Source organism: Pyrus communis, chromosome 15, assembly GCF_963583255.1.
Source record: "Pyrus communis chromosome 15, drPyrComm1.1, whole genome shotgun sequence".
NCBI classification, from domain to species: Eukaryota; Viridiplantae; Streptophyta; class Magnoliopsida; order Rosales; family Rosaceae; genus Pyrus; species Pyrus communis.
Window position 1 is genome coordinate 8,277,451 of NC_084817.1, and position 71,279 is coordinate 8,348,729.

At 38.2% G+C, this 71,279-nt stretch overlaps 5 protein-coding genes, 1 long non-coding RNA gene, 1 other non-coding gene and 1 pseudogene across 7 annotated transcripts; 3 read left to right on the forward strand and 5 right to left on the reverse strand.

The window, feature by feature from the left end:
- The first annotated feature begins 5,439 nt into the window (after positions 1–5,439).
- On the forward strand, positions 5,440–7,368 carry LOC137716819 (uncharacterized). The gene is made up of 4 exons (XR_011065748.1): positions 5,440–5,691; positions 5,794–5,918; positions 6,034–6,903; positions 7,042–7,368. It is a non-coding gene; the product is annotated as an uncharacterized lncRNA (long non-coding RNA).
- Positions 7,369–7,549: 181 nt separating this feature from the next.
- Positions 7,550–10,639, reverse strand: LOC137717802 (pentatricopeptide repeat-containing protein At5g25630-like; annotated as a pseudogene).
- Positions 10,640–23,430: 12,791 nt separating this feature from the next.
- Positions 23,431–25,562, reverse strand: LOC137718726 (pentatricopeptide repeat-containing protein At1g02060, chloroplastic-like). Its single transcript, XM_068458265.1, has 2 exons — positions 25,300–25,562; positions 23,431–24,806 (listed from the first exon to the last, which is right to left on the reverse strand). The coding sequence occupies exons 1-2, from the start codon at positions 25,555–25,557 to the stop codon at positions 23,817–23,819; spliced, it is 1,248 nt and encodes a 415-aa protein (XP_068314366.1). The 5' UTR covers positions 25,558–25,562; the 3' UTR covers positions 23,431–23,816.
- Positions 25,563–26,218: 656 nt separating this feature from the next.
- On the reverse strand, positions 26,219–32,226 carry LOC137718274 (beta-adaptin-like protein A). Its single transcript, XM_068457793.1, has 11 exons — positions 32,002–32,226; positions 31,021–31,537; positions 30,490–30,614; positions 30,040–30,238; positions 29,449–29,677; positions 29,085–29,251; positions 28,648–28,857; positions 28,035–28,145; positions 27,722–27,898; positions 27,027–27,476; positions 26,219–26,905 (listed from the first exon to the last, which is right to left on the reverse strand). Exons 1-11 carry the CDS (start codon positions 32,052–32,054, stop codon positions 26,615–26,617), a joined length of 2,529 nt encoding a protein of 842 aa, XP_068313894.1. The 5' UTR covers positions 32,055–32,226; the 3' UTR covers positions 26,219–26,614.
- A 2,826-nt stretch (positions 32,227–35,052) lies between these two features.
- On the forward strand, positions 35,053–37,355 carry LOC137717721 (GTP-binding protein At2g22870-like). Its single transcript, XM_068457178.1, has 4 exons — positions 35,053–35,693; positions 36,000–36,069; positions 36,374–36,536; positions 36,847–37,355. The coding sequence occupies exons 1-4, from the start codon at positions 35,174–35,176 to the stop codon at positions 37,063–37,065; spliced, it is 972 nt and encodes a 323-aa protein (XP_068313279.1). The 5' UTR covers positions 35,053–35,173; the 3' UTR covers positions 37,066–37,355.
- Positions 37,356–38,311: 956 nt separating this feature from the next.
- LOC137717722 (large ribosomal subunit protein eL37x-like) lies at positions 38,312–39,076 on the reverse strand. Its single transcript, XM_068457179.1, has 3 exons — positions 38,968–39,076; positions 38,713–38,848; positions 38,312–38,617 (listed from the first exon to the last, which is right to left on the reverse strand). The coding sequence occupies exons 1-3, from the start codon at positions 38,968–38,970 to the stop codon at positions 38,466–38,468; spliced, it is 291 nt and encodes a 96-aa protein (XP_068313280.1). The 5' UTR covers positions 38,971–39,076; the 3' UTR covers positions 38,312–38,465.
- A 174-nt stretch (positions 39,077–39,250) lies between these two features.
- On the forward strand, positions 39,251–39,323 carry TRNAF-GAA (transfer RNA phenylalanine (anticodon GAA)). The gene has a single exon. It is a non-coding gene; the product is annotated as a tRNA-Phe (tRNA).
- Positions 39,324–59,783: 20,460 nt separating this feature from the next.
- On the reverse strand, positions 59,784–63,400 carry LOC137718598 (indole-3-pyruvate monooxygenase YUCCA6-like). The gene is made up of 4 exons (XM_068458148.1): positions 62,326–63,400; positions 61,496–61,744; positions 60,956–61,078; positions 59,784–60,727 (listed from the first exon to the last, which is right to left on the reverse strand). Exons 1-4 carry the CDS (start codon positions 63,097–63,099, stop codon positions 60,524–60,526), a joined length of 1,350 nt encoding a protein of 449 aa, XP_068314249.1. The 5' UTR covers positions 63,100–63,400; the 3' UTR covers positions 59,784–60,523.
- Between the last annotated feature and the right edge of the window lie 7,879 nt (positions 63,401–71,279).

Genomic DNA, 71,279 nt, shown 5'->3' on the forward strand with positions numbered 1-71,279 from the left:
TGTACGGGCCTGTACCGATGGTGAAGGGTAAATGTACGCTCCCTAAAGGTTGCACGACATCACCAGAGAAGCTTATCAGAGGAGAAACCGAGTGATCGAGCAAGTGTTCAGCTACATTAAGTGTTTTGAAAGCTTCAGCAAACATGATATTGACCGACGCCCTCGTGTCTACCAGGATTCGTCGTACATCAAAGTTGGCTATGTGAGCCTCCACAATCAGTGGGTCGTTGTGAGGATAGATGATACCTTTTTCTTCCTCAGGGTAGAAACATATTGGATCCCAGTTAGGCTTTTGATACTTGCCTCCCCTGATGTCTTCCACGTGAAACACTTGGTGGCCAGGCTTCAACGTTCGTTCATTGTTTTTCATGGCCCTGTTGGAAGATTCAGATATGGGTGTGCCACTGCTTATGGAATATATCACATTCACTTGGCGTTGGTTGCGGTTATCCCTTGGAGGGTGAAGGAGGAACTGGTTAATTTTTCCTTCACGTGCCAAAGCTTTAATATGATCACGGAGGGTGATACATTTCTCGCCGTCATGGCGATTATAATCGTGGTAACCACAAAACATGCCTGTGTTCTTTGTGGACTTGAAATCTGGCTCCCTCGGCCTTGGCTTTGGTATCAAGTGAGCTATACTGGGGTAAATGGCCGTGCATGTGGCGTTCAAAGGTGTGTATGTCTCATACCTTGGGGTAGGACCATGCTTGACACGTGTTTGGCCCACTGCATTGACCGCCTGGGGGCGGGTATTATCATGGTGATACCTTTGGTTATCGCAATAGTGCCCCTTACTCTTTTTATTAAAGTGAGACTGGTAAGGATGAAAGTTTTTCCTCTTGCCTTGAGAATGATACGCCTGTTGACTTGGCGAGGTATTAGGTAGGGCAGGGGGAAACGTCGCTGCTGTTTGGAAGGTTGAGGTCTTCTCATTCGGTTGGATTTGGCTTCCACTCCCTATTTGCTGATAAGGGATGGCTGTAGGGGGTTTCCCTTGATATGTCATTGCCTCGGCGGAAGCATGGTTATAAGCCTGTGCCATTACCTCAGTGTAAGTTTTCCAAATGTTAGCATTGATCATGTACTTGAAGAAACAGTCGCGTAGGCCTGCCGTGAAGGCTTTAAGGGCGGTCTTGTCATCTGCCTCAACGCAGCGAGAATACTCATGGCTGAAGCGGCCGGCATACTTTCGTAGTGACTTATCCGGCTTCTGGTGAATAGTGTACAAGTCATATGCAGAATGCAAGCGATCCGTTTGGAAGATGTGTTGAGAGACAAATAGTTTCCTCAGTTCCTCAAATGAGTCTACTGTCTCAGGTGGAAGACGACAATACCAATTCAGAGCTCCGCCAGAGAGGGTAGAGGGGAAGAGAAGGCATCGTTCTTCGTCAGTATGCATCCGGTATGCCATGGTGGACTCAAAGAGGTTAAGGTACTCAATCGGGTCCTCCATTCCAGTGTAGAGTTGTAAGCCAAGCTTTTGCTTTGTCTTTGCCTGGAGGGGGGTGTCGAGGATCCTCTTTGTAAGAGGGCCAGGCCTAGGTTGGTTCCAGTCAGGTATTTTGGCCTGACATTCGGCCTTCAACTTGTTTACTTCCTCAAGGGGTTGTAGGACAAGGGGGTCTTGAGTGGAGTCAGGTACTGCTGGATCTTTCTTCCGTAAGTCTCCATCTCCTTTTGGAAGTAGGAAAGCTTGGTCAAGGGCATGAGATTTTTCTTTAGACTCACCGTACTGACTTCCAGGACGAACCTGTCGAAACGCCCCTGAGTCCCCCGTACCTTCATATTCCTCTAAGACATGTCGCTCATTCCCTAGATTGGCAATTGGCTTAGGGCATGGAAGAGGGCCGAACCTTTCAGAAACTCTTGGATCATTGACCTTCGAGCTTATGTGGATAGGGTTCTCTCGACGTTGCCTCAGGAAGTCCCGACAGTCGCGATAAACGGCTTTTGATCCTTCTACTCCTTCTGCAAAAAGGTACATTCCTCCACTTCTCCTGCTTCGGGTTGAAGCAGCTGGGTCGAGAGAGGTCTCATGTTAATCAACACCTTGATGAGTAACTCGCTCCCCATTAAGGATATCCATGTTGAAGGCAGGTGATCCCCCGTGTTGGGGGGCACCCAGGTGATGCTTGACTTCCCCGGGGGCAATGAGTTCGTGTGTTTGAGTATGCCTAACTTCATGGAGCATTCCGAAGAGCTTCTCATACTGCTCCTAGAGGATCTCATTCTTTATCGCTATCTTGTTGTTCTTAGCCTCTAGCTCATCGACTTTAGCCTGAATAGCAAACCTCTTTCGTTGCTTTGCACTAAGTGCGATGGGGGGTGTCGTTCTGCGTGCTGTGGCTCCCTTTACTCCCCATGTTGGAGATGGGTGCCTGGTCGAAGGAAAGTGTGGCAAATGGTGGAAATCAGCTTGACAAGCTGGAGAGAGTAGGAATAAGTGTGATTCCCATAGACGGCGCCAAATGTTGATGCACAAAATCGGCGAGGACTTTGGTACAACAGAAAGTGTCAAGTTTGTGACCTTCGCTAGGTTGCTCTGGTCATTAGTGTGGATAAGTATGTAAATGAATAGAGACAGGGAAGCAAATAACACAAGATGTACGTAGTTCACCCAGATTGGCTACGTCCACAGAGTAGAGGAGTTCTCATTAGTTATGAAGGGTTTACACAAATACATAGGTTCAAGCTCTCTTTTTGTGAGTTCTAGTGAATAGTTTAGTACAAATGATATTAGGGATTATTGTGGGGAGAATGATCTCCTTTTATAGAAGAGAGTTTCTAGCTTTGTTCTGACATTGACACATGTCGTGTTGTGATTGGCCTCTGATATCGACACGTGTTGCACTGTGATTGGCTTCTGATACCGACATGTGTCGTGTTGTGATTGGCCTCCTGGTTGGAGGAAAAGTCTTGTGGGTCCTTGACGGTATGCTGTTGACCGGTGCTTAGTAGTTTCGGGATTGGTCAAGTATGGTACAAACAGAACGGATATGGTGTTAGAGAACTTTTTTGGTGTAGCCTTTATAAATTATCAACGTGCTTATTTTATAATAAGCGTGTATATTTATAATACTATGACATTGTCAATAAAATATTAATCATATCATTAATAAGCATGTATATTTATAATACTATGACTTAGTCAATAAAATATTAATCATGTCATTCATTCATGTTAAAACATGTAAAATTAGTCTTTAAATAAGTTATTTGGTTTGGATTTTTAGTCATTATATCTATTAATTGAATAAGTGATGATCCAATGGTTTTTACTCAGGGAATTTTGGGACTTAGACTTAGTTTGAAAGGGTTTTATTGAATCATCGTGGTTTTAGTATGAATATGAGGTTTTAATCAATTCATAGGGTCTTAATAAGAGAATTCCTATCAATGATAAAGAAAACAGCAGTAAAGTCGCGTTACACATAAATAACTCCAAAGAAAATAGGTAAATAGAAGATTCAAGAGGCCTATAACGATCAATACATAGACGAATGAGCCAACTTGATTTTTTGGCATTATAACCACAAAGAAGAGCTTTCGGATTTTTATTCTTTAGTATCTTAAAAAAAAATTGAATCATAAATCATAGAATTAATAAATTTCAACTTTTATATTACACACATCCGTTAGAACTAGTATTTGGGTGTTTCTGTTTGAGTTGTACAAGATGAAATTTTCATATACGGTTCTCCCCAGGGGGGGTGTCCCCTTGATTTACCTATCTCAATGAAATCTATGATTGGTTGGTTCGAAGAACGTCTTGAGATTTAGGCAATTATCGATGATATAACTAGTAAATATGTTCCTCCTCACACCAACATATTTTATTGTCTAAGGGGAATCGCGCTTACTTGTTTTTTAGTACAAGTAGCGATTGGGTTTGCTATGACTCTTTTATTATTGTTCGACCGTTACGAAGGCCTTTGCTTCTATTCAATATATAATAACTGAAGCTAATTTTGGTTGGTCAATCCGATTAGTTCATCGATGGTCGGCAAGTATGATGGTCCTAATGATGATCTTGCACGTATTTCACGTGTATCTCACTGGCAGCTTTAAAAAACCTCGTGAATTGACTTGGGTTATTGGTGTGGTTTTGGGTGTATTGATTGCATCTTTTGGTGTAACTGGTTATTCCTTACCTCAGGACCAAATTGGTTATTGGGCAGTAAAAATTGTAACAGGCGTACCAGACACTATTCCTGTAATAGGCTCGCCTTTGGTAGAGTTATTACGCTAGTGTAGGACAATCCACTTTGACTCGTTTTTGTAGTTACACACTTTTGTATTACCTCTTCTTACCGCTGTATTTATGTTAATGCACTTCCCAATGATACGTAAGCAAGGTATTTCTGGTCCTTTATAAAGAATATATACCATCTTGTAATCAATCATCTATCACTTGGGGTAGGAACACTAGTATTTCATTGCTACAAATATGGTTTATTGAAAGAAAAAAAAAAAAAAAAGGACATGTATTGGGATATTTCTCTTCAACTCTACAAAAATGTATTATTTTTTTGATACTCATAGTTGAAGTGAATTTTCCGAAGATAAAATGGATTATGGGAAATTTTATATTACAAAAGACATCATCACACATATTTTCTTTAAGGGAGTTTTAACGAAAAGCCCACGGTACTGTTCAATTTAACGAAAAATCATATTTTTACACTAAAAAGTCAAACATGATACTATTCACTTTACCCTTTATTTTGTTCTTATCGTTAAAACTCAAAGTTTTCAAACTCTTTTCATTTGTTTTCCTTTTCTTTAACTCTCTGAGCTAGGGTATATTTTGTCGAACAAATACAAGTGCATGACAACATTTTTGGGTGATTAAAGTGGATGTCATGTCGAGTAACCAACAATGGCATATGTTGACCACATAAAAGTGTTACTACACCTATTTGTCATCGTTGATCAACTTAAATGTTGAGACACTCGTGCACTATATCGCACTTACACTATTTGTAATAAGACCTCATTAATCGGTTCTCTCAAATTTATGCATGAGAAGCGACTTGTTACTTAAGGCTTAATTTTCGCTCTACATTTAGTTTTATAATTATTACAATTACAATAATTGATATGACTTATAAGTCCGTCTATAATGATAACTCCTACTTAATGTTGTTTATTTTATGCAAGATTTAACTGTTATAAAGATTCATTAAATCCCTATATGCAGTAACTAACCGTTTGATTTTTCTAAACTACTCAATGCTACATACCATAGAAGAAAAATCATACATCATGGAAGAAAAATTATACATCATGTACATAAAAACCAAAAGAAAAAACTTGATGAAACAAACTGAACCGATGCAGAGGGGTAAAATGGACATTTACTAACAACATAAGGAAGAGAACAGTGGATAAAACAAAGGGAATCTCCCTTTCCCGGTCTATCTGGAATCCCTCAACGCTCTAAAACCCAGCAACCTCCACAACGGAAGCAGAATATGTCCCAGTTTCTCCTTCAGCTCCACAGTCTTCAAACACTCACTAAACCCAGCAAACTCCAATCCATACCCAGCACCTGTTTCTCTCACCATCCCAACCTCACCACTTTTCCTCAAAAACCCACCATACCCAGCAAACTCCACCTCTTTCTCCGCCCCCTTCTTTCCTCCACCGCTCGATTCCCCATAGTAGTATGCAAATCCAACGGCTCAGGTAAACCCTAACACTCCATCTTTTTCGCTGCAGCCAGTTGTAGTTGGTTTTTTTTCAGTTTCTGTTCTATCAACTTATATAGTATGTTTAACTGCTAGACAGGCCTAGACTTCGATGTTCTGTCACAGCCAGAAGAGCGAGGAGGGAAGCCGCATCGACGCGCCAACGGAATATTCTGGATTATACTTGCTAACATTGGAATTTACTTGGTTGATCATGTGTTTCAGGTAGTGTTTTTAGTGTTTGATTAATCCGAAGTTAACAACTTTGTAACTTGTAATTTGTAATTAGTTCAACGTCTAATTGGATTTAAATCTTCTGATTTGTTTACGGTTGTGTTAGGTTTGCGCGATTAAATGCTCTACTTGTACCACAATTGGCATACTTGGTACCAGTTTTTAACAGCAACATTCTGTCATGTTAATTGGTGAGACATATGAATGATATTGTAACAAATTATGGTTTTGTCACTTATGTTGCTGGACTATGAATCTGGATCATTCACTTGGGTTGGTTTTTGTTAGAATGCATGGTTTAGGTTCCATTTAGATTCACAGACGACATAAGTGTAGCAAGAGAGCATTGCGGTGTTAACTAGTTTACATGTATGTACTGATTCAAAATTCACTATGCATTATTTTCAGGAGACATCTTTCGAGCAACCTTTTCTTCTTGTATATTTTTGATGAGGGTCTTTTTCTTCTTTTCCAATAGGGTCAATTTAATACGGAAGCAAAAGAAATTGGTATCCGACATTTAAAATACCTGTTGAAATTAGATAGTGTCTTTCTTGCTTGAACAGGAAGGCTAGTTGAAGAAGAGGAAGGGAATTTTGCACTGTGGCTTTGTTATATTCTTATCGGGGTTGGAGCAAACCTTGTTTTGTGACTTGTACTACCAAGAAATGCAGTTTCCATTGGAGCCTCTGGTGCTGTTTTTGGATTATTTACGTTCAGTGTCCTTGCCAAGGTGATTTCCGATCTTGGAATTTTTGTATCTCTTGACGAGACGAATCAGTATATGCTTAACCAGTCAACCCTTCTTTTGATCAATGTGGATGTCTTGGGACTGGAGGAAGATCCTCGAAGTGCTTATATTGGGTCAATTTGTTATAGAAAGGGTGAGCTGAGGTTTTCAGAACGCTGACCTTGTTGCTCCTCAAATCCTGTTACAGTTTTGTTATAATTTGTGTCAAATTATCTGGGTTGACAGGTAATTACACTTCAGACATCTGTAGTTTTTTTGTTTACATGTACGTGTGCGCGCATGTTTATTTTGTGTTTTTTCGGTTCTTATTTTTCCCAAGTACATATTTGGGTACAGATTACCAATATGATTCTGTTTTTGTAGCTGTTTTTGGCCACAAGTAGGTTATGGAAGCGGCCCAAGCTTCTGCTGCATTATCGGGATTCGTTGATGAATGTCAATCACATTGCACATCTCTCGGGTGCTCTTGTTGGTGTTTTTCTGGTATGGATTATTAGCAAGGTTCCTTCTGAACCTCCATCAGAGGAAGGATCAAATTTCCAAAGCAAAACAGGCAGAACTCGATTTTAGTTCGATATCAAAACCACACTTATATGCTTGTATTGCAGCATTTAATATCCTGCTCACCATTGTGCTCTTTTTTTTGTTGATCATGTGTACATTATTCTGATGCTAATTGGTTCAATACAAAGAGGATATAATTTGCCCCAACTGGGTCAATCTTGGTCTGAACCAGATGCTTCTTCAAATATAAGCTTGATGTTTAGACCAATAGCCATGGGCTTGAAACTGAATCAAGAATGAATGAATAAGGGAAATTCTGAATGGCCCATAAGCACTTTTGTTGGTAGTGCTTTTTTTAGAAGCACTCTGAAATGAAAAGCGCTTGAAAGTATTTTATAACCTGAAAACACTCAAAAAAATTTCTCCACTATTTTTGGTTACCTGAAAGCATTTTTATTTCTTCAAAATGCATTATCAAATATGCCCCTTGACATGCTACATTGAGCATGTGAGTCATTTTTTACGACAACGGCGATAGTCTAAACTACTCTTAAGTTACACAAAAAGTGGGAGAAGCAGCATCACTACTCCCCATGTTCTCAACAGTCAATAAGTATATTGATGATTAATGTGGGAAGGTACAAGGTGAAACATTTCATTTACAACACGTAATCAACATGCTCAAAAAGAAGCAAATTTCAATGAAAAGAAACTCTCTCTTCACTATCTACAACATTTATATGCTGAAGTTTCCTCCGAGAGAATTGTATGACTCTGTTTAAATCCAAATCGCACCTTCAGTTCAAGAACACAACTGTACATTGCTGTGCAAACTGACCATACACACCAAGCTGCCCCTGAGATTGCTTCCTGCATATAATCGGTGATCGCTCCCCGAATTTACAATTATGCGACAGATTCATAGACTTTGCAGCAAGCGATGATACGTCCAATGAGAAATCACCATCTCTTAAAACCATTCTTCCTTTTCTAGTTGCTGAAGCCTTTTGATCACTTGCTACAGCTGATGGTATCTGTAAAACATTGGGATGAAATGCACTTGCAGACTTCTTTTGATATATTTTCTCCAAGCTCTCAAATGGCTCCTCTTCTTGTTTAACCTGAGGAGTCTTTTCCATACTTCTTGCAGAACCCAGCATCCTGTTTGCCTCTTTTGTTAATCCAATTGAACGCCAAGTGTCTGCAACAAGCAAGACAGTAGATTTCTCTGGCTGAACACCAAACTCTTTCATAATCTGGAGTATTTCTTCAGCTTTCCATGGCAGCTTTGCTTCTCCAAATCCCCATATTAGGGTCTCAAACGTCTTCAAATTGGGAGAAATACCGGACTCATACATCTTATCAAAAACTTTAATCGCGTTCTCCATTCTGCCAGAACTGCACCATCCACTTATGATGGTTGTGAATATCACAACATTGGGACGAACTCCTGATTTGATCATGGTTGCCAATAGTTCTTCAGCTTTCTCGACTTCTTGAGCACGCACGTAACCTTTGGCAAGAATGCTGTATGCATGCGCATCAGGTTTTATGCCGGCCTTCACCATGTCGTCGAATATTTGCCTACACTTCTCCATAAACCCTGCCGTGCTCCATGCATTCATGATGGTGCTGCATGTTATCACATCTGGTTTGACCCCAAATTCTTCCATCAACTTCAGTACCTGCAAATTAACACACATTACTTGTGTCAATAATCGAAACAAACACCATTTCGTGCAATCCAATAGCTATGCGATTCTGGAGGTCAACCCACCTGATCAACCCCATCTCTATCCATGGTGTCTACGAAACCTTTAACCAGCGAGTTAAAGACAACGATGTTTGGGCGCAGACCAAGATCTTTTATTCTGCGCGTAAACCTTAAGGCCTCCTTCAACTTACCTTCCTTGCAATACCCGCTTATGACAATGCCACAAGTTCGCTCGTTCGGATACAACTTCTTGTTCTGCATCTCTAAAATCAGTCCTTCTGCCTGACTTGTCTCTCCATTTTGTGCATAAGCTGTTGCTAATGTGTTGTAAGTAACAGCATCAGGCCGCATTCCAGAAGCAACCATCTTATGCACCACGCTCCATGCCTCTGTGATGTTCTTCTTCTTACACCATGCTCTGACTAGTACATTATAAGTCCTGATATTCGGCTTCACATTTTCCTCTCGGGACATCATCTCGAGCACTTTCAAAGAATCCTCAGGCTTACCCGAAATCCCATACCCCTTGATCAATGTGTTATAAGTACTGGTAGTGGGTTTCAATCCACTCTCCTTCATCTTCCTAAACATTTTCATTGCTTCCTCTACGTTCCCAGATTCAGAAAATGCATTTATAACAGCATTGAAGAATCAAATCAGGACTCAATCCATTCTCTTCTACCTGTGAAATAACAAAAGGAATGGACTCGAAACGCTTCTGGGCAGTCAAGGCAGCCAACAGTGTAGTGTATGATATCAGTGATGGCCTGTGTCCTCCTTCAATCAAACCATTGAAAAGGGACTGAGCCTCCTGAGGCTTCCCTCTTTCCACCAAAATGTTCATTAGCCTAGTTCTTGAACGCACGATTCGACAACTCTCTTTGGCAATGCAGATAGCACAATGGGATTGTCTCAATGAACCATTAGACCTTGAAATCAGATGCAATTGATCCTTTTCATCTGGGTAATTTCCCTGTTGGGTTAAAATTACAAAAACATAAAAAAAAAAAATTATTTACTAAATCAAACCCTCTAAAAACTTCAACTGTAACAAATCAAGCAAAATAATTTACAGTGATTGGAATCAAAGCAACATATAATCATATCATTAAGCTAATTAACAGAAAAAAGTTACCTTGATGGGTAACTCTTGGACCTTTCCATTTACAAAAGTGGCAGTCTTTTCTTCATTTTTGTTGCCTGATTCTCCCATAGGGATGTTTATCGTTGCACTGAACAAAATACCAGGAACATAATATTAATTTTTTTAATAATTTTTAATAATTTTTTTTAGCTTTCACAATTTTGGTTTTCTGGGTAGAAAACAATCAGAAGACACCAGAAAATCAAAGCTGGGTTCTTCATGGTCAAATCAACTTGAACATTAAGGAAAAAGATTACTGAAAATATATAAGATTAACTCAAAAAATAACATCTTGGGCAATAATAATACCAACTAATAAGAAATTGTATGGAAAAGTTATAATCTTTGCAGCAGGATGTGGCATTTTGAACATTTCTTGAAGAGGCAGAGACAAAGGTTTTACCTTTTAGCTTGAGATTGCAGAAATTTGCAGGCAGCGGAGAGAGAGAGTGTGGTTGGAGTTGCAGAGTTGTAAGGAATGGAGGAGTACGGAGACCCACGAAGACAGAAGGAGAAGATATAATCTAATCTCGCAGCGGGTGAGAGACAAAGCGATGGGATAAGGGGGGACAAAGTGAGGCTCTAAAAAAATTTCAGGAAATTTGCTTCTCATTTTTCATTTTCCTTTTAAAAAAATCATTTATATATAGAAGGAGAAAATTTGTCCAAAAAAAAGAAGAGAAAATGACGAGGCTTTTATAATTTCAAATTGTCTCCCTTCCATTAAATTTTAAAAGAAAAAATAAATTCACAAAAAAAAAAAAAAAAAAAAAAAAAAATCACCTGTGTAACAAGGATCAGGATCCTCTCCTGAGCTAAGGACGAGGATTCTCCTGACCAAGTCCATCAAGCAATTGAAATTTTGTCCAACGGTTACAATTATTATAACTTTTAGAGGAACTCATTGTTTGTAGCCGTTGGATAAAATTTCAATAGCCCGATGAACTTGATCAGGAGGATCTTCACCCTTAGCTCCGGAGAGAATCCTGATCCGTGTAACAAGACTGCAAGTGTTTAGCAAGTTTATTATTATTTTTAAACATATTATTTTTTATTTTTTCCAAACAAATTATTATTATTATTATTTTAAAAAAGAACAAATTGTTACACGTGCCGCATGAAAGAACGTAGTAAAAGTGCAAGTGGGCACAATTTTATTATGATTTCTTTTGACACATATAATTAAAAAGAGAAATATGAGAATCAGTTGTATATCGGTGCGTAAGCTGATCTAAGCATTTGTGTTTGGACCCATAAAGCAAGAACATTTATGTTAAAATTATTTTCGGCATGACATGATTTGGCAGGACTGGATTTGATAGAACCCTAATTCATAAAAGAAAGAAAGTGCAAAAAAAGGAAATAAAAGCAAAGAAATTGAAATTCATGAATTTCATTCATGCCTTTCCAATAAAGGTTCATAGCCTTATCACATTCAGTAGAAGCCTAGAAGCATCTAAACTAGTAGTAATCCGAATACCCAACTATATATTGACCTGAACCTATTGGCCCATTAATAATTAAAGTAAGTTTCGGATTCCACACATATTCTGAGCTCGATTCTTGACGTTAGGAATCGTACGATGGTGGCTAGTAGGGGTTGAAATGATTTTGTGAGTCTTTCACATCTCCAAAAGTGTGGACTGCAGTGACGTTGCCACCAACGTCCTTTTTTTTTTTTTTTTTTTAAAGGAAAAGAAAAATAAACATAATTGTGAAGTGTCCAGCCTAGCCTAGCCAACCATGTGTTCACACTTCACTGATTTTGTGTCTACGTAGGTGTATGATTATATCACTTCTCTCATGGAGAGTGACATGCTATTTACATGACGCTGTTTGTGACATGGTAATGTTCTTAAGCGATTCTTCTGTCGTAAATGTACTAAAACACTTTCTGATATGAATCACGCTATTAAGCCAAATACTGTGGGCACAGAGTTTCCTAAGGTACCGTTTGGTACGTGGGACGGGACAAAATTGAGTGGGACGAGACGTTCCGTCCTATGTTTGGTGCGCCTAAAATGGGTGGAACACGCTGTTCCATGAGACAAGTTTTGGGTGAATTTTCTTTCCGTCTCACCCCCTGGAATGACTTGTTCTACATCCGTGGAACACAAAATTATAACATTTTAAGACAAAAATGCCGCTCTCCCATTGTCTCTTTCCTCAGATCTCAACCTCTCCTTCTCTTTCTTCTTCCTCCTCCCTTCCATTCGAGCCCTAGTTTTCCACGGCATCTCTCAATATTTAGAAAATGGGGAAGCCATCCAAAGGCAAGAAATCTGAGAATTTGGGGAAGGGAATGGTCACCCCCGTCCAAATTGCCTTCATCGTTGATCGAAACCTCTGCGACAACAACTACTTGGTAACCCGCTCTCTTTTTAGAACCAAAGCTTCGTCCCTCATTGCTAAATCACTGATTCGAGAGGTACCCATTTGGTTTTTCTCGACGATTTGTTCTAAATCGGTCTGAAAGATTTCTTATTTGTCTGATTTAGGATTTGGGTTTTTCTGTTTTTTGTAGGCGCCAAAGAGTTTGCTAAGCGTGATGAACACTTACAATGTCGGCAGAAGCCCCGCAGTCTCTGCACCTCCGGCTATGGCTCTGAAGTCGATGCTTATGGCTACTCCGTCTCACCCGTTTAATGGATCTGCTGCAGGTGCAATCCTAAGCCTACCCGTCTGGTTGTTTGCTTAGTGTTTGAAAAATTGCCTGAATGAATTGAGAAATCTTGTGGAAGTTGCATGTTTAGGGAGATATGCTTCAACTTGAACTCGTAGACTACACATTTTTTTTGCCTTAACTAGTTATTTGAACCATTGATGGCTACAATATACAATTGCATGTAATATCTTATTGTTTTTGTTTGTGTTTGAGAAATTTGTTGCATTCATTGACAATATAGTGAAAGTTGTATGTGACTTTTGAGAGCTTAGATGCTTCAATTATTTGACTGTTTCTGGGAATGACTATTAGGCTAACATGGTACTGGAATTCATGTAGAAGATTTCTAATCGTGTTAACAACTCAACAACTTAAGAGTTGCTGTATCATTAGATAACACATGGTGCACTGCTATTTTATTAGCTCGAATAATAGGAATTGTATTCTTTAGCATTACACAGGGGGTTTAGTATGGATGTTGAAGTGATTGATGTCGAAGGAATGGTGCAACGTGGAATGGCAGAGAAATGATTGGCTTTAATCATTCTACAATGCTCGCGCTCAATGTGTACCTGTGTATTTCCGGCATTCCCCTTTTGCTGCTATATCTCTCGATCAAGAGTACGATGGCTTCTTTTTTGAAGGCTATGTGAATTAATAGACCACATTACCATTGTTCTTTAGGCAATATGAAAGAGCTTTGGAGAACTGGTTTGAAAGGGAAATGGAAGTAGACTTTTCTAATTGTGATTTGTGTAGTTTTTTTGTTTTATTATTACTTACCAATGCTCTTTGCTTTTCGTTTTATAGGTCTCCATGTCTGGTGTTGCAGTCTGTTGGGATTGTAGGGATATAAGTTAGTTGGTTAGTAGCTTATGAGTGAAGCAAAAAATACTTGTATAAATAACAAAAACCTCTTTCTCTATAATTTATTCACTGTTCAAGGAATACAATCTTTAGTCATTTACTTTCTCTCTCTAAATTCTCTGCCATTGTTTTTCGTTTTGTTTCTTATGCAATCTCCAAAAGCTAAACATGGTATTGTTATGCGTTCAAATATGAACAAGTTCAAAAAAAAAAAAAAAAAGTCTCGCATGAACATTGTACCAAACAACAGACAGAACAATGGTAAGTTAGTCATTCAATCTTTTGGTTCTGTTCCGTCCAACGCGTACCAAACACAGAACGGAACAATCATCATGTTTCGTCCTGCGTGTACCAAACATAACACAGAACCTCTGTTCTGTCCCGTCCCATCCCATCCCATTCCGTTTCGTACTGTCCCGTCTGCGTATCAAACGGTACCTAAGTTTTGGAATTTCTCAACATTTTATTATATATTTACATGATCAAATGCATGCTCACAAGAAAATACTAGCAAATTTATTGGTAAGGATTTTTTGGGGGAAAAGATCATACATTCTGAGTGTGTGGACATGTGATTTTGCTGGTATTTTTTAGATCTCGCTCCCACATCAACTGGTGTTGTAGAGTCCTCCTCAAAAAATTTCAGTGTGTTTCCTCTCCTTTCTATGCTGACAGAGACAGTTTTTGAGTTTGGTTTTATTTTCTTTTGCAGGTATGAAGGTTTGGATCGATATATAAGGTCAAGACTTCTTCTGCAACCAAACTCAATTTCGGTTTGTTGCTTCTAAAGTGGCGACTGATGGGTTCCTTTTTGGGCCATTGGATTTGCTTGTGTTTTTCACATACATGGGTTTTTCTTCCGGAAAGAGTTTTCCTCAATTCAGGGAAGATGGTAAAAGGGATTTTCTACCAGCCTTTGTTCTGGAAGGAGGCGTATGGCCGATTGTGCAACTAGTAAATTTTCGGTTTACAGCTGTGAGATATCAGCTCCTCTATGTCAACTTTTTCTGCTTGTTGGATAGCTCTTTTTTGTCATGGCTCGAGCAACAACAGGACGCTTCATGGAAGCAATGGTTGAAATCCCGTGTACTTGTTAGCAAACAAAAGGGTGAAGGCGATTGATTGCCCTTGGACTACAGATTCAGCTTTCGTTTGAGTCCTCGATGATTACAGTGGCTCACGTCAGAAAAGTAAAACAGTTGAGTGAGAGAACTAAGACACCAACTTAGTTTTTGGAAGTTGGGAATTCAGAAAAGGTGGATTTGCTCTCATGGTAATCCAGTTTTTACTTGCGATCCAAGTTTTCTTTGATTTTTGTTTAACAGATATGAACAAGCAAATAACAGCTGCTACTTCAAACCCAGGAAGAAAGTTACTGTAAAATTATTTACCAGAAACATTAATGTAATCTGTGAAATTTTTTTTTTTCAGCAGGCAATTGAAAAAAATGGAATATACATAATATAAAATTGAACAAGCAAACCGAAAAAAAAAATCATTCCCCAGAACACAAAGGTTTCGAGATCTTAATTCTTAACTCCAGACCGTTCGTTGGCCCTCGCTGCTGGAGCCGGAAGGGTTAAGACCGTACTCACTGGCAGTTTCACTGTACCTACTGATATGATGGTAGCTGATGAACGATATTATACTATATATTTTACCCTATTCTTACTTATAGTTTATTGGTTATTTTGGTAGAATTTTAATACTTTGTTAGATATTTTTTATGTAGGACATTCCACTTTCTTTGGAGCAAAAAGTAATCAAATAGATGAATTTTGGAGTGATTCCAATTGGAGGAAGTTCGTGAGTCTTTCAAGATGATTGTGTCAAAATTTCAGATTTTTCTACCAAACCGTTTGACTGTGGCAAAGAAAAGAAAGCCCAGCGCAGCTTTCCCAGATTGATGATTTTGGATGTTTTAGGTATTTTGGAGATCAAGATGACATATTTTGAGGAAGATTCCTTTTGAGAATTTGTTAGAGACGTCTTATGCTTTAAACAAGATCTTTTCGGACCAAATCGGAATTGATTTGGTTGGTTAAAAATCTGATTTTCTGAGAAGTCCGAATTTCAGTTCAAATAGGAAACCTTTTATTTCCTTGTTATCTTATTCTATTATGTTTCATAGTTTTTAGAAGACATTTTCTAAGTAGGATTTTATTTTGTAGTAGTATAAATAAGGATATTTAGCCATTAGGAACGCATTAATTTGGTGAACTTAGCTAGACTTTGACGTTTTAAGGTGTTTTCTATCCTTTTTTTTATTTCAATAAAATTCCTTTTGTTTTATGGTTGTTCGTAACTAATTTCCATTTACTAGGATAATGCCTTGAGCCTTAGCATGAATATGTAGTCTTTATTTAATTGCTTACAATATTATGCATGCATACTTTAAATTATTAATCACTATGTTTAAACTGTTTTTGTATCTTAATGCTTAGCTACCACTAGGATGTTTAGATAAGTAATCAGATGCAATTCGGTCGGAATGCCACCGAAGGATTGAGTATTGCTTCTTGTGATTGATAGTTGTAAGTTCACCTAGGGCGAATGCCACGTCTTAGGGGTTGCATTCAAAGGGTTTTCACTAAGCATAATGAGTCATGCATGTTTATATTTAATCTGAATGCCACAGACGGATTCTATGTTTGATATACGTTCTAGTTTGAATGCCACAAGTAGAATATGCATAAGGAAAACCTAACCTTCAAAGTTGCATGTGTAATTCATAAGTAATTAGTAAAAATACATAAGATGTTTAAGGGGATGGTGGAACCCTAGTGCTTTTCCAAATTTGTTTCTCAAAACCTTTTCTTTTTTATTTGATTTCTTCTTAATTGGTTATTAGTTGTTTTTCCTAAATTAGCTTTGTTAAATTCGTCTTTATTATTTTTAAATTAAAAATCAATCTCTTCCAATCTTTGTTTCAAATAATTAACTAAGATTTTGGTTTTGCATAAATTGTTTTAAATAATCCCTACAGAAAACGACATTACTTGAGCCATTTATACTGTACCTTGTTCTCTTGAAAATATTTTGTATGATTTGAATCTCTTTGCGCAGGTACTTAAAAATCCTATCATAGCTATTGTGTATTGTGCTGTTTCCTGGAGTGATTCCTTCATGAAGCTCCGTCAAGGAAGCGACTCATTCCAAAGCATGGACAACCTGCCCAGTTCGGATCAACTGTAAAAAATTTCAGTTAATTAGATGAACACTTATGAGCTTGGTTTGAAGAAACTACTATCATAAGCTATAACAGTGAAATAGTAAAAAGGAATTACTTGGCATATTCGCAGTCAAAGCCATGTTGAATGGCGTAAACAAGCAGCAGCGCAAGTAACGATTCGAGCCATCTCATTGCTGTTGTAGTCTTTCTCCAACCTTGGATCAATAAGAGCACTGAAATCGCCATCTTCCAGCGCTTGAGTGAGCAATGGCCTGGCTTGCAATGTCAAAAATGAAAGTTCAGTCAGTTGTTCACTCAAATTTCTGCACTCGAGGACTACGGCTGATGTTTTGCATCCATTGGACAGTCTGATTAGTGATTAACGAAAAATAGGTGAGGGAAATGGTAAGAAACACAGCAGGAGAAGAGAATGCTTTGAATGTGTTAATTGTATTCTTTTCATTCTGAGGTATATATAATCATGTACAATCCTACTACAATAAGGAAAGAATAATTAAAAGCAATCTACAACCTAAACTAGGAAACCCAAAATAATAGGAATCCCAAAATTAAGGGAAATATTATACAAGTCAACACTCCCCCTCGAGTTGGTGCATTTATGTCACACATGCCCACCTTGTCCAAGAAACTTGAGAACTTGTCACTAGAACCAGCCTTTGTGAGAATATTAGCCACTTGATCCCCGGTCCTAATCGTGGGAAATTCAATTGTTTTTCCCTCTAATTTTTCTTTAATGAAGAACCTATCAACCTCCTCATACTTCTTCCTATCATGTTGTACTGGATTATGAGCGATATCCCTAAAAGCCTTGTTGTCACAAAATAACTTCATCGGCAAACTGTGGTTGACCCCCAAATCTTGTAATAGAAACTTAAGCCACAATAGTTCACAAATACCAAGAGCCATACCTCTATATTTCGCTTCTACACTCGAACGAGCTACTACATTATGCTTTTTACTTCTCCATGTTACTAGATTACCACCAATAAAAATGAAATATCTTGATGTTGAGCGTAGGTCGTTTACTGAACCTGCCCAGTCGGCATCGGTATACCCTTCGATTCTGAAATGCTCATTTTTCATAACCGCACTCATATATTGCTCCCCTGGATCATCCATATACTGACTGATTATGCTCAATGCATGAGCAAGATCAGGTCTTGTATGTGCCAAATACATCAATCTCCCAACTAACCGTTGATATCTTCCTTTGTCTATCGGTACTTGATTCTGGAGAAGACTCAACTTCGTTCCTTCAGCCAACAGAGTTACAACAGGTTTACAAGCTGACATCCTGGTTTCCTTTAACAAACAATGATGTTGATGCACAAAATTGGGTCAATCTTGGACCAACGTAAATCCAACCCTAAATCACACAAATGCACAAGAACACAAAGATATATTATGGTTCACCTCAAGGTAGGCTATGTCCACATTGGTGTTGATCCAGTTTCATTATGTAAATTGAGGGTTACAATATGGAGGCTAGGGTTTGCTCTCTTTGCTATATCCCTTAAAGTGAGGTGAATGATCCCTTTTATAGAATAAAGGTTCCCTTTACCTCCTACATGCTTCATGGGCTAAGTCGTGAGGCCCAAATACTAGGGCCCAATATATGGTACAATAGGAGTCCCCCAAGTCTGCAGTCAAGAAAGTCTTTTGGCTGGAGACTTCAAATCCAATCCATGTGAGGGCCGAAGTGACTAGATGTCGTCCAAAACCAGTGCTTGACATAAGGCGGTGCTCAATGTGAAGTAATACTCAGCTAGAGGTAGCACACATTTCAAGGTTGCACGGCTAAAGGCAATGCTCGCGGCGATGCGGTTGCTCGGCTGGAGGCAGTGCTCGTTGAGAGGCGGCTCGGCTCGTGGCATTCTTCGTTGTGAGTATGCACTCGACGTCAGCTTTTGCACATTATGAGTTAACTCTCGACATGACTCGGGTCCGCTTGTTGATTTGGCATATTGGGTCTATGTGTCGGGTCCATAAGTTGGGTATTTGAGTCAGGGCCATATGTAGGGACTTTGAGTTGGGTCTAAAAGTTGGGCCCATGAGTCAAGGTTCGAGTTCAAAGGTGTCCATGTTTGTGGGTGTCCAATCTCGTAGGTGCCCGAATGAATGGGTGTCCAAGCTCGCGGGTGTCCGATCACATAAATGTCCAAATGAGTGAGTGTTCGAGCAAGCGGATGTCCGGCCAAACAAGAGATCATTGTTCAGACTAAATCTTGGTCACCATAAGCATGTGGCTCATAGATCTATAAGCTGATCAGTAGTGTGGACTACCATAATTTTGGTCCTTGGTTAATCAATAATATGTATGAGCATCATATACAAGCAATTAATCGTCAAAGTGTGCATATTGCGAACACTGTCATACATAGATTATATAAACATATAATAATGTAGCATGCCTAGTGAAAAGTTATATGACAATATGATTCAATGAAATATAATAATGTAACATGTGGTGCGGTTGCCATGTACGAATCAAGCATCTAAAATCATGTTAAAAGAACATGAATTATCTCATTCGTGGGTTTTCCCAGAGAGTGGGACAATGGTATATATGTAACTCTGTATTTGTACCCTACCATGAATCACTAAAGTTTCACCCTAACATTTAAATAATGAATGTAGTAGTCAGGAATTATTAAAGATATGCCATTCTAAGATGAGGTGGCAAGACTAAGTCATGTGTCAGACAAGTCATGGTTAGGAATTATTAAAGATATATTGTGGTTCACCTCAAGTTGGGCTATGTCAACATTGGTGTCGATCCGGTTTTACTATGTAAATTAAGGGTTACAATATGGAGGCTAGAGTTTGCTCTCTTTGCTATATCCCCTAAAGTGAGGTGAATGATCCTTTTTAAGGGTTCCCTTCACCTTCTACATGCTTTATGGGCTAGGTCGTGAGGCCCAAATACTTGAGCCCAATATATGGTACAACAAATGATATACTTTCTTTGGGACAAGAATATTCCAGACTTGCCTCTTGATACCTCGATCCCAAGAAAGTATTTCAAAGATCCAAGATCCTTCATTTCGAACTCCGTAGACAAATACTTCTTTAGAGCAGATTGTTCAAATGGGTCATTCCCTGTAACCACCATGTTATCCATATATACAATGAGTGCTGTAATCTTTTCATTCTTCTATTTCAAGAACAAGGTATAATCCCAATTGCTTTGACTATACCCGAATGCCTTCATTGATTTAGTGAATCTGCTGAACCATGCTTTTGGTGACTGCTTTAATCTATATAATGACTTCTTTAGCTTAAATATCTTACCCTTGTTCCTGTTTCGGTATATCCCGGTGAAAGCTTCATTCTTCAATCATATCTCCATGTAGGAATGCATTTTTTACATTGAATTGTTGAAATGGCCAGTTTAGGTTCGCTGCCAAGGACAATAAAACTCGAACAATATTGATCTTGGCTACTGGAACAAAGATGTCTATGTAATCTATGCCATATTTTTTATTTTATCCCTTTGCCACTAGTCTTGCTTTAAACTGATCGACTGTTGCATCTGCTTTGTATTTCATTGTATAAACCAATTTACATCCCATTAGTTTCTTGCATGCTGGTAAGTCTGATAGTTCCCAAGTAGCATTCTTCTTCAGCGATCTTAGTTCCTCATTCATTGATTCTTTCCATCTAGGATCGACTAAGGCTTCCTGCACACTATTAGGAATATATATAGTAGACAATTGATTCACAAACGACTTATTTGATTCAAACAGGTGATAGGTGGACACATAGTTGTTTAATGGGTACCTAACTCTTGAGTTATGCGTTTGTTTGCTCACCGAATATTTAGTTTTACACGTAGGGTCTGCCTCATAAGTAGGTTTAGGAATACCTCGATTAATCCTTTTAGGGAGATTACGAAGCGATGGTCCACCTAGAGTAGAAGACGATTGGTTATAAGAATTACTGAGAGACGAGTTGGCATGCATTGTTTCTTATACAATTGTGGGTTTCAACTGCAAAGGGACTGAGGGGGTCGTGTTTTCTGCTATCTCGGGTTCGGCAGGAAGTTGTTGTACAGTAAAAAACTTCTCGTAGCTTGGTTGCTGTGCAGTCGACATTTGTTTGGTGGTAGGTTGTTGTGTAGTGGCTTACTGCTCAGTGGCCGGCTGTTGTGCGGTAGCTTGCTACTCGGCGGCAGGCTGTTGTGCAGGTTCTAATCTGATCAAGGAACTTCGGGTCATGTATATACTCATCATAACAAAAAGAAGTACAATAAATAAATTAAAGCAATATGCGGTAATTTCAGCCATGGTAAATAAATTGCCTTTAAGTAAATAAAGCTTGTGACAAAGGCTTTTATTCAGCACCATTCACATAAACAAATCAAAACTTAAAGCAAAGGGCGATAATTCCACTCACTGTAAATAAATTGCTTTTAAGTAAATGAAACTTTTGAAAGGGTTTTAAACCAGCACCATTCACATAAAAACAAAAGTATCAGACCCTTTTAATAAAGAAATGCACTTACAGGTCCATTTTGAATATCATCATTTTCTTTTTTCTTCTTTTAACATGGTGCCAACTGCCAACGCACCATTCCAAAACCTTTTTCTATTTTTTTTTCTTCTTTTCACATGGTGCCGACGCACCATTCCAAAACCTTTTTCTATTGTTTTTCTTCTTTTCACATGGTGAAAAAGGTTTTGGAATGGTGCGTCAGCACCATGTGAAAAGAAGAAGAAAAAAAACGATGATATTCAAAATGGACCCGCCAGTGCACTTCTTTATTAAAAGGGTTTGATATTTTTGTTTTATGTGAATAGTGCTGGTTTAAAGCCTTTTCTTTTGTTTCATTCCTTTTATTTTATTTTATTTTTACAACTCTTTAAGTTTTTTTAGTTACCCAAGAAGTGATAGTAACAATAAGTCTCAATTTGTGTTCCTCCTCCGGTGAGTTTCGAAAAAGTCTAAACAGTTCCCAATCCCATAAGTTTTGGAGTTAACAGTAGTGTCTGCAACTTATGAGAAGATCAAACCATTAGATTTAGCTCAAATTTTAGGATGATATGGATAAGAAGATATTGAACAACTTTCGTGAAGAAACAATTTCAATCTGAGCTATTGAAAATGGATTTTCGGTACTCATAAGATGTTTTCCAGCTTTTTGCGCAATTTTCAGACATCTGCAACGATCGCACCGTTGGTATTTTTTGAAAATTTGATATGTTATAGGTACTGAGCGGATGAACAACTTTCAAGAAGAAAGTATTTCAATCCAAGGTCAGCAAGTTAGAGTTCAAAGGATGTCTACATGGCCGTCAGATGTTCTACGGATTTTGAGTCTGTACCCTTTTGCTTCTGCAAAGGATGACATACAGTCATACAACAAGATACATAGTTGCTTCAAGAAAATCAGTAGTACAGAGATTTGAAGATGAAATGAAAAGATTTTTTTATTTGTGAGATTCCAGCTGACAGAGGTAAGTGGTAGGTAATGCTTCACCGGATTTGTGGCATTGTGCTTTCCACTGACACAAGAGCTTCTCGTGCTGATAACGTGTTGTAAAATCGACGGTATGTGTGCAATAGAATAAAAGTAAATAAGACACGATATTTACGAGATTCCTCTACAGTTAGTGTGACTGAAATACGTCCTCGTGGCAACAGTGATGCTTTTATTTATAATCTGGAATAATAGGAATACAAAAATAACTCTCTATGCTCTTATCTCTTCTTCCTCTCTTTTCTTTCCTCTTCCTTCCTCTTCCTTCCTCTGTCTTTCTTCCGTTTGTTTTGTGTTTGTGCTCTCCTCCTTCTCATTCATTTTATAGGCAAAAGAATCACTATTTATATAGACCATCCACATGTTATTTATAACAGATAGGACATAATTGAGGAGAGCCCGTGAACGAAATTTTAATTATTTTTTAATAAATTTCTTCCAACTAATCTTCCAACGAACCTTTCACTTACTTTACTTTTATATATGAATGGGGAAGCAACATGTGATCAGTAAGACAGTAACTAGTTGCTGTTGTTGGTGTTGGAAGTGGAAATCCCGTTCACCTTCCATTGTCTCACTAGGGCTATAGGCCGCTATGAGTTGATATGGGAAAAGAGCTTGGGTGGACAACATCACGATAACGTCATTCGTAAGACAATTCTCACAATATAAAATTCAATTCTACATTTTAATAGAGATAACCTTTGATAGAGGTGTCATGCGATCCAGCTTATAAGACAAGCTAATAAGACGTCGCCACAGTTATATGTATGAAACCAAACCAACCGAACATCGTTAGGGTTTGTGCGTGTTTGTGAGGGGGAAATGGAATCCATTGCCCCATTGAGATTTTTTTGCCACCGGATTCCATGCTTGCTCGCTCTATGTGAGAGCTGACCTAATAAAGCAGTTATACCGAAGTCTCTCTTTTGATATAGGTGCCCATATTAGATAGTTGAGTCTATAGACTTCAATCATAAAAGTCATTAGGCATCCATCACTCACCCATTCAGTGTTTATCCTTAAGCCCTCTTCATTTGTAAGTCAGATGTCTTAGTTCGATTCTTGTCAGAGACAAATTTAAACCACATTATTGCTAGCACATTGTGAGGCTAAGCACATCCCCTCTCCGTTAGTATAGATAATATGATTTGTGAAAAACAAAGCCTCTTCAACTTCCCAAAGTCTCAAATTCAGATTGAACAAATTTGCATACAGGGCTATTTCACATACAAGTTGACTGACTTTTCTTGTTGGCACTGTTTCTACTGGGAGATGCTCCAATTAATAAGAAGATACAAAGGAAGATGTAAAATTAGGGCAGATGACAACAATGCTTGTTTGGTTCCCATGATTTAGGTCACAAGATTTGGATGCTGTCTTTCTTCTTGGAGTACTTCTTGTGTTTCATCCCGGATCAAAATCTAATATGTTTTTTTCCGTTCCTCGAGAGCCACTTAGTTCTCCGAAACAAGAGATCAAAGCGATTGTCCTCATTTTTTCAAGTAAGTCGCCAGTGTTCACCGTTGGGATAGTTCAAGTAAACTAGAGTATGTATAGGATACATCGGCGCTAAAACCTTTTTTCAGCTAATTTCATGTCGTTCAACCTGTCAGATAATCCTGCTCTTCGATAGCCGGCAACCAACAGATCATAAGTTGATTTCGTAAGTTCATAAGAACCCTCAATACGTTCCAAAAACAACTCCAGCCTGTCATGAGCGGAGCACCTGAAGTACGAACAGATTACCTTTTCGACATCATCCTGATGTTTAAATGACAATCCTTGCTTCAACATCCTCCCAACAGAGTACTCTACATCATCCAATCTATCCAATGCGGCATTCAACCGTATAATTCCACAGTGGACCAGCAAAAGAACTTCCGAAACTTGATTGGCATCCGTAAGAATTACAAGCAACTCCTCCAATTTCTCCACCATCTTAAGTTCAATGTACAATCCCACAACCATCTCAGCCATCTTCTCGTTGATCTTCAAACCGGCATCTAGCACTATCTTCAAAAAGTCTATAACTAAATCAAAGCTTCTCTGTTTACAAATCCCTTCCACCATACTTTCCAATACAGGCAAGCTTGGCATGTGCCCTGATAACACCATTTCTTCATAGAACCTATCACCCAACTGAAAATTGTTTGATTTAATGCACCCCGAAATCAGATATTCATAGGTTTGAACACCAGAAGTGAATCCGGCAGCCTTCTTGGCCGAGTACCAAGCTTGCACAGAATCAGCATTGCCCAACTTTGAGAATGCAAACATGAATGCATCATAAGTGTCGGAATCGGGTTTAAATCCCTCCGAGCTCTTCATTATCTCATATAGGCTTAAAGCTGTCAGCACATTACCGGAAGAGAAGCAAACACGTACAAGGGAGTTGAAAACGGCAGAAGTGGGTTTGATTCCATTAGCCTCCATAGAAGAAAACACTTGCATTGCAAGTGGGAGATTGTGAATTTTTCCACACAGAGATATCAGCTCGGAGTAACGATCATGATCTCTCTCATTCGCCTCGAGCAACTTCTCCAGTTTCCACTCCAAAACCTGATTAATCAAACAATGCGCAGATATATATAAGTAGAAGTTAGTTTCAATCTTCTTGCCAACCAAGAAAAATGCAAATTATCCAAATAGACTAATCAATCACAGGGCCTGTTTGAAAGTGCTTTTACTAAAGCCCTATTAGATAACCAAAATCGTTTATGGAAATGTTTGTCACAAATTTTTTTTGCTACTTATGGATTGTAAAATATTAGAAATTGTTTCCACTCCACGTTCTTCCAATAAAAGCACTTCCAGTAAAAGCGCGTATGAACATAAAACCTTTCATTTCCAAACGAATGCTACTTTCGTATGGGCATTCCGTATAAGCCCAATCGAGTTGAGTTCTAGACTCATTTCCCCACTTAAACAACATAAACCATTTCATTTTCTATTGATTTTCTCAGCAACCAAACACCGGGTGAGAAAATACAAACACTTCTCAAGAATCTAACTTTGAGCTACAACTATCGTAATTAAGGAGCGGTAACATTACCAATCGGGATTTCTCGGGAGAGGAAGAAGAAGCGAGAGAACTGATGAGGGATTCCCAGGAAAAATCCGAGCTTTCGAGGGCGGAGAATTCATCGGAAGAGAGTAAGGATTTGATGCGTGAATTGGGTTCCTCCACCAACCTCCCAAAGAGAAAGCTTGTTTGGTTGCTCAGCCAACGCCGAGAGTGAGGGCTACTCGCCGAAGCCTTGTGCTTTAAACCCCTTCTCGCAGCTGATAAAACTCGGCAGACTAACGCCATGGCTCTGTTAGTTCGTCTACTCTGCCGGAAAGTCGGAAGAAAACCAACTCACATAAGCACCAGAGAAGTGCAGGCCCAAGCCCAAGTACAACCCAGGCCCAAGCTCAAGTCCAACATAGGCCCAAGCCAAATCTTTCACCTACCGATGACAATGTGGGGGCGGTGGAGAGGGGTAAGGGAAACGATTTTTGCACATTTGTTTTCGCTTTTAAGATAACCTTGTATGCTTCTGTCTCCGAATTAAACAAATTAGCTGATACAAAACTATATGATAGCACTCAATTTTTTTCGATTCGGCAGTTCGACACAACATAAAAGGCAAAAGACTGAGGTAAACGAAGTTTCTCCAAAATAAAGAGCTTGTCAACTCTATGATCCTTCCCAATCCCTTTGAGGGCTTTTCGCTTTTAAGATAACCTTGTTTGCTTTTTGTTTCCGAATTGGACAAACCATAGGAGAATCAATGAACAAGAATAAACAAGAGCGTACACAAGTCGTTTTCCATGCCATTCACGTTCTCACCCTGAATAAACAAGAACTCCAACTAGTAAAACATCATGATGTAGTGCAAGGTGCAAGGGTACCGGCTATCGACATGCATGCGAGTCAAACGAGGTTGTAAGGAAGCTGACTGACGAGATCCCCTAAAGGGGTTGGTTGATAAGTGGGAATTGGACATGGACATAGCTCACTCTCCTGAAGAAACTGAAATCCAATTCCACAAGTATCTCTACATCACAATGTAAAACTTTATTCTGCCTGCTTAAAAAAACGTAGCACATACATGAATTTTACACGTCATAGTACTCTCCAAACTTCACCAGAAATTTGAGGGTGGTGGTTTGGGGGATACAACAGAAATATCGGTTCCGGTTTTACAATAAAAGAGGAAAATTTAACATTACGAAAAGAAAAATCCACTCACCCCATATGGACTCTCATGTAGAATATCTGCATCCACAAAATCACACTTGCGCACTTTTCCCTTTGTTTTCGGAGGAAACTAATCGAAGGGACTCACTTGTGCTCTATTTTCTGCTGATGTGAACTAAAACGATCATGGCATGCCGAATTTGGACAAGGCAGACTGGAACACGAATGAAAAGGGTTGAGTTGCATTTTGATCATCGGCTTTAATCTTTATTTGAGCTTTGGCGGATGATGTGTTGACTATACACTCTACAAAAAATGTAGAAGATTCCTCTGCCTTTTGTGCGAAGAAGAAAAACTTGAAGTTGGGGGATTGACCACCGGACGCAATGCAGTGGATGGATTGGCCTTGCATATGCCGTAGGAGAGCTTGAGGCGTTGTCAATGCTGCAACTCCTTGAGGATTAATAGAATACTCCTGCATCAAATGATAGATGAAACTTGTGAAAAAATAAAATATAAAAAAATTGTACAGAAATATAAATCCAGGTATCCAGGTGTAAACATTATGCAGGCCGAATATGGATTCCAAGGTGTACCTGTGATAAAGATATCGGCAGTTGGCGCCACTTCTGCTGGAAAGTTGTTGGATCTAAGACAGCTTTTGGATTAAGCTTCAATGGAGGAGGTGAAGGTGCAGACGCAGGTGCAGTAGGTAGTCCCAAGCCAAGGAGATCATCAATTGCAAAGCTAGACTGTGGAACATTTCCAGACACGCTAGGGTTTGAAATTGCCAACTCCGACAGTTGAGAAGTGGGAACAGACAAAGACGAAGCATCATATGAAGGAGCACTATATGCAGAAGAACTATTATTGAGACCTCTTGTCTCCTCCTTCTCTGAAGTACTTAATAGCAGATCCTTATCATTAGCTTCGACTCTATTAGGAACAACAGTATCTGTAGATTCTGTCCCAATAGATAAATTTCCAATTTCATCTGAAAACTCAAACGGTCCTCTGTGTTCCTTATAAGTAAACATGTAGGATGGCTGCAAGCATTTCAAAATATCAATCTTTGTGAGGCCTCCCTTCAACAAAGCTCTCAATATATTGTAAATAAGCGAAAACACGGCAATCAATAAAGATAAGTACATATGGTTTACAGTTATATTCAGTAGTCACATATACATTGTGTGTGCCTTTTGTTCGTCTATCCTGACACCCAGGAAGGGGACTGGGAGTGTTGTTTTCTTTTAATATGTAATCATTTACATGGGAGGGGAATTGTTATTACCTTTTGATATACCACAGACAGACTGTTAAATTCGTCGAATATCCGATCTTTGATTTCACTGCTCTGGGTATCAGCAAAGACAGAAACAGCTTGCTTTGGAGGGTTCACAACTCGTTCTGCTACACTTATGTTATATTGCAAAAGCCTGTAGTAGAATAAGGCTCGATCATGAACATCCTGCAACCAATTGATAGTTTACTGAACATTCCTAAAGAAAATATGACAAAATTCTCACCAATAGAAAATAATTGTAGAAGTAGAAGACTTTAAAGTTAATCATACAAAATAACAACAAACACACAAGAACAGGCACCTGATGAAAATCAGCAAGACCTGCAGCCAATGCAGCTCCCAAGGATTTTTGAGTCTCAGGCGGCCTCTTAAAAAAACACTTCATTACTGCTGTGAGTAGATGTAAACGAACCTGTGCAATGAAACTGTTCCATCACTCAATGGTATATAAGTAATTAATAGCACAACAAGAGGTTTAATTCATGAATTTGTTCCATTAGAGGTTCAAAAGTATATCTAAAGCTGTAAAATGCAAGAAAGAAGACCACAAGATCCTAAACAATCCCCACATTTTATACATTTAAATACAGAAATACTAGACCCCAGTTTTGTTATTAAATTCCAAGCACTAGGATTTGAACCCACATTGGGTGATCAATTGAGACAGCAACACAATACTTTTTCTTTTCATGCATAAAACCCAAGTATATTCTGAGTAATTTATAACCATCAAGAGGCTAAACAGGATACGGATCATCATCAAAACCAACTAATATACACTTCACCAAAACAAAATAACTTAATATCTTCCGTTTGCCACATGAAGTGAAGACATTGACATATAAACTGTGGCTCATTAAAATTCCAGCATATGTTTAGACAGACGGAGAAAAAATGGAAACTTGGTAAATTACCTCAGCTGAATGCTCATCTTCCCAATTTTCAATCAAACCCTCTAAAATATAAGGTGCATCATGCATTTCGTGAGAATACTCCCCCAACATCCATATAAGAGCTGCCTTGGCCTTGGGTTCTTGAACATTTTTGCTGCTGATGTTCCCAACAACCGCGATACAATCCTGACTCCATTGTGGATATTTCCTCAGCAGATCTTTTACAAGAACCTGTATAAAAGAACTCCAAACTTGAGTCATTCTGGCTAGTTATTGAGTATATAAAAATAACATGATCATTACTTTGCTTTTATTTTCTATTTTCCTTCACTTTCTTTAACTGACCTATACAATCTCTAAGCCATTTAACATATCATTCACAGGAATGAACCACAGTAAACTGGTTGCTCAGAATTACCATTATAAGTATCTAACAGAAATAAAAAATGATGATTTACCAGAGCTTCAGCAGTTACATAGTCCTTTTCCATCTCCAGAAATTGAAGAAGTCGGTCAACAATTGCATTCACGTCATACTGTTGTAGAGCTATTTTCCCAACTGCACGAATCGACTCTCTTGCAATGGGAATATCAACATTTGCAGCATATTCACATAATTCCGTCACTGAAATGGAATCAAGATCATGCATCAGTCAAACTTGAAAGCTAGCAAGAAAAACAGCACCCGTGACCAAACCAAAGAAAGGATCACCTTAAGAACACACTTTTACCATGTCACAGACAGACACAAATACACATATACACATACACTCAACCTATTGCTCAAGAATCTGTAAGGAATTTCAGGTGGTGTTTTCTTACCGATTTCATAAGTGTTACTCTCATTTGCCACCGCAGTCAACATCTCAAGCTTCAACTTTTTAACATAAGATGGCTCATTGTACTGGCAATAAAAGTGTTTATAGTCTGAAGAAAATATGAAAGGTGCACGCATCACCAAAAGATGCAGATGGCTTAGAACCGCATAAGATTGCTCTGGACTTCCTGAACTTACTAAGGTCAGGAGAGGAGCTTTGATGCGTTCATATACCTAACCAATAAAAAGAGGGAAAATAAACTTTAATTAGAGGAGTTAATCGTATAAAATAGCACGAATAGTACATGATGGTGCAACATGGATCATAGGCATAAAAGTCAAAATCATCAGATCCTCAAATGTTATTTCTTTTCCATGCTAGAATCACTTTTGATACCATATGGATTATTTTCTAACTAACAAAAAAAGGGATGACTAGCAGCCGAAAGTTCTTCTATATTGCTATATATAGAGTAGCTCCTATATGATTACGCAACTACGAGAGCTTACCTTTTCTAACATTAAAACAGCTATATTTCTTCCTACTTTTTGAGTTGCAAAAATAAAAGTTTAAATGAAATTATCTTTATGTTTACCTGCTGATGAACATCAGTCATTGACAGAGTCAATTGAAGAAATACTTTAGTGGTTGCTAAGACAACAGCACCATTTGCATGCTGAAGTCTATCCTCGAGCAGATTCATGACATCAAATATCTCATTGGGATCTGCAGGTACATACTTAGCTACCAGCTCAAGTACCAGACATTGTGCCCATTCACTAAATTCCCTAATCCTGCATAAGAGAACATGTACCAAACTCAACTGCTGTTTTTTTCATCATTACTTAAGTTAAATGGAATTATTGATATTAAATCATTTTGAACAATTAAAAATTGGCCCCAGGTGAGAAAGTTGTCATATTACTTTGGCTTTCTACTTATGCACTATGTGGAGGAATCACCATTAGATATTATATTCACTAGACCAGCATGATGCAGAACCCATATGGAAAAGAGAAGAGAGAAAGGGAGAAAGATAAGCTACCGGTTCAAAAGATAGTATATAACTGGCTTGCTAAGCAAAATTTCTCTTTCCCTGGATACTTCTTCAGACGCGCTTCCTTCTAAGCTCCAAATCTCTTGTAGGGCAGACAAACAATTTGCAACCACCTGACAATATAAGAATATGAGAATCTCTTACCTAAAAAAACAGACGAAACTTCCTGAATCATCCATAACGTTCAATAAAACATGGTTAAAAAAATTAGGCAACATTTAAAAAACTGGAACATGTATAAGTATACATCAGATAAGTGATTATTTGATTATTATATCTAAAGCATTGAACTTCGTTCTTCAGCAAATGCTTTATCCTTTTAAAATACAATTTTAGGCGAGCATCAAAATCAGCAAAACTTAATATAAAAACAACCCAAAGTAGGGAGATTGTTGTCAAGTTACTTTATAGTTGACCAAGTAAGGAGTATCACTGGTGAAAGAGAGGCCTCGGTATAATAGTTTCAATTGTCAAAGCATCCTTAAGCAAGACATTGTGAGATAACTGAAATGACCTTACCTGAGTATCCCGGTCGTTAAGCAACAAATGCTTAAGCGTGGTTGGAAAATCTGCATCAACACAAGTTGAGGCCGATATATGATATAACTTCAGAACCCCCATAACTGCTATCATCCTCACATAACTATTATTGTCCTTCAAACCTGCGCCTAAAGGCCCCACCAAATACTCCACGAGGTTTGTCACTCGTAGCGAACACAAGCTCCTCAATGCAAGTCCTCGGATCATTGGGTCCTCATCTTTGCAATCTCTTTGAAGAAAATTGATCGTCAAAAGTGCAAGGTCCGGATTGACCTTTGCATAATTCCCAACATAAAGGTAACACATTTTCTTCAAAACTATATCCGACGTTGCTGAGCACATCACCATCTCTCCAAAAACAGACGAGACATCAATGCCAATCGTCATGTAAGAGATAACCTTCTTGAAAAGCTCCCTCTTTGAATCATCAACTCCCGGAGCTCGGCTGCCGGCAAGATTCCGGAGCTGCGATTTCACATCAGCAACTTCGCCTTTTCTGCTCGGAAAGTAAGTTGTGAGTGTGGAATCAAATAATTAACTGATGAACATGCAGATTGTTAATGAGAGAGTAAACAACGATACGAATGATTCCCAGAAGATGCTGAAACAATTGGGGTAGAATTTGCTTTCTAAGTTCAAATTAAGGCTTTCAAAAGATATAGAAAGATCATAACTTTACTTTGAATTCAGCTGTGCTCGGTTTTCTTATCGGAATTTGAATATAACTCTTCAAAACAGTTCCTCAGCAAGTAAATTACTAAATACACTGATAATTCACATTCAGATGATCGATGCATGCAGGAAATGAGATTGACCCAAAACTAATCGAAATTTCTTCTACTGTTATAGAAATGCCAATTTTCTATGACAAAATTTTCTCGGGAACCAAACAGGTGATCAGCGTTAGAGACTAGGGTTTAGAGAGAGAGGGGGAGGGAGGGAGGGAGAATCTGGACTTACCCGGAAGGCTGAGACGGCGAAGAAGATCGCTGAGCCTGCGCCGGAGGAGCCATGATCAATCGGAATTGAGGTCGGCCACGGCGGTAGGACTGTGTCCAGTGAGCTCGGAGATCTAATCGAGGACGAAGAATTGGCCACTGAATCTCAGAAACCAAATTGGAAAAACTTGAAAGAGGAGCATCCAAGCAGCCTTCCCCAAAGGATAGAGAAACTTGTCGAGACGATGATCTGACGTGGCTGGATGGTATTGGTTGTCTGTAAATTCCTGCACTGGTACAATTGGGCTCCAGGTCCAGAAAGCAATGAACAAAGTACAAAATAATTGGTTTCAATGGGCTTTTTCCTGGAAGGCCCAACAGCCCAACAATATCATCTAGAACGGGTTTTTTATGTGCTTTATTGTAATTGTCAAGGCAAAGTCACCGGTTACTTTTTTTTGTTAAAAAAAAAAAAAAACTTAAGCATCATAGGAACATTGGTGAGGAAATTAACAGAAGTTAACATATTATGTCCTTGAATGAGAACACTTTGAAAACCATGGGAATCAAGTTCGCTGAAATTGGAAATATAGGGATGAAAGTGAAATTTGTTTGTGTTACATGTAAGTTATGTGCAACGCTTAGAAAATATGTGAAGAGTATGACTCAGTATGCTTTAGATGAATGATAGTGTACACTGGTATTATAACGATACTACTACACATGAATTGTACGCAAGTACATTTTTTGTGACTTTTTGACATAAAGTTGCTCAATAGAAGAAGAAGAAAAATGTGAAATCTATGTTACAAGGATTGTTTAAACATTACATTTTGGAGTGGATTTTTTATGTTTAAGATATTGGAGACAACCGTAATTTTGTTTGGATAATGATATGTACGTGGGCTTACAATTACTTTGCAAGTGGAAGAAAGCGCAGTCTATGAGCTTGCCCACATAGTTTCAACATGTCAAAACTTGATCTTAAATAGAGATAAAACTATGCCTCTAATCAAAATACATATTAGTTGGCTTTAGTTGTTAGGATTACAGGAAGCATTCAATCAAAGCAAACTCTGTATCTTAAGCCTACAACTAGCTTAGCTAAAATTGTGCAAAAGCTAGGAGTTGAATATCATGATATTATGAGTTCGTTATTTGGTTCTTGGCAATAAGAATGGTTGTTTGTTAGTATATTAAATTAGAGTCTGAACGAGAACTAACAATCTTACTCTATCTCATAAACCCTTAACATCATCCCAATTTCTTTTTGATTGGATAACATTATCTAAAGTTCAACTCAATCCTTAAATTTAAAATACATATAATCTTATATAAATTTAAAGTCCATATAATCTTTGAAATTTCAGGTGTAATAATATAGTTCATTTAGATTTTCAATGTTTTCCCAACTTATAAATAGAGGACATATTCTAGTTATTTATTTACAGTTTACAAAGAGGGAGAGCAATTGAAAGAGGGCGAAGTCTGAGAATTTGCTTAAAGAAAAAAGGCTTAGCAGTTAGAGATTTTACCTTAACCAAATCAAAGCAATGAATAAAAATGTGGGTAAAAATGCTTTAGCAGCTAGAGTTTTTACGTCAACCAAATCAAAGCAATGAATGATAAAGGTAGAAAATCGTCTGTTCTTCTTCATATTGACTCCCCATTTTGAGTGAATTGCAAAAAATTATGAAGCAAAGCATGTAAGAAAGTGGGAGTGAGTGAGTAAATATTCTCTATATGATAAGCTTATAGACATCGAAATTTCGGGGAAATAAATGTTGACCAATGCATTAAAATTACAACCTTCATTCATTTCACCTACATCATACACTTATTCACCTACAACCTCCACTCATTTCACCTACATCATACACTTATTTCACTTATTTCACCTAAAAAAGAGAGGATGGTGGTGGTTCATTCTCAAAGTCTATAAACAGGCTTCTCCATCAAGGGATCAAGGAATTCACATATACATTTCTCTACTCTCAAATTGAAAGAGAATTCCTCAAATCCTTGAAGCTTTGAAACTCTAAAAGTTTTCAAGCATCCAACCTCCCATATTCCCAATATCAAGCCCCGAAGGCCCTTGAAGACCAAGATCAAGCCCCGAAGGCCCTTGATGATCCGTTCATCCTTGTTCTTCAAGATCAAGCCCAACAGCCCTTGAAGAAATCCACACAACTGTTCATGAAGATCAAGCCTCGAAGGCCCTTGAAGATTCGTTCATCGTTCATCCTAAGATCAAGTCTCGACGACCCTTTGAATCAACAATATCAACAAATCTGCACCACTGTTCATCCCTAGACAAAGCCCTGATGGCCCTTTAGATCAACAACTCATTCACAAATCTACACCTCACAAATATAGAATTAGAGGATCAAATTGTAAAAGAGATGCACAACTTTCAATTAACTCTTTAAAGTTGTGTTAAAGTCTAAACAAGCATCACTAGATGCACAACTTTCAATTAACTCTTTAGTATGTCAAAACTTTATCCAACTAGCGAAATCGCTCCATTGTGACATCCCCACTGGGAACACCCCTTGATGGTTACTTTCAATGATCGAAAGAAGGATTAAGTTTTGTCTAGAGATGAATTTTGGATGGTAATTTTCGAAAAATCTGAATTTTGCTTATATTTTTGTATATGACACTGAAGTATACAAACATGTGGCTGCTGAGCTACTTAATTTATTCTATAATGAAATATTTATGCGCGATTTATTATTTTTCAACCCATACCTAAGCTCAAATACACTATTTAATAGTTATTTTTGGACGATTATACAAGGACTGGCTACAACATTCATATATATATATATTTAAAATAATTAGCATTTAACAGTCAGAAATGTCACTTCACAAAAAAAATAAAAAAAAATACCTGTCAGATATTATTTATATGAATATATGTATTTATTATAATCATTATTTAACGATCAGATGATTATATTAAATACATGAAAGCACGCTAACCGAATTCCGATTGAACGTTCGGTTTGTCAAAAATAAGTTATTTGCGATCGCAAACCGCACCGTTTCCAGTCTATCGGTAATTCTCTCCCTCGTTCGTCTCCCGCCTCCAAGATTTTTCCCTCTATCACTTCCCACGTCCAGAAACCCCCACCAAAACACAGCAGAGCTCAGCAGGCTGCTCCCAAATCATAGACAAAAAATCTTCAGATATGGTTCTGCTTCACCTCCCAAGAACCCACATATCCCTCTCCACCCATTTCTCTCTTTTCCCGAAACCCAAAACCCCCGCCTTCGCCACCGCCACAACTCGCCCCCCAATCCTCACCTCCGCCCTCTTCTCCGCCCCCCAGTCCACCCTCTCAGCCTCCGAACCCATACCCATTTCCGAATTGCCGGAACCCCAAATCGAACCCCCTCAGGAATTCGAAACCCACATCGAAATCCCGCTCGAGAAGCTCTTCGTGCCGCCAGAAACCGAGGTCTCGTACACCGACGCCGGTGCTCTGAGCACCCGAATCTTGAAGGGGTCCAATATTCTGCTCAGTAAGTACGCCAGGAACGCTCAGGTGGAGCAGGCCGAGTTCGTGAAGAGCAGTGTGAGGACTGAGGATTGCCCCTCTGATAGTCTCCCGGAGTTTGCTCTCGTGGGTCGGTCCAATGTCGGCAAGTCCTCGCTGCTCAACTCGCTCGTGCGACGGAAGCGCCTCGCTTTGACGTCCAAGAAACCTGGTCAGTAATTTGTACCGTAAATTCAATTCAATTTTCAATTTTTGGGTTGGATGCATTATTCAAGTCCTATAGTGAAGAAAACCCAACTAAAAATTAGTATTCGTTTGATTCGGAGTGCCGGTTTATTGAAGATTTCGCCATAAGCTCAACAAATTTAAGGATAATGTTGTTGCTTTGCTTGATTGTCTTGTGAAGTTTAGTAGAGTTTGAGAGATACCCTGATGTACGGCATTGTGGCATTTTGGTTTGTGGATTGATCATGCGTTCAAGCATCTTAATTCGCTTTTCGTTCATTATTTCTTGCAGGGAAAACACAATGTATCAATCATTTTCGGATCAATGATAGCTGGTACCTGGTGGATTTGCCAGGCTACGGGTATGGCTGAAAGATCTGTCTCTTTGATTTATACGGTTCTTTTTGTTCGTGGAGAAGATGCAAACATACTAGTCTGAAATTTCGGATGGTTGCTATGATGAAGAATTTAATTTCCGAGAGCTGCGAGGGAGCGCATTACTTATTGGTTTTAGTTTCTTTACAGTTTGCATTATGCTAGGATTCGTTCCGTTCCTATGATTATGCTCCTGCTAATTATACACACGAGACTGCTGATTTCTCCCTTGTTTATGTGAGTTTCTACTGATAGTCTTGTCGTATCTTTGTGTGTTGTGTAACCTGGCAGGTATGCAGCCGCACCACAGGAACTTAGAACTGACTGGGTTAAGTTTACTAAAGACTACTTCCTGAATAGGTCGACATTAGTTTCGGTTTTCCTTCTCATCGATGCCAGCATTCCTGCCAAAAAAATTGATCTGGAGTATGCTAGTTGGCTGGGTCAGAATCAGGTAATATCCTTTATTAACATTTGGTCCTCAGATTACCAGATTGAATAACGTTAGCTTTCCGGGGGCATCTCCTGGCACTAGAGATTCCGACAAACACACACTTGTTTATTTTCTTCAGAATGATGAAGAAACATGCATGGTTAATCTAATCTTGAGTTGGCCTCCCTAAACATATCCGGCCGAAAAGTTTCAGTTTTTCGTTTTGTATATGCGAAGGAGAGCATGGCCCTTGGTTGGATGTAACTAAGCATTCGTAAAAACTAAAAGGGCGCTTTCCTGAGCATGCTTCTAATTCTATGTGCCCTTTCAGATTCCTATGACTTTGATATTCACCAAATGTGACAAGCGGAAAAAGAAGAGGCACGGAGGGAAGAAAGCAGAAGAAAATGTGCAGGATTTCCAGGAGTTGATAAGCGGCTTCTTCGAAACCGTGCCTCCGTGGATTATGACCAGCAGCCTGACCAGTCAGGGTCGTGATGAGATGCTATTACATATGGCTCAGCTGCGGAACTACTGGCTGAAGCACTAGGAAAACCGAAAACTTGAATCTTGCCATCACAATCTCAAGTAGGTCAGTCAGCTGTCTAAATTGTTCAGATAAATCCAAGTACAAGAACCTGTGATAAAATCCCAACGTTACACGAAGTATTTTATCCACGAAGACTTTGTAAGTTGTTTGTTGCATCTGAAAATGGTGTTTAAATTGGCAGCCATACATTGAGGAAAAGGAGAGAACGTGATTAATTTGACAAAAGCTAATAGTTGCTCGATTTTGTTGTTGAAATGGAAATTTTTCCCTTCAACTTTATGCTCCTTTAATCTTGTGTAAACCTATTGAAATCTTTATTTAAAGTTCAGGAACCATAATCTTTGCATTTCGACGTTGTGCTCCTTTTGTAACTTACATATTTGTATCCCAGCCTGCATCAACTTGATGTCTATATTAATCACAGATTGAACACTTACTAAACTGGTAAGAATTCAAACAAATCCGACTAAACTTGTCAGAAATCAAGCAAATCCAAAAATCTCCACAAGGCTTGAGAAGTTGTTTTAGGATTGCACTCTAATCATGTACTTCTAAACATCCTGTGTTCCTTCCTGTTATCCCTTTTCAGTTCATATTCTTTTTAGGTCCAAGTTCTAACCCAAGATCTTGGATGCAAGAGTACAATCCCTAAACTCGGGTGCAAGATTCAATCCTAAGACCTCAGGAGAGATTCAATCCCAAGACCTCGGGTGCAAAATTTTAATCCCAGGACCTATGCAAGATTTCGAACCCAAGACCTATGGCGTAAGAGTTCGAACCCAAGACCTATGGCGCAAGAGTTCGAACCCAAGACCTATGGCGCAAGAGTTCGAACCCAAGACCTATGGCGCAAGAGTTCGAACCCACGACCTTAGGTGCAAGGGTTCGAACTCAAGACCTCAGGTACAAAAGTTCAATCTCAAGACCTAGGGTACAAGATTTAAATCTGAAGACATCAGGTGCAAGAGTTCGAACTTAAGACATAGGGTGCAAGAGTATAATGTAAAGACATCAGGTGCATGAGATTGACGCCAAAAGTTTCGATGAAAGCATATTCCCAAGACTATGAATGCAAGGTGATCTTAATCACTTAAATTACAAGCACCTTAGCATACGAGTTAAATGTGCAACCTAGTATAATTCCAATTCATTAACAAAATAGAGGCAACTTCAATCTTCGGAAGATACTATGAAGCTAAAGACATGCTAGGATCAACCCAACAAGAAAAATAAAGGCCAAATGTAATTGTAACTGAGAGTCATTTCCGTTCATATCAAAATGCAGCTGCGAATCGAGACAGTCTAAACAAAATTCAAGTGAAATTCAGAACTATCAAGACAACTAAACAAAATTCGAAACAAAAATCCAAACAGGTTTGAGTTCAGTGGGCTCAGAAAACTTATGAGGAAGCAGCAGCAGCTCCCTTGCTCCTTGGAGCAGCCTGTGTACCTTCAAGGAAGCCGCTCTTGAACCTCCTCGGCACATTCCTCAGGTACCTCATCCGCCCAGTTCCGGTAGTCTTTCGGCGCAGCGCCTTCTCACTCCAGTTATCTGAAACAACCCCAAATAATCAAAAATTAAAACTTGCACACTTAATTACATATAATTAATTCAAAAAATTAAAACTAAAAGTTGAGTAGGCTGACATTTTCTGAGACGGGCAGCAGGGTAGGCGCAGGCGGAGCAGCGGCTCTTCTGGAGGTGGAAGCTGCGGCGGCCGCACCGCACACAGAGAGTGTGGGTCTTGTTCCTCCTCTTTCCGAAACTTCCTGTTCCTTTGCCCTAATTCATATTCCCAAATTTACACCATTACAATCTCAATTATAAACTAAACTGTTAATTATAAACTAAACTGTTATCGGAGCGAGAAATGAGAGAGATGAGAGATCGAGAGAGAGTACCATTTCGTTGGTTGCAGAGAGAAACCCTAGATTTCAGAGGAGTTGCGGGAATTCTCTCGCGGACGAAGGTTCAACTGTTTATATAGCCGTCGTCAGCGACTAGATTAGGGTTTCACTTCCAGCGTTGGGCCTTATTTGGACTGGAAATGTGGGCCCAATGATATAATCACAGGCTTCTCATTTAAATAGCCCCTCTAGTCTAATTGAATGAAGCCCATTTGGTACACGTACATGTCTTTCTGAAGCTTTACTAAATTAGTGTAATAGCAACAAATTAGTGCCCGCGGGGATAGCTCAGTTGGGAGAGCGTCAGACTGAAGATCTGAAGGTCAGGTGTTCGATCCACCTTCACCGCAATTTTTTTTTCTTTCACAATCTTATTACCTGCAATTTTTTTTGTTTATTTGTAAAAAGAAAAAAATACAGGCAGTATGGACTTAGCTAGTTAGCTTAACAACTCGAAGTGGTCCTTTTGTGAAATAAAAAATCAACGCAATTTGAACTCAATAACAAAACGAAATTAAGTGTCGCTTTCCTAGCGCATACATTAGTGACTCAACCCACCTCATTCTTTTTTATCACTATACCCAAATGGCCACCAACATCGTAATAATATGAAAACTTCCTAATCATACAACTATATAGAACTATAATTATGTGGTGGTGTGTGTATATATCATATCAATCACATACATTATACGTTGAAGATATATATTACTTTTCATGATGCATCAACGAAGAACTAACTTGATCAATGTCGGCAGGGAAATAAGTGGGACACACCAACATATCAAAACATCAACAATTCAAATTCGATTTTTCAAAGTATATTACCAAAGTGGTTGAATTGGCACCATCTTTCTCTCATCTGGGTTTGTTTTTATACCATTTGGCGGTGACAGACATTCCAGAGGAGTAATACTATTCATGATTAGAAAGTGAGACGCGATATCGTCGATTTGTGACCGTAGATTGGTGGACCATTTGCGTTGGCTAATGATTCCGTGCCATCTGAACGTGATACCGACTTTGTGCATGGTAGTCAATTTATAAAGTTAAGGCTGGAAATGGTCCATCCCCATGTATATCATGTACAAATCAAACCGTTAGGGTAATCAATTTCTTGGACCACAAGCAATTAAGGCAGTTTTTAAGCCGACTATAAAAAAATTGATGGTCCTTATTGGCGTCCATGTACTCAATCATATATATATATATATGTGTGTGTGTGTATGTATGTATGTATGTATGTATGTATTACGTACCTCCTAAATTACCCTATCATTAAGCTTGTGGATGATATACAAAACTCACAAAGGACCACTTTGAGTTGTTAAGCTAAGTGCATTTGCTTAAAGATGATTTCATTTGTGTTGTTGATTTGGCTAAGTTCGTAGTTAGCTTTTTAATATGGTTCTTAAAAACCTAATTTGCTTTATGTCATTCTTTATTAAATTGTAGGTCTATTTGATTGAACTGTATAAAGGGTAGAGAGGGAGAGCGGGCTGGCGGCAACAAGAGAGAAAGAGAGGGATTTAATTCTGAGGTGTGTGTTGTATCACCCCCTTATGCCTTTATTTATAGTAGTAGGATAGGTAGAATCCTTACCCTTTTAGGATTACATCTCTTAACAGGTAATCAACTCCTAATAGGAAAAAACTAGATACTCCTAGATATACTAGGATTTATACAATCACATTCCTAATCCAATAGGACTGCAACACTCCCCCTTGAGTGTGTAAATACTCAAACAAAACATCGCATCAGATCTTCAACAGATGGGGTAGAATAGTTGATGAAGTCGTTGGCATAATGGGTGAACGTGAGTCTCAAACACAAGTAAGTAAGTATGCATTGGTAGTAAAACTCACAAAACCATGCTATGGTAAAACCCAAGGCATGGGGAAAACCCATAGACTAAGGAGAAAAGTGAGAAGTATGCATAATGTCTACAACAAATGTCAAACAGGACGAAAGTAGTGAACTCAACGGAGTATGATCATCCCAAGATGGGTGCCTCAACAAAACCTCGTTAGGTAGTAAAAACCTAGTGGGAAAAATACTCTTAATCGTAGGAAAAAGAGTACATTAAGATCAAGTGAGTATGCTTCAGGATACTCCTTCTGAGTTAGACATAACTTACAAATAAGAGAACTACAAGCGATTTAATTAAGATAATTTACGCATACCGATTCATTGGATGAGCTTTTGAAAAGTAGACTTGGGCAATGACCAGTGGCGGATCCAAGATTTTAAACTCGGGAGGTCCCAATTATAAAGGTCAAAAAATTTATAGACAAAAATAACATTGAAAATTTAAATATAATACATTTCATTCAAAAATCATATGCAAAGCAATATTACAAATTATAAAATCATAATTCCAGCGTCCATTACGAGGTTTCATAAGTTACTAGGGAGTACCTAAGTTATTGATTATCTAATATGAACCACTAAATTTAAAACATCGGTCAATTAAAACTCTCCCCAAACTCCCACTATCTTTCTAACCAAACACACCATTTTTCTCTTTTACTAGTTTCCAAACATTCACCTTCTCTCTCACTAAGAACAAAGCTGCCATACCTCCACCAACCGCCTCCCTCCCCATTTTCCCAAAGCCATGGCAGCTTCACCCCCAAATTTCACCAACCCATTACAGATCATATCCATCTTACTAACATTATAAAGGAAATTTCACCCATAAGAAAAATTACTAATATGGTTGAAATAATTTGGGAAAATTTGGGCTTATGTACTGCCCCCACCAAACGACAGAGAAAGGTTGGAGGAGAAGTGGGTGGCATCGACGGATGAGACCATGGCAGAAGCAAGGAGGAGACAAGCAGGAAAGGTTCCTATTTTCTTTCTTCTTCGTGTGCGGTCATCTTCTCCGAGAAGAAGACAGCTACTGCAACTTGCAACCTACAACCTGCACAGACCTCATGCTCGAGTACGAGGAGTCCCCGGAAAATTTATAGCAGGGATTTAGGATCACTGACAGGTCCTAGGACCTCCCAGGTCCCAATGTGGATCCGCCCTTGGCAATGACTTTGTGAAGAGGTATGCCAAGTTGTCCTGGGAACATATTTGCTTGACTTCAATGTTCTGATGTAGTTGTTGCTAGTGAGAATAAAAGAACTTAGGCGTTATATGCTTGGTGTTGTCTCCCTTGATGTATCCCTTCTTTAACTGCTTGATATATACTGCATTGTCTTCAAAGATCATTGTAGGAAGGTCAACGACAGAAGAAAGACCACTAGTGCTTCGAATATGTTCCATAACTGTTCTCAGCCAAAAGCATTATCGTGAGGCTTCATGCAGGGCGAGAATCTTAGCATGGTTCAAAGAAGTCGCAACTAGTATTTGCTTGTTAGACCTCCAAGATATAGCGGTGTCTCCAACAGTAAAGACATAACTTGTTTGAGAACGTGCCTTATGTGGGTCAGATAGAAATCAACCCAAGGACCGAGGAGGGCGGTGGCTCCTCTCGAGGATTCGTGGGTGTGGAACAAGCCTAAATCTATTGTACCCTTGAGGTAGCAGTATCTAGCCAAAAGATTAACAGCGAAGGAGATGTTGGGTTTAGTGCATTGAGCCAAGTATAATAAAGCACCAATTGCATTTAGGTATGGAACTTCAGGCTCCAAAATCTTCCTCATCCTCATTCGGACGGAAGGGATCTCATTTAGCATCTAGAGTCCGAACGACCATAGGAGTACTCGAAGGCTTCGCTTTATCCTTATTACAACGTCACAACACTTTCTGGGTGCAGTTCGATTGATGTAATAAGATTCCATCCAAATAATGCTTGATCTCTAGGTCGAGACAATATCAAGTTTTCCTAATATCTTTCATCTCAAATTCCGATTTCAAGTGCGTGACAATTTCCTCAAGCTTTGCGGGAGTTCTGATAAAGTTCATGTCGTCGACATAAACTGCAACGATCACAAATCTGGAATGTGACTTCTTAATGAACATGCATGGGCATAATTCATTATTCACATATCCCTTACTTGTCAAATATTCACTCAGACGGTTATACCACATCTGCCCGGATTGTTTAAATCCGTAGAGTGATCTCCTCAATTTAATCGAGAAGGCATTCCATGGTCTAGAACTATTTGAACTAATCAATGAAAGTCATTCTAGAACTTTCATGTACATTTCCGTATCTAGATCCCCATAAAGATACGTGGTTACCACATCCATAAGTTGTAAATTTAGTTTTTCAAAAACTACCAAATTGATAAGGTAGCGGAAAGTTATGACATCTATTACGGTGGAATAAGTCTCTTTGTAATCAATCTCAGGGTGTTGAGAGAAGCCTTGCACTACGAGACGTGCTTTGTACCGTAGTATATCATTATTCTCATTAAGCTTCCTCACGAAAACCTACTTGTAGCCCACGAGCTTCACATGTGGTGGAGAATAAGCTACAGGCCTAAATACCTTTTGTAAGTGAGTGAATCAAGCTTGACCTGGATTGCTTGTTTCCAGTTTGACCAATCCGTTCTACATCGACATTCATCAACGGAGCGTGGTTCAATGTCATCGTTAAGCATGATGTCGGAAGCAAAGGTATACGCGAATGCATTATGGACAATCATCTCATTCTGATTCCAAACCTCATCTAATACTGCGTAATGGACTGAAATCTTGGGATTCTCGGGAGGTCGGGTTGTCTTATTTAAAACATCACCGTATTCTAGAATAACCTCATGCATTGGAACAAATGAGTAAGCAATGGTCGAATTCAAACTAGGGTCACTAGTGTATGTCGTTTCCTCTTCCAGGGTTGTGAATCCTTTGAACCAGAAGGCTTACCACGCTTCAGGGTAGAAGCAGGTGATTGGTTAGTTGCCAGTGTACCATGCCGTGTGGGAGGTGCAACCACCCCACATCGGGGTCGATCCGGCCTTCCACGGTGGTTGTTCGACGTACGTTAAGTACTTTCATCTTTGCATGTGTATTTGGAACGGGTATATGTGATCTTGTTGTGAACACGAAAGATTCCTTAAAATAAGAACACGTGCACAAAAATAATATTTTTTGTTTTTAATGATTTTGGGGTTACGATCTCTCTCAAATTTGGTCATCTGATTCTATCTCCGTAAGATGTAGATTTGTTGATCCAAGGGCCGTCGAGGCTTGATCTTGGATGAACAGTTGTAAGTTTCTTCAAGGGCCTTCGTGGCTTTGATCTTGAAGGTTGATGGAAGTTTCTTCAAGGGCCTTCAGGGCTTGATCTTGAATGTTGATGGATGAGCGGATCTTCAAGGGCTTTTGGGCTTGATCTTGAAGAACAGTTGGTTTTCTTCAAGGGCAGTTGAGGCTTGATCTTGAATGAACAGTTGGTTTTCTTCAAGGGGGCTTTTGGGCTTGATCTTGAAGAATAGATGTGTGGATTTGTTTGTTGATCCAAGGGCCGTCGGGGCTTGATCTTGGATGAACGGGTCTTCAAGGGGGGTTGGGCTTGTTCTTGAAGAATGGGTGTATAGGTTTGTTAAGGTCGTTGATCCAAAGGGCCGTTGGGGCTTGATCTTAGGATGAACGGATGATGAATGAATCTTCAAGAGGCGTTTGGGCTTGATCTTGAAGAATGGGTGTATGGGTTTGTTGAGGTTGTTGATCCAAAGGGCCGTTGAGGCTTGATCTTAGGATGAACTGATGATGAATGATGAACACTTTCTTCAAGGGCCGTTGGGGCTTGATCTTGAATAATGGTTGTGTGGATTTCTTCAAGGGCTTTTGGGCTTGATCTTGAAGGTTGATGGATGAGCGGATCTTCAAGGGCTTTTGGGCTTAATCTTGAAGAACGATTGGATGTGTGGATTTGTGTGTGTTGTTGATCCAAAGGGCCGTTGGGGCTTGATCTTAGGATGAACGGATGATGAACAATGAACACTTTCTTCAAGGGGCCGTCGGGGCTTGATCTTGAAGGTTGATGGATGAGCGGATCTTCAAGAGCTTTTGGGCTTTATCTTGAAGAACGGTTGGATGTGTGGATTTGTTGATGTTGTTGATCCAAAGGGCCGTTGGGGCTTGATCTTAGGATGAACGGATGATGAACAATGAACACTTTCTTCAAGGAGCCGTCGGGGCTTGATCTTGAGTTGGTGGGAGTTCTTCAAGGGCCGTTGGGGTTTGATCTTGAAGGAGGATTTGACAAAGAACGAAGAGTGCTTTCTTGATCCTTAGGGATTTTTGGGAATTTGGATGCTTGAGAGCTTTGGAGTTTCAAAGCTTCAAGGATTTGGGGAATTCTCTTCCAATTTGGGAGTAGAGAAATGTATTTGTGAATTGGTTTTTCTTAGTGATATCTATTCCTCTTGATGGAGAAGCCTATTTATAGGCTTTGAGAGTGAATCACCACCATTCATTTTTTTGGTGAAGTGAGTGGAGGTTGTAGGTGAAGTGAGTGGAGGTTGTAGGTGAAGTAAGTGGATGTTGTAGGTGAAGTAAGTGTGTGAGGTTGGTGAAGTAAATAAATGTTGTAATTTTAATACATTGGTTAACATTTATTTTACTGAAATTTCGATGTCTACAAATGCCCCCACTTCAAGGCGCGTCGTAGACATGTGCTTGTCACGTGTAGAAGATGCATTTTGAAGTCCCTTAATGTAGATGTCAACCCAAGGGTCGTCGAGGCTTGATCTTGAATTGGGCTGGAAATTTCTTCAAGGGCCATCGAGGCTTGATCTTGAGTTCGACTGGAAGATTTTCTGGTTTCCTCCAATCGTTGATTTTCCACAGGCTTAATCTTGAACTGGGCTGGAGGATTCTTTTGGTCTCCCCCGAAGGTCTGAACTTACTCCTTTTATCTGGAGTTGAATTTGATTCAAGGGTGGTGAACACTTGATTTTGAATCGGACTTGTGATTTCTTCAAGGGCCATCGAGGCTTGATCTTGAGTTCGACTGGAAGATTTTCTGGTTTCCTCCAATCGTTGATTTTCCACAGGCTTAATCTTGAACTGGGTTGGAGGATTCTTTTGGTCTCCCCCGAAGGTCTGAACTTACTCCTTTTATCTGGAGTTGAATTTGATTCAAGGGTGGTGAACACTTGATTTTGAATCGAACTTGTGATTTCTTCAAGGGCCATCGAGGCTTGATCTTGAGTTCGACTGGAAGATTTTCTGGTTTCCTCCAATCGTTGATTTTCCACAGGCTTAATCTTGAACTGGGCTGGAGGATTCTTTTGGTCTCCCCCGAAGGTCTGAACTTACTCCTTTTATCTGGAGTTGAATTTGATTCAAGGGTGGTGAACACTTGATTTTGAATCGGACTTGTGATTTCTTCAAGGGTCATCGAGGCTTGATCTTGAGTTCGACCGGAAGATTTTCTGGTTTCCTCCAATCGTTGATTTTCCACAGGCTTAATCTTGAACTGGGCTGGAGGATTCTTTTGGTCTCCCTCGAAGGTCTGAACTTACTCCTTTTATCTGGAGTTGAATTTGATTCAAGGGTGGTGAACACTTGATTTTGAATCGGACTTGTGATTTCTTCAAGGGCCATCGAGGCTTGATCTTGAAGAATGGTTGTGCGGATTTCTTCAAGGGCTTTTGGGCTTGATCTTGAAGGTTGATGGATGAGCAGATCTTCAAGGGCTTTTGGGCTTGATCTTGAAGAACAGTTGGATGTGTGGATTTTTTGATGTTGTTGATCCAAAGGGCCGTTGGGGCTTAATCTTGGGATGAACGGATGATGAACGATGAACACTTTCTTCAAGGGCCGTCGGGGCTTGATCTTGAAGAATGGTTGTGCGGATTTCTTCAAGGGCTTTTGGGCTTGATCTTGAAGGTTGATGGATGAGCAGATCTTCAAGGGCTTTTGGGCTTGATCTTGAAGAACAGTTGGATGTGTGGATTTTTTGATGTTGTTGATCCAAAGGGTCGTTGGGGTTTGATCTTGGGATGAACGGATGATGAACGATGAACACTTTCTTCAAGGGTCGTCGGGGCTTGATCTTGAAGAATGGTTGTGCGGATTTCTTCAAGGGCTTCTGGGGGCTTGATCTTGAAGTTTGATGGAAGTTTCTCCAAAGTGTTTGTGTTTTTGTCGATGATGTGACTGTACTTGAAGTTTTGAAGTTTCAAGTTGCCTACGTACCCTTAGTTGAGGAGGGATCAAGTCATGACGTAGTTCAAATGAATGATGGTTTTTTTTTTTTTTTTTTTTTTTGGATTTTAATGGTGATGATTTTGATAATGATTTTGCCGTACACAGTTTATGCTCTTGCGGGCTAGGAGCGTTTGGTTGTCACCTTTTAGGCTCGTGCGAACGAGGAGCTTTCAGTGCCGTTTGTAGTTTCAGCTCGTGCAGGCAAGGAGCTTTTGGTGCCGTTTGCAGTTTCAGCTGCACCCGTTTGCAGTTTCAGCTGCACCCGTTTGCAGTTTCAGCTCGTGCAGGCAAGGAGCGTTTGGTGCCGTTTGCAGTTTCAGCTCGTGTAGGCAATGAGCGTTTGTTGTCACCTTTTAGGCTCGTGCGAACGAGGAGCTTTTGGTGCCGTTTGCAGTTTCAGCTCGTGCAGGCAAGGAGCGTTTGTTATCACCTTTTAGGCTCGTGCGAACGAGGAGCTTTAGTTGTTGTTGTGGATTTGTCAAGCGATCTGGGAGAGGCGTTCCTCGCAATCTTCATAGGAAGGAGCCTTGACCGAGTAATTGAAGAAGTCTTCTGGGAAGAGGTCGCACATTGTGATGGGGATGGACGATCTTTGTGTCGAAATTTCATTATCTCCAACACTTTCACATTGTTCTGGAGGTTGACAAGAGCTGTTTTGCCCCATTTTTGACTGATAAACTTGTGGACAAGATGGTTGCTGCTTGTCCAATTTCTTCGAAGCGATCTTCGAAAGGCATTCCTCACAATCTTCATAGCAAGGAGCCTTGATCGAGAAATTGAATAAGTCTTCGAGGAAGAAAAGATCCCGCATGAACGATCTTTGTGTTGAAATTTTCTTATCTTCAACATTTTCACATTGCTTTGGAGGTTGGCGAAAGCTGCTTTTCCTCCTTTCTGATTGGTGCACTTGTGGAGAAGACATATGTTTCTCGTGCAGTTTCTTCGGAGTGACATGAGTCCATCCTTCAATTTCACTTGACTTGGAGCATGCCCCCAACAGTCGAGGTGAAGACTTTGAGTCGAAAGAGCCAGAAGTGACATCTTTTTTAGGGATTTCATCTTCAGTGCCGTCCTCTTGGGTTTGTTGGCATGAAGATTTGCCAGTATGGACGATGATGCGCCTCCTTACTTTCAGTGGTCCTTTTGTGTCGACCTCTAGGATTGCTTGGCGCTTCATCCTTGAAGGAATCAAGCTTCGAACGTCGCCTTTTTCTGCTAACCCATCGAACTTTTCTTCCTTTGGTGTTGTCTTCCTCTTTCCAAAAGGCTTCTCATTATCTTTAATCTTTCCGAAGCTGATCGTCGCATAGGAGAGATAGCTGTGTTGCTTTGTTTCTTAGGCTTTAACAACCTTTCAAAAAGAGCTTTGGGATGTTGGCGCGTTAAGCCTCTTGAAGACAGAGGTTCGGTCTTGACTACCAATGCGATTAAGCACTGAAATTCTGGAGCTTGAATGGCTCATCCTATTGAAGACCGACGTCTGAGGGGCGGGTTTAGGCTCTTTTTGGTCTTGTTCAATGCTCACGCTGATGTGTTGAGCGCTAGCTTTCTTCACTTTGCTTGAAATCTTCACGGGTGCATTTGGTGTGAAGCCAAGTCCGGCTTTGTTGTTGTCAACTCCGTAACCATGCTCCCTCATCTTCTTTTGAGTTTTGGTGAGGTCACGATCTTTGTCGTTGACGGTGTTTGAAACCTTCTTTCCAAGATTTGAAGAGGAAACAAAGTCATGCCTAGCCTTTGACATGAGTTCGTAGGCATTTGGGTTAAAGCCTTCTTCAGTCTTCTTAGTTGGAAGAGAGCTTGGTTTCACTTTGACGCCATGTTGCGCCTCCAGACGGTTGATGAGTCTGGCAGTTTGCAAGTTTTTCTCATCTGCAGTCTTTATCAGCCTTGCAATTGTTTCCTTCATCTGAACCAGCTGTTTTTCAATGGAGGTAGTGCCGATGGTCATGACTTGTTCTTTGTTTGAAGCCATGGAGTGTGCTTGAATATCTTGAACGGAGACAGAGATGAGAGGTAGAGATTGTCCCACCGAGCGTGCCAAATTTGTGAACACAAAAGATTCCTTAAAATAAGAACACGTGTACAAAAATAATATTTTTTGTTTTTAATGATTTTGGGGTTACGATCTCTCTCAAATTTGGTCCTCCGATTCTATCTCCGTAAGATATAGATTTGTTGATCCAAGGGCCGTCGAGGCTTGATCTTGGATGAACAGTTGTAAGTTTCTTCAAGGGCCTTCGTGGCTTTGATCTTGAAGGTTGATGGAAGTTTCTTCAAGGGCCTTCAGGGCTTGATCTTGAATGTTGATGGATGAGCGGATCTTCAAGGGCTTTTGGGCTTGATCTTGAAGAACAGTTGGTTTTCTTCAAGGGCCGTTGAGGCTTGATCTTGAATGAACAGTTGGTTTTCTTCAAGGGGGTTGGGCTTGTTCTTGAAGAATGGGTGTATAGGTTTGTTAAGGTCGTTGATCCAAAGGGCCGTTGGGGCTTGATCTTAGGATGAACGGATGATATATGAATCTTCAAGGGGCGTTTGGGCTTGATCTTGAAGAATGGGTGTATGGGTTTGTTGAGGTTGTTGATCCAAAGGGCCGTTGGGGCTTGATCTTAGGATGAACGGATGATGAATGATGAACACTTTCTTCAAGGGCCGTCGGGGCTTGATCTTGAATAATGGTTGTGTGGATTTCTTCAAGGGCTTTTGGGCTTGATCTTGAAGGTTGATGGATGAGCGGATCTTCAAGGTCTTTTGGGCTTAATCTTGAAGAACGATTGGATGTGTGGATTTGTTTGTGTTGTTGATCCAAAGGGCCGTTGGGGCTTGATCTTAGGATGAACGGATGATGAACAATGAACACTTTCTTCAAGGGGCCGTCGGGGCTTGATCTTGAAGGTTGATGGATGAGCGGATCTTCAAGAGCTTTTGGGCTTGATCTTGAAGAACGGTTGGATGTGTGGATTTGTTGATGTTGTTGATCCAAAGGGCCGTTGGGGCTTGATCTTAGGATGAACGGATGATGAACAATGAACACTTTCTTCAAGGGGCCGTCGGGGCTTGATCTTGAGTTGGTGGGAGTTCTTCAAGGGCCGTTGGGGCTTGATCTTGAAGGAGGATTTGACGAAGAACGAAGAGTTCTTGAGTTGGTGGGAGTTCTTCAAGGGCCGTTGTGCGGTAAATAGATCTCATGTCAAGGGCTTTAAGTAGTGTGTAATCGATGGTGAATGATAACCGACATAGATTCTCATTTTTCTATAAGCACCCATTTTGGTATGTAGCGGCGACGCTATTGGCACATAGAATGCGCATCCAAACACATATAAATACGATACCGGCAAATTGGTTATCATAACCAAAGTTCTAACTATCGTTTGAAGGCACTTTATGAAAGTTTTTACCAGGCTATTTTGTGTATGAACATGGGGTACATGATGTTCAACTTCAATCCGAATAGACATGTAATAATCGTCAAAGGTTTGTGACGTAAACTCTTCAACATTATTCAGTCGAATTGATTTGATTGGATAATCAGGGTGGTGAGCCCTAAGCTTAATAATTTGTGCTAGAAGTTTTGCAAATGCAACATTACGTGTAGACAATCAACAGACATATGACCATCATGTCGATGCATCAAATAACACCATGAAGTATCTAAATGGTCCGCATGTTGGTTGGATAGGTCCACAAATATCCCTTTGAATCCTCTGAAGAAATTTAGGGGGGTCATGAATAATCTTTGTAATTGAGGGTTGAATGTTCAACTTCCTTAGTGAACATGCTTTGCAAAACGGATGGTCGGGATAAGATTTGAAGTGATGCCCATGAGATACTTTGAGGATACAGCGCATCATATCTCGTCCGGGGTGTCCTATTCGATCATGCCAAAGCAAGAGAGTGTCCTGGAACCCAACACTAGGGCCAGCCACATGGTGTGTCTCGGGAGCTCGAATGGTTGTTTTGTACAACCTACTCGGGAGATGTTCCAGCTTCTCGTGATTACACTTCTAGCTATATTCGTAAGAAGTGATACAAAGAAATTCAGAACCATTCTCTTCAGTGGTTTCAACATGATATTGATTATCTCGAATATTTCTAAAACTCAGCAACGTTCTTCCAGAACATGGAGAATAGAGTGCCTCTTTAATGGTTAATTTAGTACCATTGGACAACATTATATTGGCCTTTTCGTATCCTTCTATTAGGTTGGATGGGCTTGAAAGGGTTGTCAGAGGTGCATTCTTAGGTACAAAGTTAGTAAAATAGTGTTTTTCATGCAATACGGTGTGTATGGTTGCATTATCAGCCAGGCAACTAACATCTCCACTAGTTATACCTAGAAATAAATTAATTGAATTGGTCACATGCATAAATATAATTCCATTCATTCAATTAATCAATTTGAGAAATAATATACATAGTTCAAAACAAACCAAAATCCAACAAATAATTCCAAAGACTTGGAAAAATTGTCTGAAAATTAAACCATAAACCTAAAAATAGGGAGGGGGTTCGGCCACTCCTAGTGGGTTCGGCCACTAGGGGTTAAAACGCCTTAAAAATATGTCTAAAATTTATTCATCCATAGGAGTGGATGCTTCCTGAAAATTTGAAACCTCCATAGATGTAGTAGCATCTTCGGGAAGTTCCACATGCGTAGTGTTAGACTCACGACGGGAATGATACTTGGCAATAGCCTTGGGGGTAGCTCGCTATATGCGTGACCAATGATCTTTTGATCCACAACGATAGCACATGTCCATTTTAGTGGAATCCGATTGATGGTAGCTTTTCCCTTATTCTTGAAGTTTGGAGCCTTCGGGGCAAGGGGTTAGCGCTTTTGGGTCAAGTTTCCTCCCTTGGATGAGCCTCTATTCAGTGGACCTTAGGCCCGTGATGGGCCTTGCCGCCCTTTTCCACGGCCACGATGGGATCTTCGTGGGTTGTGGCTGCTAGAATTTGTCGCGTGCACTTCAACGAAAAGTAGAACATATATCAAATCCGAAAATTTGGTGAACTTCTATGCCCTATATTGTTGATGCAAGACAATATTGGCAGCATTGAAGGTCAAATAGGTATTCTCCATAAGATCTTGTTCGGTTAAGTCCTCTTTACAGAACTTAAGCTGTGATCGGATTCTACAAACTTCAGAGTTGTATTCATTCACAGACTTAAAGTCTTGGAAGCGTAAATGCTGTCTGTTGTGTCTTGCTTTAGGTAAGTAAATGTCTTTTTGGTGATCAAAATGATCCGCCAGGACGAGCTAGAGGGTATGGGGATCCTCCTCTGAGAGGTATTCGGTTTGCAGTGCATTATGGATGTGTCTTCAGATAAAGATCATAGCAGTAACTTTATGAGCTTCGTTGACGAGTTCATCGTGGATCGGTTCCTCGATGGTAGCTCTAAAACTCTTTGCAATAAGATGGAGTTTCACGTCTCGAACCCACTTCAGGTAGTTTCTTCCAGAGACTTCCAGAGTGGTGAAATCGAGTTTGTTCAAGTTAGACATGTCCCTAAACAGAGGGTGCACACAAAACGTGGTTAGTCGTATGGAAATCTATAGACATACATTGTAGAACATTCGGGTTCTATAGACATGTATTGGTTTAATTTATGCAAGAAAGCTACAAGTTTCATATGGTAAGTTTTGAATGAAAACTTTGATTTTCAAAGGTAATAAATTCGAAACTACAGGTTCAATTTGGTTATGAACGTTTAGTTCGTATAGGGGTACTTGCAAGAACACATAATACAATATGCAATAAACTGTAGTGGATTTGTGGATTGCTTTAGGAACCCAAGTGTGAGTGCTTCGGGACTACGAAAGATAGTCAACGGTTGAATGAAATAATTTATTGAATCGTTAATGCCAAAAAATGAGCTTCAGGTTAATAATTTTGGATTAATTGACAGATTAATGGACTGCTGGTCACTTTAATTAATTCAGTAGATTGAGACCATTCAGGGTCGATCATAGAAGCAAAAATAATTATAACATGCAGGTTAAAATTATTTTAGAATGTCAAAAATTAGCATTGGGTTTGAAAAACCATAGCCCAAATACGGTGTGCATGGGTGCCGTGAGTAGGGCGTGGCCCTATAGAGTTTATTGGGCTCGGGTGGCTGCTAGAAGCAGCCTAAATCATGGCTGTAGGCCATAGGCTGATTTGGGTAAGTCCAATCGTGAAGGCTGGCGTGTCGGCCAGGTCAGACGCACGGGGCAAGCCCAAAAGCTTGCGGGTATGAAAGGAAACCTCATCCGCAGTTGGGTTTCGAGACTTGGGCCATAAGGACAAGCCCAACAGCATGGGCCATGGCAAAGGCTAAGCCAGCAACAAAGTTGCTGGCGTGGGCTGAAACTACAAACCAGTCCAGCAAGCTAAGAATGTTGTTGCAAACGGGTCGAGGCTTCAGGCCCATGTTAAGGACAGGCTTAACATGCTCCTGGCATGCGGGTTGGGTCGGGTTTGGACTAGGGCTGCATGCTCGTGTGGTAGCCAACCCAGGCCGAGGTCTGGTTGAGTTTCGAGAGAAGTAGCAAGCTTAAAAGGCTGTGTGCTAGGTCCAGGGCATCGGAGATGCCATCCAAAGGTTTGCCGCCACACGGCTAGGCTTCAGTCTAGCATGGTGGTGCGGTGGCTTGTCGTAAAATCCCAATTTTATTTATTTATTTATTTTCGAATTCTAGGGTTAAAAACCCTAATTGCTTCTAAATTAATTTCAATTCTTTGACTCACAATTCCACATAGCATATATGCATAATGCATGAACAATTATATATATTGACAAAATATATGAACGTATATACGATATATATAATTGGAAGGAAAATATAAATATAGGGGATTCATGCATCATGGGGAATGTTTTCATGCTTCAAGGTTTTTTCAAATTTTTTAATTTATTTTAGAAGAACCTGATTGGCAAAAAATGATTGAAAGCCTTTGAATTTGTAGAAGATAGCCTCCTCCTACGATCCGTCAATTTCTTAGCTTCTGGCAAGAGCATGCTGATAACGTGTTGTAGGCCTATTTGACTAAATTGTATAAAGGGCAGAGAGGGAGAGGGGGCTGGCGGCAACAAGAGAGAAAGAGAGAGATTTAATTCTGAGGTGTGTGTTGTATCACCCCCTTATGCCTTTATTTATAGTAGAAGCATAGGTAGAATCCTTACCCTTTTAGGATTACATCTCTAATCAACTCCTAATAGGAATAAACTAGATATACTAGGATTTACATAATCACATTCCTAATTCGATAGGACTACAACAATAGTCTTTTTTTTTCTTTTTTTTTATTTTTATTTTTATAAAATTTCCTATACCTCGTATAAGGTCATTTAAGTTCATCTTTCATATTTGGTCATTCTAAATCCGTTACAGTTAAGAAAGGAGAACGTTATATTCTTACAAAGAAGAAAGGAACGTTTTTGTTACCAATGAGGGTAAGGGGATTTCAAATTTGAGACTTCTTCTACTATTGAGAAGTGAGGAATAAAGAAGAACACTATATTCTTACAAAGAATAATAAGTTAACAACACTAGTCATTTCACTAGTCATTTTTTTTTCAGGTTATCGTTCTCACTTCCTAAACTTGAGACAACTGGATCAATATCTAGTTGAAGAAGTAAGAAACGTAACCTGAAAGATTGAGCACCAATAGTTAGTTTAAGAAGTATAGTGAGGATGTAACCAGAAAACATAAGATCAGCTATTAATTATTCATGCAGAGTAACTTGAGTTGTGTTATCTATATGATTATGGACTTGTTTTAGAATAAATCAATACATATTTAAGGTGCATATTGCAATGTGTCTATTTCGTGCCAAATATTGATAAAAGTAATTTTCATAATTTGGAAGTGTTTTTAAGCCTAATTGAAGTACTAATACTTGAGTTATTATGTCTAAACTTATCTAAATTACCGTTAGATTTATTGTTGTTTTATTTTTAAAAGATCCATTATAAACTACCCTCTCATATCACCATGCATTAATCCATGAGTTTATAAGTTAGACAACTTTTAGATTCAAACGCTAAAACATATAATCATATATAGCATTGAGATACAAAATAAAGATAGCTCATTACATCAGGTTGGCGGACAGAGGCATAGTTTGTGGCCTCAACTAAATGAGATGTAGATACATGAAATTAAGGTTCCATCATAAAATCAATTGGCAATATGGGGAGTAGCCCAAGACCATATAAGCACATAGCAAACATTGTCCCTCACCGATATGAGACAACTCTCAACATGCCCCCACACGTGTGGCCGATTTTCAAGCTACACGTGGACAGCCGATATGAGACAACTCTCAACATGCCCCCACACGTGTGGCCGATTTTCAAGCTACACGTGGACAACATAACAGGGTGATGTGAAGCGCGTGTGACCGTTTGGTTTCACACGAGGACAACCTGCTCTGATACCATGATGAAATTGAGGTTCCACCATAAAACTAATTGGCAATATGGGGAGTAGCTCAAAACCATATAAACTCATAGCAAACCTTGTCCCTCACCGATGTGGGACAACTCTCAACAACATAGATGACTTTGAACCTAATTTTTGGTTGGAGAGTGAAATTTCCTGGAAAAAAAGTCTTGCATCGAAACTAATTTTGCAGTAAAGGATATTTCATGTGCTCATGCAATCTACAAGTATAGACAAAAAATGAATTCAACCAAGTAAAAAAAGAGGTTATGGAAATAATGTTCCAAAGGGGCCCTGGCCAGTGGCCACCACCATTTGAGATCTCATGGGCCACACCGCCATTCGCAATATCTTGCCTTGAATGGGATTGCAGAAGAAAAACACAACCCATTGACGTTGAAAACTCTCTCTCTCTCTCTCTCTCCCTCTCTCTCTGTGTCTGTGGAGGGTGAAGTGTCCTTATTGTGAAGCAGCATAAGATTCGATTTGTATGTGTTGCCTCATCAAGGCAATTCGGTCGGAAGAAATCCTTCCATGCATCTTGTAATCATCATGAGTTGTCAAACTCAACTCATGCATTCTCCCACAACGTCGTACCATATATGTTATTCCCACGCAAATTGCAATGCAATAAAACATGCAAACCGAAAGAAAAAAAACCCACGAATTTGAGTTTGCCATTTTCAAGGTAAATAATTTCTTAGGCTATATATGTAGGCAATACTTTTTTATTGATTAGTAGCGCGAAATTATCGGCTCGTGATACTTTTATTGAAAATTGACCTTGTGTTCATTGTTTATACAGTGGGCCTCGAATCAATTTTATCACTTTAAAAAAATGTCAGAGAAAAAGAACCACTGCCCACCCCCACCCTGTGAGGCATCCGGCGATCTCCCACCATATTTGTTTGATAATGGTTTAGTTGTTATATGTGCAATTGAATCATTATAAGATTTTATTTAGAAGTCTTTTATAGATTAATAACTTTAAAACTTAACAAAAAGAAAAAAGAAGATAAACGAGATGAGAGAGGGAGAGAGGGAGAGAGGAGACCAGATAAAGGAAAAGAGAAAGGGGAGGGGGGTGGGGGGGGGGGGGGGGGGGGGGGGGGCGGGGGACGATGCCATGAAAAGAGGCATCACGAGTTAGGGTTCTGCTGGGCTGTCGAGGTGGCGGTTGTTCTTTTATTTATTTATTTATTTATTTTTTGTCAAAGCGGTTGGTTTTTTTTTTTTGTATTCTTCTCCTTTTCCGACGTTTTTATCTTTAATTTATAATTTTAAAATGATTAAAGGACATATGGCATATTTTCAATGACAGTATCACAAGTGACGTGGTTCTTGTTAGTAGCAATATATGAAACTAGCACGACTATTTTACGTGAATAGATAAAATCAAAACCTTATTTATATTGAAGTTTCAATGATATCCAAATTAGATGCATGTGTCGGTATGGTTGAAAATAATTTCGTCAAATATTTGAATTCACGACTTTTTTAACAAAACGAAGACTGTGAACTATGAAAATTAACAATAACGATAATCACGACATCTTTCTTTCTTTTTGCTGACATGCAGCGACATTAATTTGAATTTTGAACCATCCTCATATATATGGTTCCATCCTGCAATTTAAGGGTGATAGAAGTTACTGTAATTAGTTAGATAGATCAAGTAGATCTTATTGGTGTTATAGAAACCAAGGAATTTAGCTGAGAGCAAATATGCTGACAGTTTAGTTGGGATCCCCTTGACATGAGTTTTTATTATTTTTATTTTTTTTAACAACGATAATATCTAGGCTAGCAATAATGTGGTTCAAATTCATCTTTGGTGATATCAAACCTATGATCTCTCACTTATAAATGAAGATGAATATCACTAGGCCGTAGTACCAAGTGACCATTGACATGAGAGATTGATCCTTTCTAGATAATGAAGGATTTAATTCAGGGCTTTATTTGTCGAATTATTAGAGAGACGGACCAAAGGTCCACTTCCAACAATATCGATATTGTCCCAACTTGGTAATTACCATCTACACAATCCGTCAAGTGTGGGGTTTTACCCTAAAAGGCCTCGGTATTAGTTGGAGTGGGGTGGGGTTAGGATATTTAAACTATTATTTCTCTTTTTCTATCCTCGATGTGGGACTCAACATGCCCCCTCACATGGGACCCAATTAGTAGGTCATATATGGGAGATCCATACATCGGCAACCATGTAGAGCCAAGAGGACTCACCCTACATGCTAGGCTAAGGGACCCACCATGTAGAGCCAAGAGGACTCACCCTACATGCTAGCCTAAGGGAACCACCAAGAGGACTCACCCTGCATGCTGGGCTAAGGGACCCACCATCATCGCGCAGGGCCAAGGGGACCCACCCATCACGTTGCAGTACAGTATATGGGTCCGCTCCCTGGATTTGATACTATGTCGAATTATTACAAAGACCGGCCAACAACATCGATATTGTCCCTAACTTGGTAATTACCACCTGCACAATCCGTCAGAAGTGGGGTTTTATCACAAAATGCCTCAGTATTAATTGGAGTGGGGTTAGTATATTTAAACTATTATTTCTCTTTTTCTATACCCGATGTGGGACTCAACATTATTAACAATTAATCTAGTTGGGATTCCGAGTTTTTGGATTAAATTCATCAACCATTGTCAGTTATTGACATATGTTATTCCTATATACAAGAACAACTGATGATAGCATATTCTTTGTTATATGATACATACCGCATATATTTTGGGATGTACATTAATCAGACTCTTCAATTCTAACACAATTGGGGTCAAGTCTAGCACAATCGGGGTTGGTAGATTCTAATCTTACCCAATTTCACCGGGATTATAGTGACATCATTTTGTCATGCTTAATTACTATTTGGATTCATCAATCATAAATATATATATATATATATATATATATATATATATATATATATCTTACCCTCCCCCTTTTTCTCTAAGTTTGATTATGATGAGATTTGTTTTGCTTTTAATCATTCGAGAAGATGTGGAGAGCTCGATAGTTGCTTCTTTCTTTGTCCATTTCAAGTGTGAGAAAATGGCATATACGAATGCCTACTAGTATAAAATAATAATGGCTTAATGAGATTAATAGTAAAAAAAAAAAAAAAAAAATTAGGATTTAAATCCATGTGGTGAAGTTTGTTGAGATTTAAGTCCAAAATTGAAATTTTCACTCTCTCAGTTAATTGTTAGCACATAAGACTCACAAATGAGGCTAAAAAGATAATGTTAGCCTCACATGTAAGCTTCACATGCTAACAATTAACAGAGAGTTTCGTTTTAGCCTTGTATGTGTGGCTCGCATGCTAATAATTAACGGAGAGTTGACGGAATTTTCAATTTTGGCCCTAAATCCTAATAGATTTTACCACATGGACTTAAATCCTAATTTTTTTCACCACAGTGGCTACCTTTCAACTACCCTATCACCACATAAGCTAATAATTCAATTAGGCCAAATTTTAATTACTGTCACAATAATATAAAACTCAGTAAGTGAAGGCTGGCTAGCTAGCTGTATACAGTGCTTCTTTAGGAAAAACATGATCAAACTACTGTAATCGCGTTGATGAATAATTGTTAGCACTTTATATACATGTACATATTTGATTAGAGTGCTATGATTAAAAACGTGGGTTCTCGAACACTTTCTGGTATGATGATCCTATTTTATGTATCTTGGATTGAAAAAGTGGTGGTCCAATCTTCTACTTGGGATTGAAATCATTCTGACAGCGAAATTTGCATGCCAGCAGTAATAAAAATGAGCAAAAAGTTTGGTGCATAATATTTATCCGGTAATACTAAGGAAATTAAATTTGTAAATAAAATTTTAGAAATTAAAGAACGTGCTCATTCTTATTGGTGACACATCATTTAGTTTACAAATTTTGTCTCTAAGTTTAGTCTCCCTATCATTACCCTATTTACCCATACCCAAGTTAACAAGTTTCTCCGTTTTACGAGGGTCGGGGATGGGTGGGAGAAATGCAGTCTTATTCTTGCTTTAAAAAGAGGTTGTTTCCACCACTCAAACTCATGATGTTGATCACAAATGAGCAACATTTTTGTTGCACTAAAGTTTGCCCACGAAAAAGAAAAAAAGTATACGGTAAAAAAATTGAAGTCAGTTGAAATGATTTTCATTATTTATCAGTGGATCAAGTCGAATTTCCCATTGAAGTTGTCTGAAGACACTACACCCCTCCAAAATAAATCCAAAAAGAAGAAAGAAATACAAAACCCTAGCTAGGTAAAGAGAAAGAATAACCATACACACAAAACCCTAGCTACATCAATGTTAATACTACTCTCTCAATTCTCTCATCCCAACCCCATTGGAAATACAGGCAAAAAAAACCACAATCATATGCTTACATTGATGAAAATTAATACCCTTAATCTCTCTCGTTGATCTCTCTGCCTCTATAAAAAGTCATACCTAATTAGAGATCAATAATAATGATAATGTAGAAGTGTACATGCTTCTCTCTCAGAATTCCTCTTTCCCAATGCTCTGCAGCTAGCTTCTGTCAGTTTCAAAAATAAAGGAATCATGGACCTAATTCTCTCCCTTTCAACCTTTTCTTGGTAGTAACATCCTTTTTTTTTGTTTTTTTTTTTACGGAAATGATTTCGACGCACTGTTTTCACTTCATGCATACTTTTCTAATTTTTAGCCATTAGACTGAACAAAGAAAATAAAATCAAGGACTGAAATTAAGGACTGAAATTAAGAGGGAGTGAGCAGAAATCACTACTTTCTTTTTTTGCACATGGCACCAACCACCAAAAACAGTCGAAGAGGTGATCCTTGGGTAAAATTTTTCCAGGCCAACCGAAATCTCTCTCTCTCTTGCTTTGTCTCCCAGCTGCCTTCTCGATGTTATTAGCTCATCAAATCAAAATCGTCACAGTGTGATGATGATGATGATGATGATGATAATGGGAAAAGTTAGGCGTTAAAGGGAGTACTACAATGCTTTGCCTCAGCTTTCCAACACCGTTCAATATCTTCAGCAATTCTTTTGGCATCCATTGAGGTACCAAGTAGTCCACGTTTGGTAAACCCCACTGCATATAAGCCACATTCACCTTTCCAACCATTTGGAAATGGCCTTCTAGGTAACCCATCTTCTTTTGAAAACATATCACCCTCCTGCAATACCATAAATGTGAAAATTAGGGTAAATGCTAAACTTATATTCCCTATATGTAAAAATTAGGGTAAAATGTTCTTGGTTGACTTACGTTGTCAGGCAAATGCTTTATAAATATTCTCTAATTACAATATATATATATATATATATATATATATATATATATTTGTACGACATGTTCATGCAAGAATCAACATAAATAATACATATTGTAGTGGGATTGGTACCTTTAGCCAAATGGGTACATTGCTTCTGTAACCTGTTGCTAATATAATGGCATCAAATTTCTCGGTTCGTCCATCAATAAATTCTATAGCGTGAGGTTTTAACCTTTTGATGGCTGGACATACCTACAATATCACATAGTATAACAAGTTAGAAAATCAGGAAAGTGAACTGAGTCGACATTTATATATACAATAAAAAGAAAAAGAAGCTAAACTGATAACATATATTAAACAAGATTCTAAGAGCTCCATGCATATTTTGTCCAATTATGGTGAAAATATTTATTATCATACACAGTTAAACACAGTTCTATGTAAATACAAATCACCGTATGACAATATTTTAAACTTTTTGACTAGAGAAAAAGAAGATTTACTTGTTTGTGGGACATCTATTACATCAAAAGGCATATCTAGGTACCATCATTGGAAAAAGTACTGTGTAAATATTAAAAGGCCATGGCTGGCAAAGAGGAAATTAAAAGAAAAAGAGAAGATTAAAGTGAGATTGAGAATTGACTTGATGAAAAATCTTAGTACCTGTATGTCTCCACTTTTGATCTTTGCCAGTGTACCAACGTCTAAGACAGGTGTCTTTCCAGACAAGTTCTTGAGCTCCAAGGGACCCAATTTCGGCCGGTCTAATCCGAGTTGAGAGGTGTTGCCGAGAAGCAGACGAGACACAACCAGCAAGAACCGATCCACAAGTCGAATGGGCAGCCACTTGAGCAACCACACGGACAGCCCAAAAGTTGACTTTCCAAGCATCTCTCTTGGTAAGACATGAACCTAATTAATTAAAAAAAAAACACGAAATTATAAAGTTAAAAATTACACTCGAAAAAAGCTCAAAAGTGCACAAAAAGAAAGAAAGGCAATCAAAAATTAGCATGGAGGTGATGGGTGAGTCCCATTCCATGTTGTTTGCTAGGACTTTGCCTAGCTAACTCTGGCTAGCTAATTTCTTCATATGCCAACGGACGAACGAATATTAAGGGCACAAATGTTTCTTTATTCTGAGAAAAGAAAGGTTTGAAAGTATGAGAGAGCCCAAGTTTCTGACCAATTTTACGCATGCTTGGGTGTTCCAAGAAAGTGAAAGACCAAAGAAATTTTTGTTTTACCAAAAATAGGGTTTTATATTCATGTTTAATCGACTTTGAACAAACCGTTGGATCTTGAAGTGATAAGCAGCTTGAGGTTTTTTTAGCCAAGAGTACAAATTTCTGAAAAATGGGGTCTCATTTATACAAAAATACACAAATTAAAACTTGTTAAAAACAAAATAATAAAAAACTCAAGGGCACCAAAAATCTTATAACACTTTAATGGCATTTGTTTAGAGAGAGAGAGAGAGAGAGAGTTCTTACCGTGTCTCTGACCACAAGAGAAGGCCTAGCATTATGATTACATAGATCCAAGCACACCTCCATGCCTGAATTTCCACAACCAACAACCAAAACTTTCTTCCCTCTAAACTCCTCACCACTCTTGTACGAACTTGTATGCCTTATAGGGCCTTTAAACTCAGTCATTCCCTCAAGCTTCGGCACCACCGCCTCTGCATTCTCACCGGTGGCGGCAATCAACCACCGGCACACATACTCCGTCTCATCATCACCCTTCACTCCCGTTGTCCGCACACGCCAAAACCCGAGCGTGGGATCAAACTCGGCACTGGCCACGGTCACATTGAACTGTGGCCTAATGTCATACTTGGTAGCATAATCTTCAAGGTATTGAATGAATTGTTGCTTTATAGGGTAAGTTGGGAAATCATTAGGGAAAGGCATGAAGGGTAGCTCACAAAATTGCTTCGGCAAGTGAAGGCGAAGGCGGTTGTAGGTCTTAAGCTTCCATAAGGAGGCTATGCAATGGGATCTCTCCAGGATCACACTTGGTACACCTTTTAACTTCAGACATGCGGCTGCTGCAAGCCCTGATGGACCTGCACCTACGATGACCGGCCCTGGAACACACACTACGAGTCTAGAATCTCTAGATGATGGCGATGGTGATGGTGATGATGCTGACAAGGACGAAGACGACAGGGACGAAGAGGACTTGCTCATTTTGTCAATGAAATAAGGATCGTTGGATTGTTTGCCTTGTAATTCTCTTGTGTTGTAGTATTCCATGGACATCTAAATGGCGATATGTAACAAATTAATTTACTTCAGGAATACAAGTAATGAATTAAAAGTTGAAGAAGCTAGCAGAGGAATTGGTAGTGAATGAAAGAGTGTGGTTTAAGAGGGAAAAAGTAAGAAAAGTGAGAGGAAAACATTCGGGAGAGGAGATGTAGGTTTTGGGAATATGTGAGTCTCTTAATCAGTCAAAGTTTGACTTTTCTAAGAGGGGATTAAGCTGATGATGATACTGAGTTAGTGGTGATCAAGGTGTTCTCTCTCTCTCTCTCTCTGTTATCAGAGAAAGATTGGGCATGTGAGGACGATTCCTTGAATTATGGAGTGGATTAAGAGGGTCTTATCCATTTGTAAGACTGTGTAATTCGTTTTTTGGTGTTTTAAGCTGAGGAATGAGCAAACTACGGGACTAAATCAGCATTCAACACAAGGAGAGAGAGAGAGAGAGAGAGAGAGAGAGAGAGAGAGAGAGAGAGAGAGAGATGGTGATATGTGTATTTATATTCCTCATTGTCATACAAGAATTTGTATGAGAAAGGCTAAGCGGTGAAGATATGTGATGCAAGTGGACATGACATGAATATTAATAAATACTATAAAGCATACTTTAAAAGTAATATTTTCTTATGCCTTTTACAGTAGGCTGAAAAAAGTGTGTTTGATATTAATATACTAGACTCGCATACATATCAGACGTATACAGGAATATGATCCTAATATATGAGTTCAATATATAAAATTCATGCATGTGATAACGATATATTGAACTCATACTAATGTAATAGTAGTAGGTATCAAACTCAGATTATCTTTTCAAATAGTGATACCTCGAGAGAAGTATTTATCATGAAGTTGGTTATTGTTTGATTATGTAACAAATTGACCCGGTAGATCTGAAATTAGAGGTGTGAATGGACGTCCTTAAAGGGCATAAATTCTTTTACATAATCCAGAAATAATGATCCGAATAGGATAAGTAGTCACTAATCTAGATGATTAAGCGAGTGAATTATTGGCATTGGATAATACGGATCGGACCAACTTGGGTTGGGCCTCGGCGCGGGTGGAGTATGAACTGTATCCAAGATACCATTCACATTACATGGGGATATTTTAGAGGGATCTTTTGATACAAACGCCTCAATTTTGAATTTTTTTGATCAAACATTTATGTCTTTTAGTGATTTGATTAAATTTTTTTTTTTTGGTCATAATTTTGGTGCTATATGCACATTGTATTGTAACAAATTTCCTATAATCTAGCTTTTTTATTACACTCTCATCCGTTAGAGATAATTGTCAAAAAAAAAAAAAAAAGGTTAGATTCAAAATTATTTTCACAATAATGCTACAATTTAGCTATAATTATCTACGATTTAAGATATTTTGTCACATCCTGGCTCGGGGCGGATCACTACCAGGGCCCGCTCCACCACCGTAGCACGATATTGTTCGCTTTGGGCTTACCATTCCCTCACGGTTTTATTTTTGGGAACTCATGAGCAACCTCCCAGTGAGTCACCCATCATGGGATTGCTCTAGCCCCCTTCTCGCTTAACTTCGGAGTTCCTATGGAACCCGAAGCCAGTGAGCTCCCAAAAGGCCTCGTGCTAGGTAGAGATGGGAATATATATATAAGGATCACTCCCCTGGGCGATGTGGGATGTCACATATTTTCTTTCCAAAATAGTTTAAAATATGTTTAAATCCGCCAAAATCAAACGTACCGAAATAAGGTTTTCTTTTAGTACGTTAAGAGAAAATATGATTGAGAATAATATAAACGTACCAATACACAATGTGTACAAAATAAAACATACCAAAATAAAAATAATGTACCAATATTAACAATATGTATCAAATCAAACGTACCAAATTGCAAATAAACGTACCAATTAATGATTTTTGTAAATTCAAATGTACCTGCAGATAATATATACGTAATGTATTGTACCTAATAATAATTCGTCAACAACTATAATTAAAAAAAATAAAAAAATAAAAAAAATAAAAAAATAAAAAAAAATAATAATTTCACAAAAAAATTGAAAAAAATCACATGGAGCTTTTATATTGATCACCAACTATTTGAAAAAAGAAAAAAACCATTTGGAAAAAGAAATAATATTAAATGTTTGCATAACAAAAAAAAAAAAAAATGTGATCGAAAAAACATATTTGGAAGAAGAGAAAATATAGTTTAATTAATAATATCTCCACTAAACAAAGAAAAGTGGATCATGGATAAAATGATAAATTCAAAAAAAAATTTAATTTTAAAAAATAGAGGTGACTATTGGTCAAAGTACTTTAATCAAATTTAAAGAAGGCACAAATGTTTAATCTAAATGATATAGAAAGAGGGATTCTAATTTTCCGTATTTTAGATGCTGTGGTTGATTTGTGATCATGGAAATTTAAAGTAGATGTACTATGAACAAAAACATGTTTTTGAAAATTAATATTTTTTTGGGCTAAAGAAAAAAAATTATTTTTGAAATTTCTATTCTAGTGGATTTGAATTAAGGGAGTTAGATAAATGTTCTTTCATTTTAAAAGCACTCACATTAAATGTAAAAACCTCTGGTTACCAAGTTATAGGAGTTCAGCATCCAGCCTTAATATAATATATAGAGTTTATTACAAGTGCATGTGCACAAATATGAATTTTCAAGCCATAAATAAGAGCCCAAAAAATCAAACGTTATTAATCCAAAGTAATCAGAAAAATGCTAACATTAGAATACCTAGAGCAATTAAATGGTCAGAAATTAGTCTACCTTCAGGTTGTTCTTTAACCAACAAAAGTAAACTGGTAGATGTAAACTAGAAAATATACAACAATTCTTTGATGGCACGGTAAAAATCAACTTTAATCCTCCTAGAAGACTTAGTGTCCATCTCATGGAGAAATTTTTGTTATGACCGGAACATAGGTGGTACACCATATATTTTTATGTAAGTGGTGAGAAATTGTATTTTTTAAGTTATTAACTTTAACACACATATCCTACTATTTATATAGTAACACGTCGTATACCATGTCACATTAAAAAATGAAACTAAGTCGATCAACTAGGCATGAAGAATTAGTTAAAAATTCTTTTTTAGAATCAACCTTCACTGACATTTTAGATTGTGATCATGAATTAGAAAATTATTTAATGAATATGAAACTTAAATCAGTAAAAAGAACTTCTCAAGTCGATCAACCTTGTTATGCAGGCCAAAGTCAAACTAAACCAAGCCTTCTCAGGAAGAACCAACATCACCTATAGCAATTGATTTCGAATGAAATATAAACCCTCGGCTATTAGTTTTAAATAAACCATCTAAAAATAGATTGGAAAACCTTAAATGCTGACATAGAATAAGAAGAAAATATACCCTGAAGAGAATTATATATGCAGAGTTACCCTCCAAAACTAAGATTAGATATTTTTAAAAGCTGGAAAAGCTTTGTGAAAAACATAGGATAGATATATCCTTTTTTTATTTTATTGAAGAACATTATCAATCGGAGAAAAAATTTAAAGTCATCACGAAAGAAAATTGGATTAAACAAGACAAAAGACTAGTCTCAACCAATCATTCCCCACTAGAAACTATCCTAGTAAATACTTCAAACACTCAAGGAGCGACTTCATACAACATCCCAAAAGACGAGGCTGGAGTCAAACGATGCATAAAACAAAACAATTTTACTAACCAAAGTTTAAACTTTATAGGAAAACAGTTAGACAAAATTGAAAATAAAATAGATAAACTTCCAAAACAGGAATTAGCAGCTAGAGAAAAACCTTTAGTGGAATTTCCTGATGCTTTCTCTAGTAAAATTGTCCTAAAAGTAAACTTCACTAGTGAAAAATTGATAAGAGGTTAAAAGAATTAAAAATAGAACAAAAAACTATTTCCGTAGTAAAACACCTCCAGTCTTACAAAAAATTAGTATTCAGGCTAACACCTCCGGATAACCAATTTGAAGAAAAATTCCCAAACTTAATTTTTCGTATATGCGGATAAACTATGTATGGAACATAGATTGTTTATTTGAGCAAGAAATCTTAAACAAGTTACAACACATGTCTATGGTTGCAAGCTGTTATGTTATTAGCTATAACCTTAGCCAATCAGAGGTCGTTGACCTTTTGGCAACCAGATTCATAGGAATTTTACAGAAAAACACGTCACTGAACAGTCTTAGCCATTAAACATGCTGTTCAATAGAATGAAGTTGGAACCCCTATTTTTGGTGAAAGAATTGGTATGGCAGTCCTGACTCAGTCAACACATTATTTTTGACAATAATAGAACATTTAATAGGAACACCAAGTAATGTAACCTCTATAATACACAATCAACTTAATAATTTAAGATTTCCTACCTTGAGTCATTTTAGATGGTATAAAGATACTTTTTTTTAGTACATCGATATTTTTACATTAAGGGGAGGGAGAGTTCGGCTAAGCCACATAATGGGCAGCCTAATTTGGTATCGATTTTGCCATGTACGAGATTCGAACCTAAAACATCTCACTTCAAAGTGAAGAGGAATACCACCAGACTGTAGTACTAAGTGGCAGATGATACAAAGATATTTTTATGTCTAAAGTAATGCTTAGAGAAGATAGTAATCAACCATTTTGGAAAAAAAAAATTTATTAACGGATTACTAAATCTATTTGCATATAAAACCAAACAAGTATTAGTTAATGAAGATGGTATCATACCATACAATATTATGGAAATATAATTAATATTACCCAAAAAGAAGGACTAAAAATGTGTACTGACATAAAAATAACTAAACAAGTCAACAAGGATAAAAGAGTAGCTAAATATGAGTTAGGTACATTTTGTGAACAATATGGTCTGACCCCTGTTGCCCCTTCCAGTAAAAAGAAAAGAATAGAAAATTACCTGAGTACAAGTTACTATAGACACAACTTGAAAAATAAAAACAAGAATTTCGATACTAGTAAATTTTATGAAAATAGCAAACCTAGGAAAGACTGGTCCAAAATACTAGTTCTTAAAATCCATCCCAAAAATCACGGTAAAAATACATGTTACAAGTGTGGTAGATATTGTCATTATGCATACAAATGAAGAGTAAAAAAGACAACTAATTAGTTAAAAATATCTGAAAAAAAAAAGAAAATAGACATAATTAGAATTGTAAAATTAAAAGATACAGACCAAAATGAAGAAGAATAACATGACTTAGAATCCAACTCTCTGAGTCAAATCCTTCACGCAACTATGACTCTCCAGACATAAATATAGAATCCAGAGATGGTTGTTGTAAAACATTTTCAGTTTTAAACAAACAGGAAGAACAAGAAAATTTGTTAATAAAATTAATTAGTAAAAATAATGATTCAGAATTATAATCTTAGTACTTGCAAAAATTAAAGAAATTAGTAAAATAAGGAGAAAGTAGTACTAGCCAGACACACAATCATCAAGGTAAAATCCGTCCTAGCACAATTTTAGAAAAATTTAGTAAAACATAAAAGGAAGTTACAATTAAGGATTTACCACACAAAGTAAACAAAATTAAGGAAGACATAAAAATCCTTAAGTCAGACAATCAACAGAATCAAACTCATCTCAGCTTAATTAAAACACAAAATCTTATTAAACAACAAATCGGTAAGAAACCTAATTCTGAAAATGAACCAGTAATTGCAGCCTCATCGATGAAGACTCAAGTAGGGAAAAAACCCTGAGTTTAATTAACAATATAAAAATAAAAAATGGTATTCAAAGGTAAAATTAGTAATAGAAGATTTTTAATTAGAAACCATTGCTCTAATAGAGGCATGAGCAGATTTAAATTATATCAAGAAAGAATTATCCCAATAAAATACTTTCATAAATCAACTGAAGTCTTTAGCTCAGCTAATGGTTCGCCCTTGAAATTAAAATATGAAATACCTAGTGCCCACATCTGTCAAGAAAATCGCTGCTTTAAAACATCATTTGTCTTGATAAAAAATAAATCAGACCATATTATTCTTGGTCTTCCATCCCTAGCTTTGTCGTATCCTTTTACAGTACAGTATGATGTAACTTTTACTAATGTGAGTCAAATTTAAATTCTCATAAAAAAAAAGAAAAAAGAACTTATTAAAAAATATGGTGTCTAAAAAGCAATCACCCTAATTAAAAGTCAAACACAACAAATTAGTTATCTAAAAGAATAAATAAAGTACAAAAAATAGATGAACAGTTGGCCAGCTATGCTCTACAACATAAGATTAGTATTTTTCAGCAGAAACTTGTTGAATTGATATGCTATACATTCCTAATGCCTTTTGGAGCAGAAAACAACACCGAATCAAACTTCCTTACATAAAAAAATTTGATGAAAAGAAAATCCCCACCAAAGCTAGACCAATTCAGATGAGTCAAAAAGTTATGGAATTAAGTAAAAACGAGATTACAGATTTACTTAGCAAATGTATAATAAAAAAAGGGAAAACACCTCAATCATATCCTGCTTTCTATGTTCAGAAGAGTGCTAAATTAAAAAGAGGTGCCCCAAGATTGGTCATTTAATTACAATCCTCTAAATGAAGTTTTAGAGTGGATTAGATATCTTATCACCAACAAAAGAAATTTGATAAAAAGATTAAGTCAAGCAATAATTTTTTCAAAATTCGTTATGAAGTCTGTTTTTGGAAAATATAGATACATGAGAATGGCATATACAAACCTGCCTTTGTCACCTCTTTCAATTATTATGAGTGGAATGTAACGTAATTCGGATTAAAAAATGCACCTAGTGAATTTCAGAACATCATGAATGAACTATTCAATTCTTAGTCATTTTTCTCTTATTTACGTAGATGATGTTCTCATTTACTCAAAGACAATTGATGACCATTTGAAGCATTTAAGCATGTTTGTCAAAATAATTAGGTCAAATAGGTTAGTTGTTTCGACAACAAAAGTAAAACTGCTCCAAACTAAAGTTTGGTTGCTAGGATACAATATTTACTAGTCAACAATCCAACCCATAGATAGAGTTATCCAATTTTTAGACAAATTTCCCGATGAGATCACTGATAAAACCCAGCTTCAACGATTCTTAGAGTCATTAAATTATCTTGCACAGGTTCTTCCTGAATCTCAAAGAACTGATGTGGTAGAAACTAACACAGAAATTAAACCCTATAAATTATGCAATCGTAGTACGAGTAAGTAGGGATCGTTTCTATTCCGGAGATTAGAAGGGATGCTAATCAACTCAAATTAAACTTATAAAACTGAAAACTAAGTTAAACTAGCATTAAAATAATGACTGGGGGGATTTTGGACGAATTTAATTAAAACAAAAGTAAATGGCAGCAAGTAAATTAAGTTGTGAATGAAATATGGATGAAAGTATAGCTAAAGGATTCTTCTCCACACATGAAACATATGGATACAAATCGATTTCTAGTTATTCTTCTTATAAACCATGAATGACAATGCCCCAAATTAACTGTGAATAGCACTAATTAACTCTCAGATTTTCCTAAGTTCATTGAATTGGACTCAGCAACGCAACCAAATTATTCTTCTCAAGTTCCCTAACTATGAAAAGCATAATAGAGATACATCTCAAATATCATTAAGTTCTGTGAAAATCATAAGCATTGACATAGCATTCGTAACTATGAGAAGCATGATACTCTTGCCAAGAATTTACTTAACTCAATCATGACTAGTAACTTTTACTACTTACAAATATAACTTACAAATATAAGTTCATAACGATTAGGTGGAATTCCTTTATATTCTAGCATCAAATCCCTGCATGCAAACTAAGTATGCATCCTTAATAAACATACAAGAATAAGTTCTCCATAAAGCAGATAAGTAAATCTCATTCATGTTTTATGAAACAATAACTAGATGTAATCAATTTATATAAAACATATGATCATGGCTTCGAATTCACCTCTAGTTAAAAAGAACTTAGTTACACATGTTCATCATAACTGAAAAGCAATATGAAATATGCATTGAAACTTAAAACAAAGATAGAAAGAACTCTGAAAATTCTAGCAACTTCAATGGATGAATGGTAAGGGTGGCACACCCAAAATCGTTGCAGAAATTTCATTTATATAGGGGGCTGAATCCAAGGAGGAAAAGGTTTTGGTATTTTGAATTATTTTAGGACT

Excerpts from the sequence above, each read along its gene's own strand:
- LOC137718598 (XM_068458148.1), bottom strand. The coding sequence starts at position 63,099 with ATGTCCATGGAATACTACAACACAAGAGAATTACAAGGCAAACAATCC. Across the intron at positions 61,745-62,325 it reads CTCTTGTGGTCAGAGACACG|GTTCATGTCTTACCAAGAGA; the intron begins GTAAGAACTCTC and ends TTAATTAATTAG. Across the intron at positions 61,079-61,495 it reads TCAAAAGTGGAGACATACAG|GTATGTCCAGCCATCAAAAG; the intron begins GTACTAAGATTT and ends GTGATATTGTAG.
- LOC137718274 (XM_068457793.1), bottom strand. The coding sequence starts at position 32,054 with ATGGCTCCTCCGGCGCAGGCTCAGCGATCTTCTTCGCCGTCTCAGCCT. Across the intron at positions 30,239-30,489 it reads ATATACTATCTTTTGAACCG|GATTAGGGAATTTAGTGAAT; the intron begins GTAGCTTATCTT and ends TCTCTTATGCAG. Across the intron at positions 29,678-30,039 it reads TGACTGATGTTCATCAGCAG|GTATATGAACGCATCAAAGC; the intron begins GTAAACATAAAG and ends TTTATTGGTTAG.
- LOC137717721 (XM_068457178.1), top strand. The coding sequence starts at position 35,174 with ATGGTTCTGCTTCACCTCCCAAGAACCCACATATCCCTCTCCACCCAT. Across the intron at positions 35,694-35,999 it reads TTTGACGTCCAAGAAACCTG|GGAAAACACAATGTATCAAT; the intron begins GTCAGTAATTTG and ends TATTTCTTGCAG. Across the intron at positions 36,537-36,846 it reads GTTGGCTGGGTCAGAATCAG|ATTCCTATGACTTTGATATT; the intron begins GTAATATCCTTT and ends GTGCCCTTTCAG.
- LOC137718726 (XM_068458265.1), bottom strand. The coding sequence starts at position 25,557 with ATGGCGTTAGTCTGCCGAGTTTTATCAGCTGCGAGAAGGGGTTTAAAG. Across the intron at positions 24,807-25,299 it reads CTCCCGAGAAATCCCGATTG|GTTTTGGAGTGGAAACTGGA; the intron begins GTAATGTTACCG and ends TTGATTAATCAG.
- LOC137717722 (XM_068457179.1), bottom strand. Across the intron at positions 38,618-38,712 it reads TGCTGCCCGTCTCAGAAAAT|ATAACTGGAGTGAGAAGGCG; the intron begins GTCAGCCTACTC and ends GGGTTGTTTCAG.